Raw genomic sequence first — 70,835 nt, 5'->3', positions numbered from 1 at the left:
CCCTCTCCTGAACTTGTTTTTCCTGCACTATAACAATAGGTGAAGCCGGGGTCCGCGTCAGTCGCTTCTCTGGAAGCTGCAGCCAATCAGGGCGCGGATCTCATCCGATAGATCCTCCCCCATCCAATCACAGAGCGCCTCTTATGCGGGCGCTGTCTGCCCCCGTCTGTCGCTGGTCGCGGCTGTTTACTGTAATAAGGTGGATCCGAGTTATATGTTATATATATATATTATTATATGTTATATATACCTCATACAGTGTGTACAGTGTTATATATACTATTATATGTTATATATACCTCATACAGTGTGTACAGAGTGTTATATATATACTATTATATGTTATATATACCTCATACAGTGTGTACAGTGTTATATATACTATTATATGTTATATATACCTCATACAGTGTGTACAGTGTTATATATATATATATTATATGTTATATATACCTCATACAGTGTGTACAGTGTTATATATTATATGTTATATATACCTCATACAGTGTGTACAGTGTTATATATATACTATTATATGTTATATATACCTCATACAGTGTGTACAGTGTTATATATTATATGTTATATATACCTCATACAGTGTGTACAGTGTTATATATATACTATTATATGTTATATATACCTCATACAGTGTGTACAGAGTATAATATATACTATTATATGTTATATATACCTCATACAGTGTGTACAGAGTATAATATATACTATTATATGTTATATATACCTCATACAGTGTGTACAGAGTATAATATATACTATTATATGTTATATATACCTCATACAGTGTGTACAGAGTATAATATATACTATTATATGTTATATATACCTCATACAGTGTGTACAGAGTATAATATATACTATTATATGTTATATATACCTCATACAGTGTGTACAGAGTATAATATATACTATTATATGTTATATATACCTCATACAGTGTGTACAGTGTTATATATATATTATTATATGTTATATATACCTCATACAGTGTGTACAGTGTTATATATATAATATTATATGTTATATATACCTCATACAGTGTGTACAGAGTATAATATATACTGTTATATGTTATATATACCTCATACAGTGTGTACAGAGTATAATATATACTATTATATGTTATATATACCTCATACAGTGTGTACAGAGTGTTATATATACTATTATATGTTATATATACCTCATACAGTGTGTACAGAGTGTTATATATACTATTATATGTTATATATACCTCATACAGTGTGTACAGAGTATAATATATACTGTTATATGTTATATATACCTCATTACAGTGTGTACAGAGTATAATATATACTATTATATGTTATATATACCTCATACAGTGTGTACAGAGTGTTATATATACTATTATATGTTATATATACCTCATACAGTGTGTACAGAGTGTTATATATAATATTATATGTTATATATACCTCATACAGTGTGTACAGAGTATAATATATACTGTTATATGTTATATATACCTCATACAGTGTGTACAGAGTATAATATATACTATTATATGTTATATATACCTCATACAGTGTGTACAGAGTGTTATATATACTATTATATGTTATATATACCTCATACAGTGTGTACAGTGTTATATATATATATATTATTATATGTTATATATACCTCATACAGTGTGTACAGAGTATAATATATACTATTATATGTTATATATACCTCATACAGTGTGTACAGAGTATAATATATACTGTTATATGTTATATATACCTCATACAGTGTGTACAGTGTTATATATATACTATTATATGTTATATATACCTCATACAGTGTGTACAGTGTTATATATATATTATTATATGTTATATATACCTCCTACAGTGTGTACAGTGTTATATATATACTATTATATGTTATATGTACCTCATACAGTGTGTACAGTGTTATATATATTATTATATGTTATATATACCTCCTACAGTGTGTACAGAGTGTTGTATATACTATTATATGTTATATATACCTCATACAGTGTGTACAGAGTGTTATATATACTATTATATGTTATATATACCTCATACAGTGTGTACAGAGTGTTATATATACTATTATATGTTATATATACCTCATACAGTGTTATATATATATATACTATTATATGTTATATATACCTCATACAGTGTGTACAGAGTGTTATATATACTATTATATGTTATATATACCTCATACAGTGTGTACAGTGTTATATATATATATTATATGTTATATATACCTCATACAGTGTGTACAGAGTATAATATATACTATTATATGTTATATATACCTCATACAGTGTGTACAGAGTGTTATATATACTATTATATGTTATATATACCTCATACAGTGTGTACAGTGTTATATATATATATTATTATATGTTATATATACCTCATACAGTGTGTACAGAGTATAATATATACTATTATATGTTATATATACCTCATACAGTGTGTACAGAGTATAATATATACTGTTATATGTTATATATACCTCATACAGTGTGTACAGTGTTATATATATACTATTATATGTTATATATATACCTCATACAGTGTGTACAGTGTTATATATATATTATTATATGTTATATATACCTCCTACAGTGTGTACAGTGTTATATATATACTATTATATGTTATATGTACCTCATACAGTGTGTACAGTGTTATATATATTATTATATGTTATATATACCTCCTACAGTGTGTACAGAGTGTTGTATATACTATTATATGTTATATATACCTCATACAGTGTGTACAGAGTGTTATATATACTATTATATGTTATATATACCTCATACAGTGTTATATATATATATACTATTATATGTTATATATACCTCATACAGTGTGTACAGAGTGTTATATATACTATTATATGTTATATATACCTCATACAGTGTGTACAGTGTTATATATATATATTATTATATGTTATATATACCTCATACAGTGTGTACAGTGTTATATATATATATTATTATATGTTATATATACCTCATACAGTGTGTACAGTGTTATATATATATATATACTATTATATGTTATATATACCTCATACAGTGTGTACAGAGTATAATATATACTGTTATATGTTATATATACCTCATACAGTGTGTACAGAGTGTTATATATACTATTATATGTTATATATACCTCGTACAGAGTGTTATATATACTATTATATGTTATATATACATACAGTGTGTACAGAGTATAATATATACTGTTATATGTTATATATACCTCATACAGTGTGTACAGAGTGTTATATATATTATTATATGTTATATATACCTCATACAGTGTGTACAGAGTATAATATATACTGTTATATGTTATATATACCTCATACAGTGTGTACAGAGTGTTATATATATTATTATATGTTATATATACCTCATACAGTGTGTACAGAGTGTTATATATATTATTATATGTTATATATACCTCATACAGTGTGTAGAGTATAATATATACTATTATATGTTATATATACCTCATACAGTGTGTACAGAGTATAATATATACTATTATATGTTATATATACCTCATACAGTGTGTACAGAGTGTTATATATACTGTTATATGTTATATATACCTCATACAGTGTGTACAGAGTGTTATATATACTGTTATATGTTATATATACCTCATACAGTGTGTACAGAGTATAATATATACTGTTATATGTTATATATACCTCATACAGTGTGTACAGAGTGTTATATATACTATTATATGTTATATATACCTCATACAGTGTGTACAGAGAGTTATATATACTATTATATGTTATATATAGCTCATACAGTGTGTACAGAGTGTTATATATACAATTATATGTTATATATACCTCATACAGTGTGTACAGAGTATAATATATACTAATATATGTTATATATACCTCATACAGTGTGTACAGAGTGTTATATATACTATTATATGTTATATATACCTCATACAGTGTGTACAGAGTGTTATATATATACTATTATATGTTATATATACCTCATACAGTGTGTACAGAGTGTTATATATATATACTATTATATGTTATATATACCTCATACAGTGTGTACAGAGTGTTATATATACTATTATATGTTATATATACCTCGTACAGAGTGTTATATATACTATTATATGTACCTCATACAGTGTGTACAGAGTGTTATATATACTATTATATGTTATATATACCTCATACAGTGTGTACAGAGTGTTATATATACTATTATATGTTATATATACCTCATACAGTGTGTACAGAGTATAATATATACTATTATATGTTATATATACCTCATACAGTGTGCACAGAGTATAATATATACTATTATATGTTATATATACCTCATACAGTGTGTACAGAGTATAATACATACTATTATATGTTATATATTATTATTATTATCCTTTATTTGTTAGGCGCCACAAGGTTTCCGCGGCGCCGTACACAGTACAAAACAGTCGACTATACAACAATAAACAAAATACCAATACTTCAGAAACTCCAGGCAGGTTTATGCAAAAAACGGAGCAGAAGAACAGGTAGGGAGACATGAGGGAAGAGGGCCCTGCTCAAGTGAGCTTACATCCTAAGGGAGGGAGAACAGAACAGGCACAGTGGGAGCCAGAAAGGTAAGGGGGAGAGCGAGTTGAGAGCGGGTGGCGGGGTTAAGTAGATGGTTGGTATGCTTTGAGGAAGAGGTGGGTTTTCAGCGCACGTTTGAAGGAGCACAGAGTAGGAGAGAGACGGATGGAACGAGGGAGTTCATTCCAGTGAAGGGGGGCAGCGCGGGAAAAGTCTTGGATTCTGGAGTGGGAAGAGGTGATAAGAGTTGAGGAGAGGCGTCGATCGTTGGCCGAGCGCAGGGAGCGGGCAGGAGTGTGAATGGAGAGGAGGCTAGAGATATAAGGGGCAGTAGAGTTGGAGATAGCCTTGTAAGTGGTGGTGAGGAGTTTGAAAAGGATTCTGTAGGGGAAGGGGAGCCAGTGTAAAGCGAGGCAGAGAGGGGAGGCCAAGGAGGAGCGGCGTGAGAGGAAGATGAGTCTCGCGGCCGCATTGAGTATAGAGCGGAGGGGGGGAGAGATGGGAGTGGGGGAGGCCAGTGAGGAGGAGGTTGCAGTAATCCAGGCGGGAGATGATGAGTGCGTGTATGATGGTTTTGGTGGCCTCCTGAGAGAGAAAGGGACGGATGCGGGCGATGTTGCGTAGTTGGAAACGACAGGCTTGGGCAAGGGCATGAATATGGGGGGCAAAAGAGAGAGAGGAGTCGAGGGTGACACCCAGGCAGCGGAGTTGGGTGACAGAGGAGATGGTGGTGTTGTTGACGACAATAGAGAGGTCGTGGTGGGATGGGAGTCTGGACGGAGGAAAGACAATGAGTTCCGTCTTCGAGATATTAATTTTCAGAAAACGCTCGGACATCCAGGAGGAGATGGCGGAGAGGCAGTCAGATATACGAGAGAGGAGGGTAGAAGAAAGATCAGGAGAAGATGTGTAGAGTTAAATGTCGTCAGCATACAGGTGATATTGAAGACCGAAGGAGGAGATGAGAGCACCAAGGGAGGAAGTGTAGAGCGAGAAGAGAAGAGGGCCGAGGACAGAGCCCTGCGGGACTCCTACAGGGAGAGTGCAGGGGGAGGAGGAAGAGCCGGACGTGGATACAGAGAAGGAGAGGTTAGCAAGGTATGAGGTGAACCATGCGTGGACAGATCCGGAGAGGCCGAAAGAGAGAAGGGTTTGCAGCAGGAGGGGGTGGTCCACGGTGTCAAAGGCAGCAGAGAGGTCAAGGAGGATTAGTAGGGAGAAGTGACCCTTGGATTTGGCCGATAGGAGGTCATTAGTAACCTTGGCCAGTGCAGTTTCGGTGGAGTGAAGAGGACGGTAGCCGGATTGAAGGAGGTCAAGGAGGGAAAAGACCAAGAGGTGCCTGGTTAGGCGGCTGCAGACAATCCGCTCGAGTAATTTGGAGGCAAAGGGGAGCAGTGAGATGGGGCGATAATTAGCGAGGTGGGGTCAAGATTGGGTTTTTTGAGGATGGGAGAGATAAGAGCGTGTTTAAAGGAGGAGGGGACTACACCAGAGGAGAGTGATAAGTTGAAGAGGTGAGCAATGTAGGAGCAGACAGTGGGAGAAAGAGAGCGAAGGAGGTGGGAGGGGATGGGATCGAGAGGACAGGTTGAGGGAGGAGAGGAAAGAATGAGGGAGCTAACTTCTTCCCCTGTTGTGGGGGAAAAGGAGCACCAGAGTTGATTGTTGGCTGGAGGAGAGGCGATGAGGGTGGTGGGAGAAGGGGAAGAGGAGATGTTCAGTCTGATGGCCTCAATTTTGGAAGAAAAAAAAGTGGCAAAGTCCGAAGCGGAGAGGGAGGGCGGGACGGGAGAGGGAGGGGGAAAGAGGAGGGAGTTGAAGGTGGAAAAGAGGCGGCGGGGGTTAGAGGATTGAGAGGAAATGAGGGACTTGAAGAAGGATTGTTTAGTGAGAGAGAGGGCGGAGCAGAAAGAGGAGAGAATAAATTTAAAGTGAAGGAAGTCGGCCAGGGAGCGATATTTCCTCCAGAGGCATTCAGCAGTGCGAGAGCACTTTTGGAGGAAGCGGGTGAGTTTGGAGTGCCAGGGTTGGGGAATAAGGCGGCGTCTGCGGATAGCGGAGGCCGGGGCAACAGCATCAAGGGCAGTGGTGAGGGAGAGGTTGTAGAGAGAGGACGCATCGTCTGGACAGGCCAGGGAAGGAAGAGGTGATAGTAGAGTTTCAAGAGAGGAGGAGAAAGAGGAAGGGTCAATAGCATCAAGGTTGCGCCTAGTAAGGGAGGCTTTACGCGCGGCGCGAGCGGGGGAGGACGACAGAGTGAAGGAGAGGAGATGGTGGTCAGAGAGTGGGAAGGGAGAGTTAGAGAAGTCAGAGAGATCACAGAGATGGGAGAAGACAAGGTCGAGGGAGTGACCAAGACAGTGGGTGGTGGAAGAGGTCCACTGAGTGAGGCCAAGAGAGGAGGAAAGGGCGAGAAGTTTGATGGTGGCGGGGTCAGAACGGTTGTCAATGGGGATGTTAAAGTCGCCAAGTATGATGGAGGGGAGGTAAGAGGCGAGGTAGTGGGGGAGCCAGGCGGCGAAGTTGTCGAGGAAGAGGGACGTGGGGCCAGGGGGACGGTAGATGACGGAGACACGGAGGTGGATAGGGGAGAAGAGACGGATGGAGTGAACTTCGAAAGAGGAGAAGGAGAGGGAAGGTAAAGTAGGAATAACCCGAAAAGTACAGTTAGGGGACAGGAGGAGGCCCACTCCACCTCCTGGGCGCTCATCCGGTCTGGTGGAGTGAGTGAAGGAGAGACCCCCATAGGAGAGAGCTGCAGGAGAGGCAGTGTCAGAAGAAGTAAGCCAGGTTTCAGTGATGGCAAGAAGATTTAGAGAGTTGGAGATGAAGAGGTCATGGATGGAGGATAGTTTGTTACGGATTGACCTGGAATTCCAGAGGGCGCATGAGAAAGGGAGGATGGGAGCAGGGGAGATGTGGATGAGATTGTCAGGGTTGGAGGAGCGAGGGGGAGGGTGAGAGGTGGGCAGGAGAAGGGGGGGTGGGGGAGAGGATAGGTATGGGAAATGAGCGGGGCGGCATAGTACAGAGCAAGATCAAAGGCAGTGGCGAAGACAATATGAAATGCAGTTAAATGCAATGCAATAAAATTAATATAAAGTGCAGATGATGTGACATGAAATGAAATAAAATGAAAAATGGGATGAAATAAAAGCGAGTAAAAATTACAGTGTGAATAAAATAAAATAATATTAAGATAAGATGCAAAGCAATGAGATAAAGATAAAATGGAATACACTACAATACGATAAAATAAATCTAAGTCATAAAATAAATAAATAAATCAAAGTAATCGGATAAAACAGGGGCTGCAGAAAGCCGATACCAGGTGTGAGGAACGGGAGAGTCCAGGAACCGGAGAGTCCTGGTTGGAGAGTCTAGAGACCGGGAAAGGTGAGTGCAGGGCTAATCACCACAGGTCGTTGTAGTCGTCAGCGTAGTGTAGACCAGAGGTCAGGAACCACCAATGCAGCGGAAGACGTGGCCAGGCTGCCCGCAGGGCGAAGACAAGACAGCAGGAGATGAGATGGCGGCGGGTGTCCAGAGGAACTGGCCGGCGGACCAGGTGGGGGAGATACGAGGAGAGGCAGCAGGAGATAGCAATGTCCAGAGATCGGGCCAGAGATCAGTCCAGAGATCGGGGCCGAACACCACAGAGATCAGGAGCAGGCAGCGGGAGTTCAGCAGGCAGCGGGAGACCAGCAGGAGATGAGATGGCGGCAGAACGGGCGGCGGGTGTCCAAAGGAAATGGCCAGACGGGGGAGACACACGGAGAGGCAGCAGGAAAAAAGCAGTCCTGAGATCAGGGCCGATCACCACGGAGGTCAGAGAACAGCAGCAGGCAGCGGGAGACCAGCAGGGATCGGAAGACCAGGCGGCAGGGAGACTCAGGCAGCTCAGGCGGGTCGGCAGGCGGTGGTCAGCCACGTGTTGAGGGGGTAGACGGCAGGAGACAGCAGGCGGATGCAGCAGGGGGTCCGAGCAGGCGGATCCAGGCAGCAGGAGAGGCACCCTCACCGAAGAAAGCGGAGGTAAGAACCAGGGGGGTAGTAGGCCCAAGCTGCGGCCTGTAGTAGTGGAGGCGGCGGCGGTCAGTGGTGGGCATATGGATGGATGGATGGGGCCGACGAGGTTAGTGGAGGGCAGCATTAGCCAGTTTACCCAGTGAGGGATTCAGGGCCCATGGCTATCTGAGCAGGGAGCTGGAGAGCGCAACCACACGTTTGCACTCGTTGGCGTCTAGGTATATATACCTCATACAGTGTGTGCAGAGTGTTATACATACTATTATATGTTATATATACCTCATACAGTGTGTACAGATTGTTGTATATACTATTATATGTTATATATACCTCATACAGTGTGTACAGAGTGTTATATATACTATTATATGTTATATATACCTCATACAGTGTGTACAGAGGGTTATATATACTATTATATGTTATATATACCTCCTACAGTGTGTACAGTGTTATATATATATATACTATTATATGTTATATATACCTCCTACAGTGTGTACAGTGTTATATATATATATATATATATATATATACTATTATATGTTATATATACCTCATACAGTGTGTACAGAGTGTTATATATACTACAAGTTAACCCGTGCATGATACTCATGCATTCTAGTCAAATCAAGATACTTAAGGTCTTAAAAAGGTTCTTGTCATGCATTTGGACCTAGCCCAGGCCTCCTCAGGGGAAGAGCGTTACTTCCCGACGCAAGCGGCCTTTTTAATGTGTGTTCATGAGGTAAAATTACCTCACGAAAATGAGTTTGACCCCTCAACTCGTAAATTTAGCCTTTACTACCCCTCCCACGGGGGGAAGGGGGGATGATGGAAGTTAACTGACTTCACTATTCTAATTTTTTTTGTCAAATAATGTCAGTATACCAAATTTCAGGTCAATTGGATGAGCCCTTTCTGAGAAAATAGTTTTTTCCACACACACAAACGCACGCCTCTACACATGTGTGTTCATGAGGTAAAATTACCTCACGAAAATAAGTTTGAGCCCTACCAAATTTCAGCCCTTTTTGAAAAATTTTTCCCACACACAGACGCCACTAAGCATTTATATATTAGATTATATGTTATATATACTTCATACAGTGTGTACAGAGTATAATATATACTGTTATATGTTATATATACCTCATACAGTGTGTACAGAGTGTTATATATACTATTATATGTTATATATACCTCATACAGTGTGTACAGAGTGTTATATATACTATTATATGTTATATATACCTCATACAGTGTGTACAGTGTTATATATACTATTATATGTTATATATACCTCATACAGTGTGTACAGTGTTGTATATACTATTATATGTTATATATACCTCATACAGTGTGTAGTGTTATATATACTATTATGTTATATATACCTCATACAGTGTGTACAGAGTATTATATATACTATTATATGTTATATATACCTCCTACAGTGTGTACAGAGTATTATATATCTAATATATAAATGCTTAGTGGTGTCTGTCTGTCTAAAAAAACAAAAACAAGTTGCAGCGCCACCTGCTGGGCGGAGTTATACACTGACCTACTAAGTTCTTAGTGTGTGTGGGGAAAAAAAAATCAAAAAGGACTGAAATTTGGTAGGGCTCAAACTCATTTTCGTGAGGTAATTTTACCTCATGAACACACATGTGTAGAGGCGTGCGTTAGTGTGTGTGTGGGTGGAAAAAAATATTTTCTCAGAAAGGGCTCATCCAATTGAAATGAAATATGGTATACTGACATTATTTGACAAAAAAATTAGAATAGTGAAGTCAGTTAACTTCCATCATCCCCCCTTCCCCCCCGTGGGAGGGGTAGTAAAGGCTAAATTTACGAGTTGAGGGGTCAGACTCATTTTCGTGAGGTAATTTTATCTCATGAACACACATTAAAAAGGCCGCTTCCCATGAGGAGGCCTGGGCTAGGCCCAAATGCATGACAAGAACCTTTTTAAGACCTTAAGTAGCTTGATTTGACTAGAATGCATGAGTATCATGCACGGGTTAACTTGTACTATTATATGTTATATATACCTCATACAGTGTGTACAGAGTGTTATATATACTGTTATATATACCTCATACAGTGTGTACAGCGTGTTATATATACTATTATATGTTATATATACCTCCTACAGTGTGTAGAGTATAATATATACTATTATATGTTATATATACCTCATACAGTGTGTACAGTGTTATATATACTATTATATGTACCTCATACCGTGTGTACAGACTGTTATATGCACCTCATGTTACGCTGACAGTCAGTACACAAACTCACAGAACTAGTTATGCGGAGGTCTTCACCTTTAGCAGCTGCCTTTCCCATAGAGCTTTATACGCTCACCGGTACTCAGATGCCCCCAGGACTTAACTCTAGATGTAGGGTGAATTTGTGTTACAAAACCGTAGCAGCAGGCCAGGAGGCAGCGTAGATGGCAGCGAATGGTCAAACGAAAGCTGAGGTCGGAGGACACTAGCAAGTAGGATAATCAGGAAGCACGCTAAAGGTCATGTTTTCCAGGGAATTGTTTGAAAAATTCCTTAATGAGTCATGCAGGCATGTAAACGTCTCCACGGAATCCAGGATCGTTCCTCCAGGCCACGGTCTTTCCACTGAACTAAGAAATGGATTTGCCCCTGGACCTTTTTGGAGTCCAGAATCTTCTCCACTACGAATTCCTGATGGCCTTCCAGGTTGACAGGCTGAGATTTCCGTAAGTAACGGAGCCTAGACTTACGTGCAGGAATAGCAGTCTTTAGGAGAGAACAGTGGAATGTGATCAGCATCCTTAGTGAACGAGGAAGCTTTAGCCTGAAGGCGACAGGGTTGACCTGTTTGATGATAAGGAATGGGCCAATAAATCTAGGGACAAGTTTTTTACAGGGCTGTTTCAGCTTAATATTGCGGGTGGATAACCAGACTTTTTGTCCCACCTTAAATAAACACTCTTTCCTATGACAGTCTCCAAATTTTTTTAGACTGGAAGGAGGCCCGTACTAGTGCAGTATGAACTTTCCTCTAAACAGATTTGAGGTGTAAAGCCGTGGAAGGGATCTGCAGAAGGCCAGACTAGTTGAGCAGGGATAAGGAATTACAGAAAAATGGAAAGGTTTGGGTGGAGGAATGAGATGCGTTATTATATGCGAACTCAGCCCACGGAAGCAATGATGACCAATTGTCTTGAAACTCTGTGGTGTAGAAGTTGTTCCAATGACTGGTTCACTCTTTCAGTCTGTTCATTGTATTGAGGATGATAGGCTGAGAAGAGACTGATGTTAATCCCAAGAAGGCTACAGAAAAACCTCCAGAACAGATCAACAAATTGGGAGGCACGGTCCGAATCGATATCGATGGGTAGGCCATTAAGACGAAAGACATGCTGTACAAATAGCACAGCCAGATCTTGAGCGCTAGGGAGCTTGGTCAGTGGAACAAAATGGGACATTTTACTGAAACGATCCACTACCACCCAAATAGTGTTGTTTCCTGAAGAATATGGCAGATCCACAATAAAATCCATTGACAGATGTGTCCAGTGTTTCGTAGGCATAGACAAAGGCATAAGTGGACTTGAAAGAGAGATTCTGGAGGTTTTGTTTTTTTTTGCGCAATCTACACAAGTGCGGACAAAACTCTCAACATCTGAGGACAGGGCAGGCCACCATACAGAACGTGCAAGGATTTCAAGGGTTATGGAGATACCCGGATGCCAGGCGGATTTGTTCTCATGGGCCTCCGAGAGGACAGCTCTTCGTAGATGCACTGGAACAAAAAGACGCCCCGCAGGTGTTTCAGAGGGGGCTATCTTCTGAAATTGGCGCACGGTGTTCCCTAATTCTTGGGTCAACCCAGCGTGAATAATAGAAGCCGGAATAATGGGCAGTGGTTCTCCAGTAGGTAGTTGATGAGGTAGAAAACTCCTGGACAAAACATTGGCCTTTGTATTCTTAGAACCAGGTCTGTTAGGACAAAGTTTAAATGGGTAAAGAATATCGCCCATCGAACTTGTCTGGAGTTTAACCATTTGGCAGACTCAATATACAGCAGGTTTTTATGATCAGTAAAGACTGAAATAGTATGAACCGCTCCCTCAAGCCAGTGATGCCACTCCTCGAAGGCCCACTTGATTCCCAGAAGTTCCCGATTGCCCACATCGTAGTTGACCTCGGCTACAGAAAACTTGCATGAAAAGAAGGCACATGGATGCACTTTATGATCACCGGGGTCCCTCTGGGATAAGAAAGCACCAGCACCTACTTCAGAGGCATCCACCTCCAGAATGAATGGCAACTGCGGATTAGGATGCTTGAGGATCGGAGAAGTAGTGAATGCATTCTTAAGGACTTTGAATGACGCAATGGCCTCCGGTGACCAATTACTGGGATCCGCCCCTTTGCGGGTAAGAGCAGTGATGGGAGCCACAAAATCAGAAAAGGCCTGAATGAATCTCCAGAAATCTTTGGATTGCTTTCGGATTCGTGGGACGTACCCACTCCAGGATGGCTTGGACTTTACTAGGATCTATAGAGAATCCATCGGGGGAGATTATGTATCCGAGGAAGGACACTCTTTGGACATCAAATTCGCATTTTTCCAGTTTGGTGAAAAGATGATGGTCCCTGAGTTTTAGGAGAACCTGTTTGACATGATTACAATGTTGAGGCAGAGACTGAGAATATATCAGAATGTCATCCAGATATACTACCACAAACTCTCCCAGGAAATCATGGAGAACCTCGTTGATGAGATCCTGGAAGACTGCAGGCGCATTACACAGGCCGAAGGGCATGACCAAGTACTCATAATGGCCAGATTGAGTGTTAAAGGCCGTCTTCCACTCATCGCCCTTCCTGATGAGTATGAGATTGTAGGCACCACGAAGATCAATCTTGGTGTAGATGGTAGTATCCCTCAGTTGGTCAAACAGGACAGAGATGAGCGGGAGCGGATATGTGGTTTTAATGTGATTTTGTTCAGGCCACGAAAGTCGATGCATGGGCGTAGACTACCGTCCTTTTTGGACACGAAAAAACACCCCGCTCCCACTGGAGTCTTTGAAGGTCTGATAAAACCTTTCTACAAACTTTCCTCCACATAATCTTGCATTGCCTTAGTCTCAGGACCAGAGAGGGGAGTATAACCTTTCTTTGGGCAATTTGGATCCTGGAAGTAGATCAATGGCACAATCAAAGTCCCGGTGTGGAGGTAGAGAATCACGGCCTTCTTGGAAAACACGTCATGGAATTCACGATAAACAGAAGGCAGTTGTTCCGACAGAGGCTGCAGGAACCGGAGAGCCATGGCCAAACAATTTTGAGAACAGTGGGTACTCCAGCGAACTATCTATCCAAGATTCCAGTCGATTACTGGGTTATTGAGGTGGAGCCAGGGGTGACCCAGAATTAGCGGAACGGAAGGGCAATTAATGAGGAGCAGAGACAGGGTTTCGGAATGAAGAGACCCTACTGTAAGTGGTAATGATGGAGTCGTGAAGGATATCCTGACTCCGGGTAAGGGACCTCCATCCAGACCACAGACAGTGATTGCAGAGTTAATATTCATGAGAGGGATCCCAAGAGACTTGGCAAAATCGATATCCAGGAAGTTCCCTGCGGCACCACTATCAATAAATGCTGAGATGGCAGAGGAATGTGATCCACAGGAAATGTGAGCGGGAACTAGCAATGCATTTTTAGAAGAAATGAACTTCAGACCTAGATGAATTTCTTCCACATTCTCTAGGCCTGATCTTTTCCCGACTTGTTGGGACAGGAACGCAGAAGGTGACCTTTGGTTCCACAATATAGACAGAGACCTAAGGTGCATCTCTTAGTTCTCTCCTCTTGGGAGAGGCGACAGACCCCTAGCTGCATAGGCTGCGCAGCTTCCATCAGAGGAGAAGGCCCAGAAAGAAATGTACTAGAAGCAGATGCTTCTTTCTCAGCTTTTCTTTCCTTGAGGTGTCTATAAATGTTGATAGTGAGCTGCATAAGTCCCTCCAGGGAGGTAGGTGAAGGATACTGTACCAGGGAATCTTTAATTTGTTCTGACAACCCTAAACGGAACTGGCTGCGTAAAGCTGGGTCGTTCCACTTACTGTCAGTGGACCACCGCTGGAATTCGGCAGAGTATTCTTACGCAGAGCGTCAGCCTTGTTTTAAGGATCTGATGTGGGCCTCAGCGGAGGCTACCCGATCGGGGTCGTCATACAGAAGAGCTAGGGCATCAAAGAAGGAATCCACTAACCATAATGAAGGACTGTCAGAAAACAGGCTGAAGGCCAAGGACTGCGGGTCACCCTGAAATCACAACACCCACTCTCTGTTGTTCAGAGCTTGAGGAGCGGGGTCATAGACGAAAGTAAAGTTTACAACTTTCTTTAAACAAACTTCTGTCCCCAGAGAATCGGTCCAGTAAATTCAACTTGGGCTCCAAGGTGGGAGCTGATGGGCCTTGCGCGGCTCTGGTGGCCTCTTCCTGGGCAGACAAACGCTGAACAAGGTTCTGGACCACTTGTGAGATGGACTGGATCTGACCTGCCAGAATTTGGGCTGGATAGAGGTTTGTCCCGTTTTCGTCCATGGAAGCGAATTCTCCAGAACTTTGGCCGGTTATAATGTTACGCTGACAGTCAGTACACAATCTCACAGAACTAGTTGGCGGAGGTCTTCACCTTTAGCAGCCGCCTATCCCATAGAGCTTTATACGCTCACCGGTACTCAGATGAACCCAGGACTTATCTCGAGTTGTAGTGTGAGTTTGTGATACAAAACCGTAGCGGCAGGCCAGCGTAGATGGCAGCAAATGATCAGAGGACACTAGCAAGCAGGATAACCAGGAAACATGCCAAAGGTCAGGGTCACAGGCAATAACGTGGGGTCCAAGGAACAGGCAAACAAATCAAGGTCACAAGCAAACAGGCAGGGGTCATACACAGCAAATCAATCCAGAAGGTATACACCAGGCCTGTCCAACCTGTGGCCCTCCAGATGTTGTGAAACAAAGTCCTAGCATGCACTTCAAGCTATTAACAGGTTGTCTACTGGTAAAGCATGCTGGGGCTTGTAGTTTCACAACACCTGGAGGGCCGCAGGTTGGACAGGCCTGGTATACACCAACAGCACAGGAGCAGGTTAGCAGACAGGGAACTGGACGCTATAACCGGCAGGGAGGCTAAGCTACTTGCCTTATATACTGAGACTAGCCAATCAGAGCTTAGCCCTGTAATCATCACCAGGCAATAAATTAAATAGGGGATTTAATCAGCCCACAGGCTGAGCAGCACTAGCGTGCGCGCGCCCAGCTGCTTAGTATTGCTGGGGCGTGCTAATGGAGCGTCCGGCCATCCGAGTACAGGAAGTGGCGTCCCGGTCGTCATAGCGATGGAGGGACACAGGTGAGAGTCGCCCAGCTGCCACGGCTCGTAACACCCCATACCATGTGTACAGATCTATAAGTGATATATTCTGACTGTACAGACTATAGGGGGGGGTATTCAATTGTTAGCGTTAACGGAAAAAACCATTATAGTTTCTACGGTAATATTGCACGCAAAAAGCGTTAATACGGTAGTTTACTCGCGGAATTTCAGCTCGCCGCTCTGAGCGGCGAGCTGAAATTCCGCGAGTAATTACCGTATTAACGCTAAGTTTTTTGAGCGCTCGGTTTTTTCCATTAACGCTAACAATTGAATACCCCCTAGGTGTCTTATACTGGCTGCACAGGGATTCTATAGGTGATGCCTACTGGTTGTGTAAAGATTAAGCGCTGGCCAGTGACTAAGACTATAGGCAGTATATACACCAACCGTAAAGAACCTATATAGGTGCCATACATAATTGCTTTTTTAGCTTCTTCTATAGGTGCAGTATACTTACTATATAACACCTGACTACATAATCTAGATGGCACGTAGGTGCGTGTCCTGCCTGTATAGACTCTGGGTGTTATACGGTGCAGGCGCCCTCTCTCTAGAACGTAATTAACATTTAAGTTTTTTATGCTGCATCTAGTGTGTACTGTATATATAGACACATTAGCTGTCATGTATAGCTACGATGGGCAGCACGGTGGCTCAGTGGTTAGCACTTCTACATCACAGCGCTGGGGTCATGAGTTCAATTCCTGACCCTGGCCATATCTGTATGCAGTTTGTATGGGTTTTCTCCCACACTCCAAAAACATACTAGTAGGTTAATTGGCAGCTATCAAAATAATTGACCTTAGTCTGTTAGGGGATTAAGAGTTTATGCTTCAATGGGGCAGGGACTGATGTGAGTTCTCTGTACAGTGCTGCGGAATTAGTGGCGCTATATAAATAGATGATGTACATACTATCCAGCACACCAACCATACACAGACACTAGGTGCACCATATACAGCACTGGGTGTCAGGGGTTTAATGCCCAAGTGTGGCCCAATCTGTGTGGATTCTGTTCTCAACATGTAAACATATTTAATATAACATAATTACACATTATGTCACTTACACTAGGCACAGATGTGGAGAAATATTCTCTGTGCAGCGCTGTAACATGGCTGTGGTATATATACAATAATCATCCAGATACAGGCAGTGCTAGAGACATGTTATATATCCCAGGAACACCACATCTAGAAGCACCATACATGTCCCTAAGGTATACATAGTGTACAGAGAGACCATCGATTCCAAGGGTGTCAAATTCAATTGAAATTCACTATACAAGTCAGTAACACTATATACCTTGTGGTGCTGAGCAGCGGCAGTGTACAGGTAGTATAGTGTTATACACAGATATATAGGATCCATACATTGGTATGCCACATACATCAGTCTAGGGATATAGTAATCTATAGAGAAACATTACCACTTTTCTTCTCGGCACAAACTATAGAATATAAAGTACAATTTCTAACGAGTCTATGTACACCTGTGCAGGTAAGGACACCAACCAACTGACCGGCACCCCCTGGTGGCAGCTGTAGACAGCTTAGAATTCAACCCTCAGCTGTGCAATAATTCATTTATATACACGACAAAGCCGCTCAAAGTAGTTACCATAGCTTTAAGAAACATGCTATTTTATCAGCTTCATAATAATGTGGCCACTAGGGGGCAGTGCTCCATAGTTGGACCCTTGTAAACACACACATACAAGTCACATGTAAGACAATGGTCAGGTATAGTCACCATGTTTAATGATTCTTTATAATAGTTCTAAAGCACAACACTGCAGGCGGGTAACCCGCAACAACAGACGATATTCTAGGTACCGCTTTCTTCATGAACCCCGCTTTTAGGGCCGAGCCCCCACTAAAAACAGGTTCGGGGTGTGAACAACGGACATGTGAAAAATTTGGCAGTAATAACCGCAGGAAGAAATGGTCTCTGCGGCCTTTCCCGGGAATATGGTCCGTCCCGTGGAGGAGCATGGGGAGGGTTTGTCGCCATACATTCACAGGTTAATAAAATATACTTGATAAAAAGAAAAAAAAAAGTTCCAAGGAGTATAAAACCCCCCAAAAACAAGTAAAAGGAACTGCAACACAAGGCGATGAGCTGGTTCCCCAGCACTTTCCGGCTCCAATCAGGCAGACGATGGGAGAATTCTGTTCCTTAAATAAAAGCTTTATTCAAAATCCATCAGTCATTTGCCTCCGGGTCGGCCTGGGCCATGTAGGCGTCAAGCTCGGCGTCCAGGTGACCCTTTGTTTTTGACATGTAGGCGTCCAGTTGGTTGTCTAGCTGTTCTCTGGTTAGAATGGGGCGCACGGCCCCCCTTCCTCTACCGCGTCCTCTCCCTCGGCCGAAGCCTCCTCTCCCCCGGACCATCATGCCTCCGCGACCTGTGGACAGATCAAGACTGAATATTATGTCTATAGGCAGTTTATACATCAGTCTAAGGCGCTCCCTTACCAAATTATAGGACCCCCCCCTTCTAGGGTCAACGGAATACAAACGACAAACATGGGAAATACCCAATTGGGCTGACTTCCTAACCCTCATTAACATACACAATGCCCCATGCAGTCCCCCCCAGGATAAGATGGACTATACGTCAACACTAACCTCTTCCTCCCATGCCTCCACGGCCCATTACGCCCCCCCTCATCAGTCCTCGACCAGGACCTCCGCGGCCTCGTATGCCTCCTCTCCGCAGCCCCATTCTGGGGATACCTCCACGTCCTCTGAGGTTTTGCCCTGGATGGATCAGAAGAGATGGTCATTTAATCAGCAAATGTGGTCTCCTTAATCCTACCACAACCACCAGTCAGGTATCACCAACCTCGCATCACCATAGAGCCCCTCTGCATTCCTCTGCCTCCGCGGCCGATCCTCATCATTCCCCTCTGTGATCCTCGGATTCCCATCCCACCTCCTCTCATCCCCATAGGGCCACGCTGAATCCCTCCCATCGGTCTTCCCAACCGGGCCTGGATATTGCTCTTGCCCAGCCGCTGCTTCAAGCTCTACAGAGAGAAAACCGGTGAAGTTACACAGGTGAAGAATATGGACCGACACTGGCCAATCCCCAACATTACAGAGGTACATAGAGCACCACGACAAGAGGTCCATCAGGAGACAAGTGTCAAAATTAAATAACTTGCACAATTTTCAATTGCTGGGAAAAGAACATGGACACAGCAGCTAGAAAGGTTATGAATGCAAGTAGAAGGGACAACAAGCAATATTCCTATAGACTTCTACCTGTAGCAGCATCAAATACAGGTCTGGTATCTACCATCCTTAGTGCTTTGGACTTTAGATATCTTTGCTTTTTGGGGGGGTGTGTCAGGACGTCATTGATGTTTTTTGGATGATAGAGATTTAAACCAATCCATAGCCTAGGACAGCCTGTTTGGCTCATATAAAGTAGCTAGTAACAATTTAAGTTTCAGGACCACGTGGAAACGGAAGATATGGTAGATAATCCTGGGGCACACTTCTACACACTGCTCCAATTTATTGAAGGGGGGACTTTAAGGCCTGAAACAAGTTTGGCAGCCCTTTCATTTCGGATCAGCTTATACTCCATCTCAGCGATCTGACGCTCATAAAAGTCACATGATTTGCAGCGAAAACTGAAATTTATAAACGTCAAGTAGCAGCATCTACTTTCACCTCATAGGGCGATATCAATGACAAAACTAAAGGAGGTTTACATGGGGAAGGCATTACTTGTAGATCCATGCCAACAATCTGCGTTGATCTATTAGTGATGCCTCAGACCTTTGCTAAAACCTGTATATAGTTATTCCTAGTGAAGACAAACTGCCTCTAGATATGAAAGGGTTAAATACATCCCAATTTACTAGCACGAAAGGCAACACACTCAGGAAACTCCTATATAATGACAGGTCAGCAACTTGGTGACCAGGGATCTTCCTGTTTGTAGATGGTGGGTTGTAAGACTTGCACTGTTATGGTTGGAGCAGAGTACAGCGCTGCAGAATGATGGCACTATACAGCATTCATTACCTGTGTACAGCAGAGATACCAAGCTGCACCCCCACTTCAACGCACACCACCATTTACCAGTACGCTCTGTGCAGGCAGTTTCAGGAGAAAAACATTTTACTAGTCTTCAGAAGGAAACTATAATGATCACAACCCCCAGATACTCTTAAATCACTGACTGCAACAGTTTATATGGTGAACCTACTGTGGCCTGATAGTTACCGGAACATTGTACACTGGCTAAAGAACTAGAATCCCTCTACAAGGAATTTACCTCAAAACTACATTTAGTGTAAATTCTGTATACCCTAGGGAAGAGAGGCCGCTGGATTCTACAGAGACCCAGTGGAAAGGGGGCTGGTGGATTCCGCAGAGACCCTTGGGAATAGAGGCTGGTGGATTCCGCAGAGATCCGGGGGAGGGGGGGGGTCTGGAACAGAGGCTGGTGCATTCTGCAGAGATCCGGGTACAATTGGGTTTGGGGGGGCGGAAGAGAGGCTGGATTCCGCAGAGATCCGTGGGAGGTGGGGTGGAAGAGGCTGGTGGATTCTGCAGAGATCTAGGGAGGTGGGGGTTTGGGGGTTGGAAGAGAGGCTGGTGGATTCCACAGAGACCCGGGGTTTGGGGGGGGGGTGGAAGAGAGGCTGGTGGATTTCTGCAGAGATGCGGTGGGGGAGGAAAGAGGCTGGTGGATTCCGCAGAGATACGGGGGTGGGGGAGGAAAGAGGCTGGTGGATTCCGCAGAGATCCGGGGGTGGGGGAGGAAAGAGGCTGGTGGATTCCACAGAGATCTGGGGGGCAATGGGGTTTGGAGGGTGAAAGAGGCTGCATTCTGCAGAGATCCAGGGGGAAGTTCTGGGTGGAAGAAAGACTGGTGGATTCCAGAGAGATCCAGGGTGGGGAAAGAGACTGGTGGATTCCAGAGAGATCCAGGGTGGGGAAAGAGGCTGGTGGATTCCAGAGAGATCCAGGGTGGGGAAAGAGGCTGGTGGATTCCAGAGAGATCCAGGGTGGGGAAAGAGAGGCTGGTGGATTCCAGAGAGATCCAGGGTGGGGAAAGAGAGGCTGGTGGATTCCAGAGAGATCCAGGGTGGGGAAAGAGAGGCTGGTGGATTCCAGAGAGATCCAGGGTGGGGAAAGAGAGGCTGGTGGATTCCAGAGAGATCCAGGGTGGGGAAAGAGAGGCTGGTGGATTCCAGAGAGATCCAGGGTGGGGAAAGAGAGGCTGGTGGATTCCAGAGAGATCCAGGGTGGGGAAAGAGAGGCTGGTGGATTCCAGAGAGATCCAGGGTGGGGAAAGAGAGGCTGGTGGATTCCAGAGAGATCCAGGGTGGGGAAAGAGAGGCTGGTGGATTCCAGAGAGATCCAGGGTGGGGAAAGAGAGGCTGGTGGATTCCAGAGAGATCCAGGGTGGGGAAAGAGGCTGGTGGATTCCAGAGAGATCCAGGGTGGGGAAAGAGGCTGGTGGATTCCAGAGAGATCCAGGGTGGGGAAAGAGGCTGGTGGATTCCAGAGAGATCCAGGGTGGGGGAAGAGAGGCTGGTGGATTCCAGAGAGATTCAGGGTGGGGAAGAGAGGCTGGTGGATTCCAGAGAGATCCCAGGTGGGGAAAGAGGCTGGTGGATTCCAGAGAGACCCAGGGTGGGGGAAGAAAGGCTGGTGGAAGCAGCCCAGGCTACAGTCTCTGGATGTTACCCTAAGTCAGTATTGTTAAAATCCATTACTAGCACCAAAACCGCTCCTGCTGGAAGGTCTGATGAGATGACAACTGGGTCTCCTACAGAAATGCTCCCATAATGCACCACTGCATGCAGGAATGTTGGTTTCCAGACAATACATTGGGGTTCATTTTTATTTTTTGATTATCTATTTTGGGTGACTCAGACTAGTGTGTAATAATCTCACAGAAACATAGCTTACAGTAATCAGGACCCAGGCTGGCGGACAAAGGCCGACATAATGAACAGAAAGGCCGCTGCCGTGTTCACCGCGTCCACCAGTCTGTTGCTGGTCATCATGCCTGGTACCGGACACTCTGCTTCACCCTAACAATGGTTTGCATGGCAGTAAACACATTTACAATATTGCCCACACCTGTGGATATACTGGTTCAGACGGCAATTACAGTTCACAAAAAAAACATCCACTTACCAGCATCAGATTTACATCAGAAGACACAGAACACTAGAGGGAGGTCCTTATATCTGTATCACATCTTTGAAAGTTATAGCCAATCACTGAGTGACCGCACGGAATATAACCGGTGTACCAGAGCCAGTCACCAGGCTAGTACAGGGTATCCTAAAACCAAAGACCACACCGGGATCGCAGGACGCCAGTCCCCCGCGCTCCGAGCCTCACCTGTTTCAGCTTGAGAGCGGCTTGTACCGACGGCCGGTTCTCCATCTGCTGCGCCAATCTTCTGTTTCTGGCGCTTGCCAGGTGCTGTTGCTGCATCGTGGCGCGGATATTCACCGGCATGGGCTGTTTGTTCTTCAGCATGTTAGTAAAGCTTCAAGGTCGAACAAAATGGAGGGGGGAGGGTTTAAATAAGTTTCAACAGACACTACGGTGTATCTTAAGGCCCCCCAGAGGAGATGCCATGATTTTTTTTTTGTTTTAGAAGTATCGTTGGCACGATTAAGATCTAGCCTCCGCAATTTCCACAAATGCACAGCAATAAAGAGACCTACATTACAGAGACAGCAGAGCTAAGCAGGAGGCCCTGGGTTACAGTGGAATAGAGATAGGACGGGGGAGAAGAGGAGGAAGACAGAGGGGACAAGGGGTGAACCAATGGTGCACGGATGAACATACGGAGCTGGGTTACATCGTTAAGTGATGCCACGAGAAGATGGCACAGCAGGCACACGTAGGTGGTAGTCACACAATCAGATGGTGGATTAGAACAGGAGACCAGACAAACAAACATACGATATAAGAAGCAGTCGCACACAGCTATGCATCAGGCACTATATAATCTGAGGCCAGGAAACATTAATAAAAGGTGCATGATTGGATTGTACAGTGACGTCACAGAAGGAGGGAGTGTGCAGAGAGAAGCGAAGCAGTTGCCTCTTACAAGACCCTAGAACTTCCGTTAAAGAGTCTTTGGGCGGGGAGGGTGACCTGCATCATGCCTCTTACAGTACTGACCACACACGCGTGTGCGCCAGCCTCGGACACGCCAGCAGGAGTCACGCAGCACAGGTAACATGCTACCAGGCTGCAGCCAGAACTTTTAACCCAACACATGTGAAAGATAAGAGGGCCTTATAGAGCCTCCTTCACTGTGTATTACCAAACTAGTGACAAACTCCTCATACACAGTGTGCCATGGCTGCCGTGAGTGAGCAGCTGGCCAGCGCCCTCAGTTAGGGATGCGCAGGGCAAATGCTGCCCTTGGGGGGCCCACATGTTCTACATTTGGTATGTTACGCAGATGGTGTTGGGCTTCCTCACCGCTCGTTCAGCGACAGCTTGGTGGTGCTCTTTAGCACAACTTTAGATGCCGATGGGGAGGCCATCTTTACTTCCGGGTAACCTGCAAAAGCAGAAGTCATAGATTAATACAGCAGAACATGGACACAGTCAGTACACACATCCAGACCCGTCCCAGTCCACCATAAGTGCCCAATACTACGGTCCAGCCCGACATCTACATTACTCAGTGCAACGAGGCAGCAAATGTTATCTACTGACCATGGCAGTCCTGTTATATCCATCTGTGTCATTACATAGCATCCCGTTCCCCAACAATATACAGTACTGTACCCTCACCAACACACCCCTATTATACATGTACCCCCCGACATATAGCCTGCCCAACTAACCAACTACCCCATGCCAAGCACACGGCTTTATCCTCCTCCTTACTGTCTTATACCACAGCCACATCATTTCATTCACCAACATATTACACCTCCCCCAATATATTACACAGCAGCATCCCACTTTACCATCTTACACCCCTCCACCCACTATATATTACACCCCCCTCCACCCACTATATATTACACCCCCAGCCACTATTACACCCCCCTCCACACTGTTACCCCTTCACCCACTATTACACCCCCCCATCATACTGTTACCCCTCCACCCACTATATTACACCCCCCATCATACTGTATCCCTCCACCCACTATATATTACACCCCCCACCCACTGTTACCCACACACACTATATATTACACCCCCAGCCACTCACTATATATTACACCCCCCTCCACCCACTATATTACACCCCCCCCATCATACTGTTATCCCTGCACCCACTATATATTACAACCCCAGCCACTATATATTACACCCCCCGGCCACTATATATTACACCCCCCGGCCACTATATATTACACCCCCCGGCCACTATATATTACACCACCCTCCACCCACTATATATTACACCCCCAGCCACTATATTACACCCCCCTCCACACTGTTACCCCTTCACCCACTATATTACACCCCCCCCCATCATACTGTTACCCCTGCACCCACTATATATTACACCCCCCACCCACTATATATTACACCCCCCAGCCACACACACACTATATATTACACCCCCCAGCCACACACACACTATATATTACACCCCCCAGCCACACACACACTATATATTACACCCCCCAGCCACACACACACTATATATTACACCCCCCAGCCACACACACACTATATATTACACCCCCCAGCCACACACACACACTATATATTACACCCCCCAGCCACACACACACTATATATTACACCCCCCAGCCACACACACACTATATATTACACCCCCCAGCCACACACACACTATATATTACACCCCCCAGCCACACACACTATATATTACACCCCCCAGCCACACACACTATATATTACACCCCCCAGCCACACACACTATATATTACACCCCCCAGCCACACACACTATATATTACACCCCCCTGCCACACACACTATATATTACACCCCCCAGCCACACACACTATATATTACACCCCCCTCCACACTGTTAACCCTCCACCCACTATATTACACCCCCCCATCATACTGTTACCCCTCCACCCAATATATATTACATCCCCCCCACACACACTATATATTACACCCCCAGCCACTCACTATATATTACACCCCCTCCACACTGTTAACCCTCCACCCACTATATTACACCCCCCCATCATACTGTTACCCCTCCACCCAATATATATTACATCCCCCCCACACACACTATATATTACACCCCCAGCCACTCACTATATATTACACCCCCTCCACACTGTTAACCCTCCACCCACTATATATTACACCCCCCACACACACTATATATATATATATTACACCCCCTGATACTCACTGAGCGCCAGTGTAACGAGCGCTGTGGCCTGTGCGGCTTTCCGGGTGCTGGATTTCGGGCGTCCTCCGGGTGTTTCGGGCGGTTCTCGTGCTGCCCCCTGTATCACCCACTAGCAGCTCCTACTACAAAATGGAGTCACCGACCAAGCCCCTCAGCTTCAAAATGGCGGTATCTTTAAGCACGTAGCCCTGTGACGTCACCGCGCGAATTCGGCCCTGCCCCTACCGCATGCGACCACTAATTCCGTCCAACCAAACTGAGCGCTGACAGAGCGGTTACCATGGAGACGGCCGGCGGCCATCTTAGTGTGGGACCCACAGAGCGGCGGCTTATGAGGAGTCTGTCCCTCCCTGGATGTATGTGGACAGGTGGCTGCTGGCCGCCATCTTGGTAAGGGGATGACTATGGCGGCCATCTTGGTAAGGGGATGACTATGGCGACCATCTTGGTAAGGTGATGACTATGGCGACCATCTTGGTAAGGGGATGACTATGGCGACCATCTTGGTAAGGGGATGACTATGGCGGCCATCTTGGTAACGGGTTGCCTAAGGCGGCCATCTTGGTAAGGTAATGACTATGGCGGCCATCTTGGTAAGGGGATGACTATGGCGGCCATCTTGGTAACGGGTTGCCTAAGGCGCCCATCTTGGTAAGGTAATGACTATGGCGGCCATCTTGGTAACGGGTTGCCTAAGGCGGCCATCTTGGTAAGGGAAATTCTACACATTGTTTTACAGCTCCTTCCAACATCTCACTTTTATTTTGAATTCTCTGTGTGAAAGGCATGAAACCCGTGTCTGTGCTGTTATTGCAGCACTACAAGTCCCAGAACATCATAAGCCCATCTGAAGCCATAGAATTTAGTCATTTGACTGACAGGTCATGCTGGGACTTGTAGTTCCTCCTCTGCTGGAGAGCCATAGGTTGCTGGAGTGTGTTGTCATAAATGAGATGGTGTTTATCTCATTTACTTACTGACAAGTTTATTACATTTTACTGACAAGCAGCTTTATTTACTGACACATAATTTAAGTGATGACAGGAGCTTTAATATGTTATTGGGGGGAAAACAGGGATCACAACTCTAGATTCTCACTGTCTCTGGTTTGCCACTTATCATCTATAATATTAATTGTATTATTATTATTATTAACAACATATCCTGTTTTTAAAATTGTTTTCTACTGATATAAGCTAATATATGACTGGTGGTTGTTATTGCCACCTGTCAGTGACTTTACTGACGCTTGGTACCCATGCTTTGTTCATGTGTTTAGGTCCGTTTCAAAGAATATGTCCCAGTATTTCAATGGATAGATACTAATCTGTATTAAAAGATGTCGCCTCTCTGCAGTATCCATATTGATTGATCCCATGTTAATGTGCATTACATAGCAGAGAGATTGATGGACAAAGAGATCCAACTGTTCATGTGAGTGACATAGGTCATATATTCGGTAAGTGACCATTATACAATAAGAAATGTCACATTGGAGAAATATCTGTACAGTAACAGAACCTTGTGTACCAGCGGAGACTTCTGTTTGTGTTATATACTACAATATCAATGTTGTAAGAAGTACGTTGGGGCTATCATGGTTACAAAGCCCTATTGAAACCCCAAAGACAAACTGTAAACTTTATTCTGTATTTATTGTTATATAATATGGGGAGGAGGATTATTTGACTTTTTGGCAATTTTTATCAGGTTCTAAAATGCAGCTTATGAAAAATGCTGAAAATGCACCGCGTATTCTGTGCATTGAGGGGTGTCAGGAGCTACGTCAGTCAGCGAACGCCCAGCAAAAATGTACTGGATCATAATAAATTAATCGTTCTAAGCATCTGATGGTTTGTATCTTTTGTACAACCATTTTCTCAGTATTTAATTAATTAGTTCATCTTTGATGCTCTAAACCCTTCGACGATACCATCGTGATAAAGTGAGTTTAGGGTGAGTAGGGAGGACCATCTTATAATTTAATCTTAGGTACTTTACATTGACCGTGCTAATTCTGCACCCCAATTTTAATTTCTCACACCAATATCACCCGTGAGATTTGCAGATTGGCTTTAATATCTTTCATCGGGAAACATTTTCATTCATTGACAAAAAGCCACAATACCCGTAATAGACACACTGGAACATAATGTTTAATTCTTTGTTTAATCAGACAAAATCGTGGTTCCAAATAATACAAGAAGTGGTCACCGGTGACTTCAGCTGCTCTCGCAGAAGAAGGTGTTACAGGCCACCGTCAACGAGGCCACCAGAATGACAAACTCCTGGAAGTCCACCTCTCCGTCCCCATTCTCATCCAGGTCCTTCATGATCTTGTCCACAGATGAAGCATCTTTCTGGGTCTGTCAATGGAAGTTAGAGGATTACAAGACAACATTGGGGTGACCTTCATTATCCACCTTATCAGAGAACAGCTCAAATCTTCCTACTGAGCCATAAACTTTCCTACAAACAGGACTGTGGGTAGATACACTTACACCCCTGGATATAACCAGAGCAATACTGAAATTATTATAGAGGAGACAGAGCAAACCTTCATCCATATTCTAAACTGTACTCAAAAAATGCCATTTAGAATCTGATTTGGGATAGGGGTAACCAGACCTATTTGCTGAGCATTGAAGTTAATAAACATCCACAAGTGTGTCCCGAGTGAAAGGAATCATGTTGGAAAGGATTCATAAAACCCAATTAGAAAGTGGACATAAAGGGGAACGCCACTCAAAAACTAGTTTTCCTAATTAAAATAATTATACCGGCTTCTTCAATTTACTACAATAACAGACGATGCGTGAAATCGCACTCTCAACCTGAAATTACCCGTTGAACACTCAAAGACACTCTGTTGCTGCAATTTGACAAAAATAATAATATATATATATATATATTTTATATTTATATATCCATGAAAACAAACTGTGGACGACAGTGATTGCTTCTCCTTAGCAACATCTGTTAACATGAAGGCAGCTTTCCACAAGCTATCTGTCAAATGGCAGCAACAGTATGTTTCTCTGTCTTCAAGAGACAATTTGGGGCAAAAGTTCTATTTTAAGTATCGGTATTCCAGCAAGTTGTATACAGCCTACATACATACAGACTTCCTATATCCCTTGATCTAAAGGTCTAATTAGAATAAACTAATACAACAATTTTACTGCATTTTCCACACAACTTTTTCCATACAACTTTAAGATCATTTACAATCACCCAACACTGAATATAATTTTAGCGCTTTGCCGCTCTATTATTCGGGATCACAAGGGTGTCTCGTTCTGGGACCCTAACAGTGATGATTCATGATAACATTCATATTTCCCAGAATCCCACATGGGGTCCTGACCCACAATTTAGGCACCAAAAGCTTTAGATGACTGATCCTACTGACATGTGGCCCATGTTCATCCGAGTGGTATCTCACCTCTAGATACTCTCCGAGCTCGTTCTGTAGTAGGTCCTTCAGCTCCTTCCTGCTGAGCTTCTGCTTGTCACCCTCCCGGGCTGAGTACGTATGGAAGACGGAGATCAGTGTTTCCATAGCTCCTTCCAACTGGGAAGACATCTCTAGATATTTCGGTCGATAGGCAACAATGTTCGGGATCTTAAGCTGTTGTTTGATATCTAGAAGTAAATAGATAAAAAGGACAAAAAAGTCCACAAATAATTGATTGAATAACTACTGAGCTACATAAAGATATAATAGATGTGTAGATTATTATAGGAATGTCTCGGTATAAGGAGGTGGGATAGAGACCGGATTGTCTCGGTATAAGAAGGAGGGATAGAGATGGGAATGTCTCAGTATAAGAAGGAGGGATAGAGACCGGATTGTCTCGGTATAAGATGGTGGGATAGAGACGGGAATGTCTCGTTATAAGAAGACGGGATAGAGCCTGGAATGTCTCGGTATAAGAAGACGGGATAGAGCCCGGAATGTCTCGTTATAAGTAGACGGGATAGAGATGGGAATGTCTGGGAATAAGAAAGTAGGATAGAGATGGGAATGTCTCAGTATAAGAATTTAGGATAGAGATGGGAATGTCTCAGTATAAGAATTTGGGATAGAGATGGTAATGTCTCGGTATAAGAAGACAGGCTAGAGACCGGAATGTCTCGGAATAAGAAGATGGAATAGAGACCGGAATGTCTCAGTATAAGAAGGTGGGATAGAGATGGGAATGTCTCGGTATAAGAATGAGGGATAGAGATGGGAATGTCTTGGTGTGAGAAGGTGGGATAGAGATGGGAATGTCTCGGTATAAGAAGGTGGGGTAGAGACGGGAATGTCTCAGTATAAGAAGGTGGGATAGAGCCCGGAATGTCTCAGTATAAGAAGGTGGGATAGAGACGGGAATGTCTCGGTATAAGAAGGAGGGATAGAGATGGGAATGTCTCGGTATAAGAAGGATCGGATAGAGATGGTAATGTCTCGGTATAACAAGGTGGGATTGAGATGGGAATGTCTCGGTATAAGAAGGTGGGATAGAGATGGGAATGTCTCGGTATAACAAGGTGGGATTGCGATGGGAACGTCTCTGTATAACAAGGTGTGATTGCGACGGGAACGTCTCGGTATAAGAAGGTTGGATAGAGACGGATATGTCTCAGGATATTAAGGTGGGATTGAGATGGGAACGTCTCGGTATAAGAAGGTGGGATTGAGATGGGAACGTCTCGGTATAAGAAGGTGGGATAGAGACGGATATGTCTCAGGATATTAAGGTGGGATAGAGATGGGAATGTCTCTGTATAATAAGGTGGGAGAGAGACCGGAATGCCTCGGTATAAGAAGGTGGAATAGAGACGGGAATGTTTCGGTATAAGAAGATGGAATAGAGACGGGAATGTTTCGGTATAAGAAGGTGGGATAGAGACTGGAATGTTTCGGTATAAAAAGGTGGGATAGAGATGGGAATGTCTCGGTATAAGAAGGTGGGATAGAGATGGGAATGTCTCGGTATAAGAAGGTGGGATAGAGATGGGAATGTCTCGGTATAAGAAGGTGGGATAGAGATGGGAATGTCTCGGTATAAGAAGGTGAGATAGAGACGGGAATGTTTCGGTATAAGAAGGTGGGATAGAGACGGATATGTCTCAGGATATTAAGGTGGGATAGAGATGGGAATGTCTCGGTATAATAAGGTGGGATAGAGACGGGAATGTCTCGGTATAATAAGGTGGGATAGAGATGGGAATGTCTCGGTATAAGAAGGTGGGATAGAGACGGATATGTCTCAGGATATTAAGGTGGGATAGAGATGGGAATGTCTCGGTATAAGAAGGTAGGATAGAGACGGGGATGTCTGGGTATAATAAGGTGGGATAGAGACGGGGATGTCTGGGTATAATAAGGTGGGATAGAGACGGGAATGTCTCTGTATAAGAAGGTGGGATAGAGACGGGGATGTCTGGGTATAATAAGGTGGGATAGAGATGGGAATGTCTCGGTATAAGAAGGTAGGATAGAGACGGGGATGTTTGGGTATAATAAGGTGGGATAGAGACGGGAATGTCTCGGTATAAGAAGGTGGGATTGAGATGGGAACGTCTCGGTATAATAAGGTGGGATAGAGACGGATATGTCTCTGTATAATAAGGTGGGATAGAGACGGGGATGTCTCTGTATAATAAGGTGGGATAGAGACGGGGATGTCTGGGTATAATAAGGTGGGATAGAGACGGGGATGTCTGGGTATAATAAGGTGGGATAGAGACGGGGATGTCTCAGTAACAATGGTGTAATGAATCATCTTACCATGTATCAGTAATAAGTTGTCTCACCAGCTTGCACCCCGTCTGCGGCAGTGACAGATCCTCCACAAGAGATGGTGTAAACTGGTCACCTGTCGGCTTTTTTAACGCTGGTCTCCTTTTCCTCCCCTCCCTCTGCTGTATCCGTTACATCCCAAACAATGACACCTGTTCCTCTCGGTATCATTGTCCTGATTTGCATAGTATCTCTGGCCCGTCACCCTGGAGACCGCTGAAACCAGATTCCGGACATGTGTATAACAGTCTGGGAGGAGGAACGTTGGGGGTGCTGGTGAAGTCTACAATATATTACAGTTTCTACTGGGGTTCCCTCAACTTCTGTCTGTGTGATGGTGTCCTACAGGTCGCCTTTCTTAGTTCTTGTACTCAGTCATATTAATGCACCATGAATGTTCAGTAAAGGAAATTATCTCGCACCCCAAAATAGTGTCCTCCTGCTGTGTCTATCAGCATGTACCTTCCCATCCCACAGCAGTATCCTCCTGCTGTGTTTGACAGCATGTACCTTCCCATACCACAAGTGTCCTGCTGTGTCTGGCTGCATGTACCTTCCCATACCACAACAGTGTCCTCCTCCTGTGTCTGCCAGTATGTACCTTCCCATACCACAACAGTGTCCTCCTGCTGTGTCTGCCAGATTTCATCAGAAAACATTTTCATGAATTGACAAAAAGTCACAATACCCATATTAGACACTCTGGAACATAATGTTTAATTCTTTGTTTAATCAGACAAAATCGTGGTTCCAAATAATACAAGTGGTCACCAGTCAGCTGCTCTCGTAGACCTTGTTTCAGGGCACCAAAGATGCCACCACCATTAGAAACGTCTTAAAGTCCACCAGACATCTCCATCCTCGTCCAGGTCTATCATCATCTTGTCCACCGATGAAGCATCTTTCTGGGTCTGTCGAAGGTAGAGGATTAAAGACAACATCGGGGTGACCTTCATTATCTACCTCATCAGATAACAGGATATAATCAGAGCAATACTGAACTTATTCTAAAGGAGGCAGAGAAAACCTTCAGCCATATTCTAAACTGTACTCAAAAATGACATTTATAATCTGATTGGGAGATAGGGGTAACCAGACCTTTTTTGCTGAGCATTGAAATTAATAAACGTCCAATGTGTCCCAAGTGAAAGGAATCATGTTGGAAAGGATTCATGAAAACCACTAACAAAGTGGACATAAAGGGTAACGCCACTAAGAAATTAGTTTTAATAATTAAAATAATTATTATATATAATAATGATAATATATATATATATATATATATATATATATATATATATATATATATACTACTAGATTGTAAGCTCCTTGGGACAGTGCCTTGCGATATACTACTAGATTGTAAGCTCCTTGGGACAGTGCCTTGCGATATACTACTAGATTGTAAGCTCCTTGGGACCCCATACTCACACTTTACTACTGGAATATAATCTCCTGTGAACAGGTGTCTCCCATTACCTTCCTAGATTAATATCCTCGGTCCTGGTCTCACATTTCAGCACTAGATTGTAAGCTCCTTGTGTCTGATACAGTGTGTAATGTCACAGACAGTGTTTTGTGTTGTGCCATTAATTTGTAAACTGCCTCCATCTGGGTCACCATACACCTGCTGACAATATCTTTGTTGCTAGTTAGTAAATAATTAATATTTAATCTCACCTACCATGTCTGCTACATAATTAAAGGACACTAATACCCCCTTATCCATAGTCCATAGAGTCTGAAAGGCTCAGGGGCGCCCTCTGCTGGCCGCTGCCCGGTATTGCAGTGAGGGGAAATCCCAGCCATGAGTAAGACATTCCTGCTGTAGCTGAATGAAGAGTCTGCTTTCAGTTCTGCCGCCTCACCCTTCCACAGAGACCCCAAACTTCCTGTTTTCCTCAGGCTAGGAATGTCTTAAAGGTGTATGAGCCTCTCAGAAACACGGATGGTGTAAGTACAGACACGTGGGGGGTGTTAGCAAGCTGAAAAGCCCTTTATATCACCAATAATCCTCCTTATTTACTAATCTGCACCTTTCCTTACATGCACAACGTATCTCTGTCACTGTCCTCTCTACTAACAGGTCCTGTGCTACTTGCAGGGCAGCCTGTATCATTCATATACTGGAAGACCACCTCTGCTGGGATAGCAGCCCATGAACCTACTACCTGCAGGTTTCTGCATTCTCAGATCCCCACCACCACCTGACCTCTCTAATACTCTGCTCCTGATCTTCCCACTTATTTTCTTGTTGCAGTTACCTGGGTTTCATTAATTGATCTTAAAGAAAAGACCTTTCTCATAGGCCGGGGATCTGCCATAGTGATGACAGAGCAGAGCTTGTTGTGGGGGGAGGGGGTTCCTGTTGGAGGATCTGTAGTTTAGGAGCTCCTGCCTAATATCTCTGTGCTCTTGCGGGATATGTAAAGATGGCTCCCACCTTGGTACATGACAGTATACTCAGGTGTGTGGTGAGGTTCTGCCTATGCTGTAACATTAACCCTTACCTGCACACTATGTCAGTGTAAAGTATTAAGCCTGGCATCCAGGTTTATCACTGAGACGCTCATTCAAACACAATAGTTTATTACTTTTATTAACCAACAACGTGACTGCCGCCTGAGGTGAGGGGGGGTGTGTCCCGTCTGACTTTTTAACCTCTGTTAGCAGCGTTACATTCTTGCTATATACAAGGTAGGAGCGAAACATTTATTTAATGATGTAATTTTTTTTTTACCTTCTTGGTATATACGGTACAACCTCTTCCACTATGACAGAGCATCATGGCTGCTGCCAGACAGATTTTCTAACATCTCACCATGGGTCATGTTCTAACCTGATTCTCTATCATCTCACAACAGGTCACATTCTACCACGATTCTCTATCATCTAACAACGGGTCACGTTCTAACCTGATTCTCTAACATCTCACAACGGGTCACGTTCTAACCTGATTCTCTATCATCTCACAACAGGTCACATTCTACCACGATTCTCTATCATCTAACAACGGGTCACGTTCTAACCTGATTCTCTAACATCTCACAGCGGGTCATGTTCTACCCTGATTCTCTATCATCTAACAACAGGTCACATTCTACCACGATTCTCTATCATCTAACAACGGGTCACGTTCTAACCTGATTCTCTAACATCTCACCATGGGTCACGTTCTACCCTGATTCTCTATTATCTCACAACGGGTCACGTTCTACCCTTTTTCTCTATCATCTCACAACGGGTCATGTTCTACCCTGATTCTCTAACATCTCACCACGGGTTACGTTCTACCCTGATTCTCTATCATCTCACCACGGGTTACGTTCTACCCTTATTCTCTATCATCTCACAACGGGTCACGTTCTACCATGATTCTCTAACATCTCACAGCGGGTCACGTTCTAACCTGATTCTCTAACATCTCACCACGGGTCATGTTTTACCCTGATTCTCTAACATCTCACCACGGGTCACGTTCTACCCTGATTCTCTAACATCTCACCACGGGTTACGTTCTACCCTGATTCTCTAACATCTCACCACGGGTTACGTTCTACCCTGATTCTCTATCATCTCACAACGGGTCACGTTCTACCACGATTCTCTATCATCTCACAACGGGTCACGTTCTACCCTTATTCTCTATCATCTCACAACGGGTCACATTCTACCCTGATTCTCTATCATCTCACAAAGGGTCACATTCTACAACGATTCTCTATCATCTCACAACGGGTCACGTTCTACCACGATTCTCTATCATCTCACAACGGGTCACATTCTACCCTGATTCTCTATCATCTCACAATGGGTCACGTTCTACCACGATTCTCTAACATCTCACAACGGGTCACGTTCTACCCTGATTCTCTATCATCTCAAAACGGGTCACGTTCTACCCTGATTCTCTATCATCTCACAACGGGTCACGTTCTACCCTTATTCTCTATCACCTCACAACGGGTCACGTTCTACCCTGATTCTCTATCATCTCAAAACGGGTCACGTTCTACCCTTATTCTCTATCACCTCACAACGGGTCACGTTCTACCCTGATTCTCTTACATCTCACAACGGGTCACGTTCTACCACGATTCTCTAACATCTCACAACAGGTCACGTTCTACCCTGATTCTCTATCATCTCACAACGGGCCACGTTCTACCCTGATTCTCTATCATCTCACAACAGGTCACGTTCTACCCTTATTCTCTATCATCTCACAACGGGTCACGTTCTACCCTTATTCTCTATCACCTCACAACGGGTCACGTTCTACCCTGATTCTCTAACATCTCACAACGGGTCACGTTCTACCACGATTCTCTAACATCTCACAACAGGTCACGTTCTACCCTGATTCTCTATCATCTCACAACGGGTCACGTTCTACCACGATTCTCTATCATCTCACAACGGGTCACGTTCTACCCTGATTTTCTATCATCTCACAACGGGTCACGTTCTACCCTGATTTTCTATCATCTCACAACGGGTCACGTTCTACCACGATTCTCTATCATCTCACAACGGGTCACGTTCTACCCTGATTCTCTAACATCTCACAACGGGTCACGTTCTACCCTGATTTTCTATTATCTCACAACGGGTCACGTTGTACCCTGATTCTCTATCATCTCACAACGGGTCACGTTCTACCACGATTCTCTAACATCTCACAACGGGTCACGTTCTACCCTGATTCTCTAACATCTCACAACGGGTCACGTTCTATCCTGATTCTCTAACATCTCACAACGGGTCACGTTCTACCCTGATTCTCTAACATTTCGCAACGGGTCACGTTCTACCATGATTCTCTATCATCTCACAGCGGGTCACGTTCTACCCTGATTCTCTAACATCTCACAACGGGTCACGTTCTACCCTGATTCTCTATCATCTCACAGCGGGTCACGTTCTACCCTGATTTTCTATCATCTCACAGCGGGTCACGTTCTACCCTGATTCTCTATCATCTCACAACGGGTCACGTTCTACCCTGATTCTCTAACATCTCACAACGGGTCATTGGCAACCTCCAAACTATCACCAACGATTGATCTTCTCTGTCAAAATCCCACCGGACCAGGTGGGAAATCTGGTTGGTTGTTGTTTGGTGTGTGCAGGGTATCATCAGCGGACCAGAAAGGCCGGGGCGTCATTGTTTCTCAGCCATCGAATCGCCAGGTCTGGCCAACCTGCCTAAAATGTGGCTGCCCGGGTGGGGGTGGAACCGGCCGCAGATTGTACCGTGTGGATCCAGCCACTGAGAATGACGTATCATTTATGGCTGATATTATGTGAATGTAGGTGCACAGAGGGGCAGACGTGGGGCGCAAGGTTTGGGGATGACTGGTATGTTAACACGGATTTGAGCCACAGAACAGTGAAGAGTTAATGATGCCCAATACTCAGAGGCGAGTGCTGGGTGCAGTAATAAAGGCTGGTCAGTCCCAGCAGAACACTGGGGGGTTGTTGTGGTGCCAGCACTTGTGGGTGTGGTGATGTTAAGATATCGCGGCCTCTGTGAGTGCAGAGAGATCAGTCTGAGTACAGGAGCCCGGGGTGCAGATCCGTGGGGTAACGTACCCTGATTGTGCTGTTACTGCTCACTACTAATCTGTGTGTCTCTGCTCACTACTAATCTGTGTGTCTCTGCTCACTACTAATCTGTGTGTCTCTGCTCACTACTAATCTGTGTGTCTCTGCTCACTACTAATCTGTGTGTCTCTGCTCACTACTAATCTGTGTGTCTCTGCTCACTACCAATCTGTGTGTCTCTGCTCGCTACTAATCTGTGTGTCTCTGCTCGCTACTAATCTGTGTGTCTCTGCTCGCTACTAATCTGTGTGTCTCTGCTCACTACTAATCTGTGTGTCTCTGCTCACTACTAATCTGTGTGTCTCTGCTCACTACTAATCTGTGTGTCTCTGCTCACTACTAATCTGTGTGTCTCTGCTCACTACTAATCTGTGTGTCTCTGCTCACTACTAATCTGTGTGTCTCTGCTCACTACTAATCTGTGTGTCTCTGCTCACTACCAATCTGTGTGTCTCTGCTCCCTAATAATCTGTGTCTCTGCTCACTACTAATCTGTGTGTCTCTGCTCACTACCAATCTGTGTGTCTCTGCTCCCTACTAATCTGTGTCTCTGCTCACTACTAATCTGTGTGTCTCTGCTCACTACTAATCTGTGTGTCTCTGCTCACTACCAATCTGTGTGTCTCTGCTCGCTACTAATCTGTGTGTCTCTGCTCGCTACTAATCTGTGTGTCTCTGCTCACTACTAATCTGTGTGTCTCTGCTCGCTACTAATCTGTGTGTCTCTGCTCGCTACTAATCTGTGTGTCTCTGCTCGCTACTAATCTGTGTGTCTCTGCTCGCTACTAATCTGTGTGTCTCTGCTCGCTACTAATCTGTGTGTCTCTGCTCCCTACTAATCTGTGTGTCTCTGCTCACTACCAATCTGTGTGTCTCTGCTCACTACTAATCTGTGTGTCTCTGCTCGCTACTAATCTGTGTGTCTCTGCTCGCTACTAATCTGTGTGTCTCTGCTCGCTACTAATCTGTGTGTCTCTGCTCCCTACTAATCTGTGTGTCTCTGCTCGCTACTAATCTGTGTGTCTCTGCTCACTACTAATCTGTGTGTCTCTGCTCGCTACTAATCTGTGTGTCTCTGCTCACTACTAATCTGTGTGTCTCTGCTTGCTACTAATCTGTGTGTCTCTGCTCCCTACTAATCTGTGTGTCTCTGCTCACTACTAATCTGTGTGTCTCTGCTCGCTACTAATCTGTGTGTCTCTGCTCACTACTAATCTGTGTGTCTCTGCTCGCTACTAATCTGTGTGTCTCTGCTCGCTACTAATCTGTGTGTCTCTGCTCGCTACTAATCTGTGTGTCTCTGCTCCCTACTAATCTGTGTGTCTCTGCTCACTACTAATCTGTGTGTCTCTGCTCGCTACTAATCTGTGTGTCTCTGCTCACTACTAATCTGTGTGTCTCTGCTCGCTACTAATCTGTGTGTCTCTGCTCACTACTAATCTGTGTGTCTCTGCTCACTACTAATCTGTGTGTCTCTGCTCACTATTAGTATGTGCCTCATTGCTCAATATTACTCTGTGTCACTCTATTACTTCGTGTCACTTTGCTCACTGTTACTCCGTCTCTCTCTCCTCACTATTACTCTGTGTCTCTTTCCTCACTATTACTCCGTCTCTCTTTGCTCACTATTACTCTGTCTCTCTCTGCTCACTATTACTGTCTTTCTCTGTTCACTATTACTCGGTCTCTGTCTGCTCGCTATTACTCTGTCTCTCTCTGCTCACTATTACTGTCTGCTCACTATTAATGTCTCTGCTCACTATTACTGTCTCAGCTCACCAGTGGCGGATCGAGGGGGGGGGGGGGCGATCCGTGCAATCGCCCCCCCCTAGCAGGGACTTGCTGCCGACGGCTGCACAGTATGTGCAGCCGCCGGCAGCCTTTGATGTAAAAACGGGGCGGGGCCTAAATCGCCCGGGGTATAACAATTTTCTAGATCCGCCCCTGCTGCTCACTGTTACTGTATCTGCTCACTATTACTGTCTCTGCTCACTATTACTGTCTCTGCTCACTATTACTGTCTCTTCTCACTATTACTGTCTCTGCTCACTATTACTGTCTCTGCTCACTATTACTGTCTCTGCTCACTATTACTGTCTGCTCACTATTACTGTCTCTGCTCACTATTACTGTCTCTTCTCACTATTACTGTCTCTGCTCACTATTACTGTCTCTGCTCACTATTACGTTCTTTCTCTGTTCACTATTACTCGGTCTCTGTCTGCTCACTATTACTCTGTCTGTTCACTATTACTCCGCCTCTCTGCTCACTATTACTCTGTCTCTGCTCATTATTACTGTCTCTGCTCACTATTACTGTCCGCTCACTATTAATGTCTCTGCCCACTATTACTGTCTCTGCTCACTATTACTGTCTCTGCTCACTATTACTGTCTCTGCTCACTATTACTGTCTCTGCTCACTATTTCTGTCTCTGCTCACCAGTGGCGGATCCAGGGGGGGGGGGGGGGGGCGATCGGGGCAATCGCCCCCTCTAGCAGGGACTTGCTGCCGACGGCTGCACAGTATGTGCAGGTCCGTTTGGCAGTGACAGTGTGCTGCCTGGCTGCTATGATTGTGTTTTAAACACACTGTCACTGCCGAGCGGACCTGCACATACTGTGCAGCCGTCGGCAGCCTTTGATGTAAAAAGGGGGCGGGGCCTAAATCGCCTGGGATATAACAATTTTCTAGATCCGCCCCTGCTGCTCACTGTTACTGTCTCTGCTCACTATTACTCTGTCTCTGCTCACTGTTACTGTCTCTGCTCACTATTACTCTGTCTCTGCTCACTGTTACTGTCTCTGCTCACTGTTACTGTCTCTGCTCACTGTTACTGTCTCTGCTCACTGTTACTGTCTCTGCTCACTGTTACTGTCTCTGCTCACTATTACTCTGTCTCTGCTCACTGTTACTGTCTCTGCTCACTATTACTGTCTTTCTCTGCTCACTATTACTGTCTTTCTCTGCTCACTATTACACTGTCTTTCTCTGCTCACTATTACACTGTCTCTCTCTGCTCACTATTAGTATGTGCCTCATTGCTCACTGTTACCCTGTGTCACTCTGCTCACTATTACACTGAGTACCCTCTATTACTCTATGCTTACTTCTCTGTGCCCTTTTATTAATCTCTCTCATCCTGCTCTCTTCCACAGCTTAAAATGGCGGCTGCACAGACTGATGTGGAACGAGCCCTTGTGACAATCGTGAAATGTTTCTTTGACCATGCAGCTGAGGAGGGCAAGAAGGATACCCTGAGTAGGGAGGAATTTAACAAACTGGTCTCCGCTGAGCTCCCGCACCTGAAGAAGGTGAGTTCCCGATACGTTTACCCCGGGACACGCCCCTGCCACACCCACTATAGTATCGCATACATTAACCTAGGACACGCCTCCTGCCACTCCCGCTATTGATAGTGTTGCTGATTGTTACAAAGTCACTGAATCCCCAGCTGGGCCGGCACAGTGTAAGGATTTCCCTGTTTCAGCACTCGGGGCAAATATTGGATCACTTATTGGACACAAACGGGGAAGTTTGATAACATTCCTAGGGCCAGTCAGTAGATCCTGAGCAGGTCTCTTATTGTGTGTTAGGATTTATAATAGGAAGTTTTCACCATTATAATCTCCTAACTGAAATTAAAGTACCGGTAACCAAACAAACAGGGCCTGGTTCATTAAGGAAAGGAAGTCCAAAAAATAGTAAGTCTTCTTCTGGACAAACCATGTTACAATACAAGGGGTGCAAATTAGTTCATTATTTTGCACATAAGATAAACACTGGCTGTTTATTCATGTAGCGCACAAATACCTGATAGCTTTATTTTTACAATGAAATTTAAAGTTGATCATACCCCAACTATAAATCTGCCATTACATTTTAAATTTACCTCCCCCTCCAATGTAACATGGTTTTACCAAGGTGCAAAGTTACTCATTTTTTTTGTCTTTACTTTTCTTAATGAATCAGGCCTCAAATATTTCCATGTAACACCCCCTGCCCCTTAATGCCCTGGCCCCGGGGGCAGGGGGGGGGGGGGGTATCTAGCTGCAGGGTCCCCCCCAGGGAGCACTGCTGGGGTACAAGAGCTGACATTTTCTGGGCATGCAGCGTAGTAGTGCACTACACATAGACAACCACTAGATGGCAGCACAGTGCTGTACTGTCTATTCCTCTTCATAGGCAGAGGAGAAATGCAACTGACTTTGGATGACAACATCGTATGCAAATATATCTGCTGCAGTGCACCCTGGGAGCGCTAGTGCGCATAGTTTGAAGGTTGAGGTGTTTTAGAAATAGGGTGTAGATCACTCTCCCGTTCCCTTGTGTAGAGATGGTGGCTCCCCCTCTTGTTGCCCGCAGTTGGGAGATAAACTGTGCCGCATCCGGAAACCTCCTTAACCTTAAAGGGCTGTGCCCGAGCAGGGGGCCGGCCAGAGGACTAGTCCAACTCATACTTACCTGGCAGGGGAGATACCATGATCATGAAGGTGGTTCTCCCAGGGCGAGGCTCATCCATTGCACTCCGGGTGTGCTGACCCCTGCGATTTCCCCAAATGCGGGAAACTCGACTGCATAATTTGTGGTAGTGGGGGACTGCGTCCGCGCTTCCCCTGATCTCTCTGGTCAATGTCAGATTACTATGTGACTGCGCCATAGACAGGACATACATGGCGCATTCAGGGGTGCCTGATGCCCTGCACCAGGACTGTGAGTGTCCCCATCTTTCTCACTAGTCGCTATCTCTTTACTTTCTCCTTTGCATGATTTAATTGTATTGTAGACAATTCCAGATTTGTATTTTTCTTTGCTTGTCATCTGTCCCTGTGCAGTCAGCCATTTTGTTGTGGACAGACACGGGGTCTATGGCTGCCTGATCGTCCTGTGGTTGGCAGATCCACTCTGTGTGCTATTTTCAGGGTACAGGTCTAGCAGTTAACTCTTTATTAGCCGACAGGGTGGGCCCCTATACAGTAAGCATAACACATTGCCCCCTAGTGGCAGAGCTCTGAACAGCACATTGGATTCTTTAGAGACATTGTCTCCTGTCCTGCTATGTCCGTAACATGACATTGGGACCTCTAACATGACTTTCTATCTCCTAGGACGTGTCTGCGGAGGAGAAGATGGAGAAACTGGACATTAACCAGGATAAGGAGATGAAGTTTAAAGAGTACTGGAGGCTAATTGGAGAGAGGGCAAAGCAAATTAAGGAAGAGGTCAAGGCCAAGAAGAAGTGACGCCCACTGTGACCCCAAGAGGGCGAGGGTCAACTTGGGATAAAGTATGGTCAATTTTTTATGATAATAAAAAGCTGTCTTTTGTGCGTGATGTCTTCATTATGTGGTAGGGTGATATGGTTCCTACAATATAATAATAATTAGAGTCTGGACTGGTGTAACTGCAGATGCTCAGGTAGCAATGGATCAAGCAAATCTACTTTGGGGCTGTGATTGATGCGCAAGTTTTAGATGTTCTGCTGCCATTTAGCGCTTGTGGCTTTATCTTATTAAACCCAGGGTGGAGATAGAGTCCCCAGAGAAGTGTGGACATGGTGGGTATGGAACGCGGAGAGAGGGTGGGACGAGAAGGCACTGATGGGAGGAGATGTTATGATGTATGGATTACATTTTGGAGGTGAAGTGGGTAACAAAGTCGTGAGTGAGGAGGTTGGAGTTGAAGGTGGCAACGGGGTAGGAGGACTGGGAGGCAGTGAGAGCCTTGTAGTAGGACTGTTTAGAGCGTGAAGAACTGTAAGAGGAGAGGATGAACTTGAAGTGACTGAGATCCGCATGATGGCGCCACTTTCTCGTGCGCTGGGAGTGTTTTTGAAGATCGTGGGTAAGCTTGGAGGGCCAAGGTTGAGGCGGGGGCTGATGAAGGTTAATAGCGGCATCTTCGGCGACAGAGTCAAGGGAAAAGGTAAGGATGTGATGGTAAAAGGAGATCGTTTAATGGGGGCAAGAAAGGGTGGTGACGGGGAGGAGGAGCGAGACCGATTAGGAGGAAAAAATGTTGGGATCAATAGCGCCCAAGCTGCAGCTGGTGAGAGCAACTTTAGGGAGGGTGAGGAGTCTACGTGCAGGTTTTATACATATCCTGCAGTGTTAAGCCTAAATACGTCCATATTGTACTAAAGGCAGGTTGCGCTCAGAAGGGGTGCCTTGAGTAATCTGGCCAATAGTGTTTAGTTCTTTGTTTGATCAGAGAAAAGAATGGATCCACGATACCACAAGTGCTCACTGATGACTTCTGCTGCTCACACACTCATCTCGATCATCAAACTCCTGAATGTCCACCTGTACATCTACATACTTTCACAGGTGAAGCATCTTTATGGCTCTGTCAATGGAAGGTGGACTGTTAGAAGACAATATCGGGGTGACCTTCATTAAGCACCTCTTCAGATTAGGGCTCAAAACTGCCTACTGGACAGAATCTTTACTACCAACAGGACCATGGTTAGATACACGGGAGAGAAAAGATGTTGGACCCCACGGTTAAGTTACCAGTTGAAAATAAAATAGAAATAGAAATACATCTCTATTTTGAGATACAACCAGATACTGAATGTCACGAACGCCCCGGCCTGTCCCAGGTACAGCAATCTGAACAGATGGCCGTGACTGGCGTCACCTTAGTCACTTAGCAATGAATACACCTTTTCTGCCACCACAAAGGATTTATTATGGTGCCCTTATGTTCACCAGAACCACTTATTAATGTCTCACACTTAAATCACATACACCTGTAGCATGAGCCTCCCTGGACTTCGTAAATTCACAAAGAATCACGGAGAGTACGCTAGATTAAATATGTTTAATCTGAAAAATGTTTCCAAGGCTTATTTATAAAAATGAATAACAAAGACATACAGTATATTGCACAAAGGAGTTTCAGAAAATAAAATAGGAAATAAAATCAGAGTACTACTTATGAGGTAGACGTGCTGTGTGTGTGGGAACGTGTTTGAAAAAGATGGGACATCTCAGTCTTGATAGACCCCTCATGAAATGCACAATTTGATGTCTAAGGTAGAAGATTTTAAACCCTTCTTACAGGCTTTTCACCCCCCCCACCTTAGGAATTTTATTGTTCACCTACGTTAGATGGATGCCCAAAATGACACAGAGTTTTCCCCCCAAAAGTAAATTATCTATCACTAAGATACATGTCCGGGCAGCTCAGAGAGTCTCACCTCTGCTCTTTCTGCCTGGCTAAGTCCTCTGAAATACACAAACTACTCCCAGATCTGTCTCTGGACCTGGATACTTTCAAAAGACCATTGACACTTGCCTAGGTCAGACTTAGGTCATCTAACAAAATACACTATGGAAGGTTACATAAAATATTCACAGTAGACATAGATTCAACAGAAGATAACGGTAAGTCATTAAATATACTACATTTCGTCACACTGAAGTTATACAAAGCCAAAGTAAATCTTAAATTTTTTTCTAAACTACTCCCAATACTACGTTTACCATCTGGTTGGGTGATAAGGGTAATTGTTGGCCATTCATAATAATAAATGTCCCCAAGTGAATGGAATGTTTGGGATTCATAATAAACACTCAGAAAGTGGATTTAAAGGGTTGCATCACTCACAAATTAATATTTCTAATTTGTCATGAGCCGTGGCGGTACGTCGTATCCTGGCGCGATCTAGCAGCCGGGCGTGTGCATTGGTTACAATGTACTGTTATTTTTCCCTGGGCTTATCTTTGTGGCATAGAGTAGGAGGGTGTAGGGACATCCTCCAACACCAGGGGGAGCTCTCCTATTATTTAAATTGGTTAATTTATATATTTATACATGTTCCTGGTTTATGTTATTATCTATGCCAGTTCTAAGCTAGTAAATTAATTAGCAGCCTTCTGAGGCTGATTGTCAGCCCTGTCCTCCTCTTTTCTGATTGGCCCATCAAAGTATTTAAGGCCGGGAGGGCTCAGCCTCATTGCCGGTTATAGTGTCCAGTTTCCTGTTAGCGAACCTGCTCCTGTGCTGTGTTTGGATTGATTTCTGTGTATGGCATCTGCCTGTTTCCTGGATTTTGATACTTGCTTGTTGCCCTGATCTTCTACCTGTACCCGGACGCTGAACCATTGCCTGTGACCTTCCCTATCAGTATCGGTAAGCATGAAAACAAACTGGACTACACTGATTCCCTGGTAACAAATGTTACTAAAGTAACTCCTTTTCTTGCAAACTTATCTGTCAAGGGTAGCAACAGCATGTTTTTGTGTCTTCAACAGGCAATTTGAGGCAAATCTTGTATTTTAAGTATAGGAGTAATTCCAATAAGTTGTAGTACTCAGTCTAACTAATTTACTTAGGCAAGAACATTTTTGAGTGGATTTACCCTTTAAGCATTAATTGTATTTGACATTATCCAAGGGTATGTGGATAGTGCCAAATATCTATATTTCTGGCTGCATCCATAACGCACATACTGTATAATGCATATTATATACTGCTTATATCGCTGGTATATAGCAGTCGAAAATATTCATACTTAAAATGATGATTTCTGCATTATATAAATAGACACCGGGGGGTAAATGTATCAAGCTGAGAGTTCTCCGGCGGGTTTGAAAAGTGGAGATGTTGCCTATCGCAACCAATTGGATTCTAGCTGTAACTTTGTAGAATGTACTAAATAAATTATAGCTAGAATCTGATTGGTTTTTCAAACTCGCCAAAAAACTCTCAGCTTGATACATTTGCCCCCAGAACTATTATAGAGATGGACTTTGTACACTGGGTTAAAGTTACTTTATTTTTGCACCGAAAATCTTCCCTTTCAGAGTGTTATTTTCACAAAATACAGATTTCCTATATCCTTTTATCTAAAGGTCTAATCAGCATAAATACTGCGATATTACTGCATCTGTTTCAAACCACTTTCAGATAATTTACAATCATCCAGCACTGAATATAATATTACACTGCACTGCTCAACCCTCCAGGTCCCCAAGTGCAAATGTGCCGTGTCCTGGGACCCCTAAAGACGTGGTTCAAAATACAATATATAGGATACCTGACACTATGGGGACCCCAAAATCAAGGGAATAGCTACCATAGGTGTAAGGGTACAGCAGCTATGGGACCCACCTTCCCCGACAAAGTACCAGGTGTATGTATGGTATATTGTCCCATGTTGTTCATCATTGGGCTGTACATAGGGGCTCACAAATGTCTAGTTAAGCACAAAATGGTTCCCAAAACCAATCTTGGGGTCCTGACCCACGATTTTGACAACATGAAATTAGATGACTGACAATCTAAATACCCTAAATGACCTACTGTCCCCACGTTCATACAAGTGGTATCTCTAACCCCACCCCACACACACTCTCCATCTGAGCGGCAGCGTTGCTATTCAGCTCTGTCATATAATGCTCATAGGTCAGTACCTCTGAACTACCACAGGTGGCGCTGCTATTCAGCTCTGTCATATAATGCTCATAGGTCAGTACCTCTGAACTACCATAGGTGGCGCTGCTATTCAGTTCTCATATAATACTCATAGGTCAGTACCTCTGAACTACCATAGGTGGCGCTGCTATTCAGTTCTCATATAATACTCATAGGTCAGTACCTCTGAACTACCACAGGTGGTGCTGCTATTCAGTTCTCTCATGTAATACTCATGAGTCAGTACCTCTAAACTACCACAGGTGGTGCTGCTATACAGCTCTCCCCTGTAATACTCATGATTCAGTACCTCTGAACTACCACAGGTGGCGCTGCTATTCAGTTCTCATATAATACTCATAGGTCAGTACCTCTGAACTACCACAGGTGGCGCTGCTATTCAGTTCTCTCATGTAATACTCATGAGTCAGTACCTCTAAACCACCACAGGTGGCGCTGCTATTCAGTTCTCATGTAATACTCATGGGTCAGTACCTCTAATCTACCACAGGTTGTGCTGCTATTCAGTTCTTTCATGTAATACTCATGGGTCAGTACCTCTGAACTACCACAGGTGGCGCTGCTATTCAGTTCTCATATAATACTCATAGGTCAGTACCACTGAACTACCATAGGTGGCGCTGCTATTCAGTTCTCATATAATACTCATAGGTCAGTACCTCTGAACTACCATAGGTGGCGCTGCTATTCAGTTCTCTCATGTAATACTCATGAGTCAGTACCTCTGAACTACCATAGGTGGCGCTGCTATTCAGTTCTCATGTAATACTCATAGGTCAGTACCTCTGAACTACCACAGGTGGCGCTGCTATTCAGTTCTCTCATGTAATACTCATGAGTCAGTACCTCTGAACCACCACAGGTGGCGCTGCTATTCAGCTCTCCCCTGTAATACTCATGATTCAGTACCTCTGAACCACCACAGGTGGCGCTGCTATACAGCTCTCCCCTGTAATACTCATGATTCAGTACCTCTGAACCACCACAGGTGGCGCTGCTGTACTTAGACATATGCACTGGGTGGATCTGATTGGACTAGACCTAGATTGCCATGACACATTCTCCTAGTATATTCCCACTTTCCCCGTCAGCTCAGGACACACTGCTGAGTGCTATATACTATAGTTCTGTTTACTCCGCCATTTATAGGGAGAGATGTATCAAACCTCCAAGAGAATTACAATGGGAGAGTTGCCCATAACAACCAATCACAAATAAGTTTGGATCTTTCTAATTTGCTAATATATATGTAATCTGTAAAATAAACCCACAAGTCTACAAAGCACCTTTGTGTCTACAACAAAATGGCTGCTTACCTCACAACAAGCTACATGAAGATGAGTAGTAACTCATTACAATATCTATACATTAATTATAATCTAATCTTCACCCCACTGACCAGGGGAAGCGCGGACGCAGTCCCCCACTACCACAAATTATGCAGTCGAGTTTCCCGCATTTGGGGAAATCGCAGGGGTCAGCACACCCGGAGTGCAATGGATGAGCCTCGCCCTGGGAGAACCACCTTCATGATCATGGTATCTCCCCTGCCAGGTAAGTATGAGTTGGACTAGTCCTCTGGCCGGCCCCCTGCTCGGGCACAGCCCTTTAAGGTTAAGGAGGTTTCCTGATGCGGCACAGTTTACCTCCCAACTGCGGGCAGCAAGGGGGGGGGGGGCACCATCTCTACACAAGGGAACGGGAGAGTGATCTACACCCTATTTCTAAAATACCTCAACCATCAATCTATGCGCACTAGCGCTCCCAGGGTGCACTGCAGCAGATATATTTGCATACAATGTTGTCATCCAAACTCAGTTGCATTTCTCCTCTGCCTATGAAGAGGAATAGACAGTACAGCACTGTGCTGCCATCTAGTGGTTGTCTATGTGTAGTGCACTACTACGCTGCATGCCCAGAAAATGTCAGCTCTTGTACCCCAGCAGTGCTCCCTGGGGGGACCCTGCAGCTAGGATACCCCCCCTGCCCCCGGGGCCAGGGCAGTAAGGGGCAAGGGGGGTTACATGGAAATATTTTGTGTTTGGTTCCTGGTACTTTAATTTAATTTAGGAGATTATAATGGTGAATATTTCCTAATATAAATCCTAACACACAGGGAATAAGTGAGCTCTGATTGTACCTCTGGTACCAGTGCACACGCACGAGCTGGCGAATTGTGTTACACCTACAGAGATTGACCCATGACCGGTGGTGAAGTCTAACCGGCAGTATCTCTGGGGAGCCGAGCGTCCCTCAACTAACCGGGGAGAAGTAGAATAAGAGCGGCATCTGCAGCCATGTTGGGATCGCCCTTTTATTTTATCACCCTCAGAGGCTTCCGTATGGAGGACGCAGACCAGAAACAGTGCGGACACCGCTGTACGCGTGCGTTGCAGGGGAGGCGCCTGGGTGCGTTAGTTGACGCTGCTGAACACTGCACTAATAATTGTCACACACCGGTATGCCTACATTCATTAACACTACCAAGTGATGAATAATTATAAGGTAACCACCTGAGCCGTAGCGTTCCTCTTACTATGCGAAACGTATGCCAACACGCACTCAGACGTAACCAGACCACGTTTCGGACTTTCGCTAGGTCACTTAGTTCAAAAGTTTGGCCATCCCTGCCCAAGAACCTTTGTTAGATGACATCGCTGTATAAAGTGGGTTTAGGGAAAGAAGAAGGGTCCCCTCAGATATAATTATCCATCATCCGATTATCAGGGGTGACGGCAAAGGACGTCTTGTACCTGTGTGTGTGTGTGACGGTATTTTAGGTAAGATTAAACCATTGTTGTTTAGGAAGCAAAAAAACAAAACACAAGGTCACACTGTTAGAGACAGACTCGGCTGTAACTGAGTCTTATGAGCTATACGTGGACGACTGGTATTCTACACCCCAACGTTCTCATCTTCAGTTTTCACAACCATATTACACTACATATTTACAGGCTGGATTTAATCTGTATCGTTCACTGGGAACAAATGTCCTTCAATGATAAAAGAAAGGTCACCTCCATAAATACTTAAGAGACACACGAAAATAATTAATGATTAATTCTCTGTTTAATCAGACACAAGAGCTGCTCCGGATGACACCAAACAATGGCACCGATGACTTTAACCTAACTTAGCCATGTAAAAAGCCACAACTTTAGATGTCAACATATTTAAAATCTCCCGACAGTCCACCTCTTCTTCTGAATTCGCGTCCAGGTCTTTCATGAGATCGTCATTTTTCTGGGCCTGTCAAAGGAATATAGATGATTAGAGGACAACACGGTGACCTTCATTATCTTAAGTCATTTTTTAAAACCGTATTTAAAAATGAGTTTTAGAATCTGATTGGGGGTATGGGTAACCAGATATTTTTGGATGGGTACCGATAATAAACGTCCCCAACTGTCTATTGTACTTCAACCTGAAATCACCTGTTGAACACTCAAAGACGCTGTGCACAACATATAGAGCTGATCTTCACCATTATCCGTTCGTAGCTTACACCAGGGTTAGAGCACACGCAACAGATATGTTTCCTGACAGGCGTTTCTGTGTCTATGGGCTAGGGTTGTTTGCATGGTAACAGATGATCTAAGGAGAGTGAGTTTTTCATAAACTATCTGTCAAATGGCAGCAACAGAGTGTTTCTGTGTCTTTAACAGACCATTTTAGGCAAAAGTTCTATTTTGATTTGTACTCCAGTAGGTTGTAGTGATCAGCTTTAGGCAACAACATTTTGGAGTGGATTTACCCTTTTAACATTTATTTTATTTGACATTATCCAAGTGTATGTACATAATGCCAAAAACCTATATTTATGGCTGCACCCATAACGCACATACTGTATACTGCTTATAATATACTGCAAATATCACCCGTATATACTAGCTCAAATAATCCATAATTATAACTATTATAGGGATGGACTATATACACGGATGGGGTTACTTTATTTTTGGCATCTCCTGCATTTTGGAAACGTAAATCTTTTTCCTTTTAAGATTCTTATTTTCACAGTATACAAATCTCCTATATCCCTTTATCTAAATACAGTGTTATTACTGCATCTACCACAACAAGATAATAGGGGGTAAATCTTACGGGCGCTGGAAACAGGTAATTCAAGTTACATTACAAAGAAATTAAAAATGGACGCCCTTCATTGCACAATATATACATCAGCCTTTAGTCCTTCAGTGGTGGGAAATTCTTTATATAGTATATTTAAGGTTCAAGGAACGTGATTCAAACAACGTTCAGATAATTTACAATCATCCAACACTTAATATGATATTACGCTGCGCTGTTCAACCTTCTAGGACCCCAAGTGCAAATATGCCGTGTCCTGGGACCCCTAAAGAGGTGGCCCAAAATAGAATTATTAGGATATCTGACACTATGGGGACCCCAAAATCAAGGTAGTACCTAGTATAGGTGTAAGGGTACAGCAGCTATGGGACCCACCTTCCCCGGCAAAGTCCTAGGTGTATATATTGTATATTGTCTCATGTGGTTCATCATTAAGCTATACATGGGGGCCCTTACAAGATTTTGCTATGGGGCCCACAAATAGTTCCCAAAACCTCACTTGAGGTCTAGACCCACGATTAAGGCAACATGGCAGTAGAGGACTGACAATCTAAATATCCTAAATGACGTACTGTCCCCATGTTCATACAAGTGGTATCTCACCTCAAAGTACTCTGGGAGCTCGTTCTGTACTAGTCTCATTATGGCTTTTTTCTTCATTTTTTGTGCTTCATTACAGTATTTCTTGACGACATGGATCAATATATTGATGGCTTTTTCCGACTCAGTAGGCATCTCCAGACAGTATGGTCGATAGACAACAATAGGGAGCTTAAGATGTGATTGAATATCTAGAAGTTAATACATAAAGGACATTACTTATAAGGTAAAAAATTACACAAAGATCCAACAAGTATCTCAATTTAAGAAGGTAGGATAGAGACGGGAATGTCTGGATATAAGAAGGTGGGTTAGAGATGGGAATGTCTCGGTATAAGGAGGTGGGATAGAGACGGGAATGTCTGGATATAAGAAGGTGGGTTAGAGATGGGAATGTCTTGGTATAAGAAGGTGGGATAGAGACGGGAATGTCTCGTTATAAGAAGGTGGGTTAGAGATGGTAATGTCTTGGTATAAGAAGGTGGGATAGAGACGGGAATGTCTCGTTATAAGAAGGTGGGTTAGAGATGGTAATGTCTTGGTATAAGAAGGTAGGATAGAGACAGGAATGTCTCGGTATAAGAAGGTGTGTTAGAGATGGGAATGTCTCGGTATAAGAAGGCGGGATAGAGCTGGGAATGTCTCGGTATAAGGAGGTGGGATAGAGATGGGAATGTCTCGGTATAAGAAGGCGGGATAGAGCTGGGAATGTCTCGGTATAATAAGGTGGGAGACGGGAATGTCTCGGTATAAGAAGGTGGGATAGAGATGGGAATGTCTCGGTATAAGGAGGTGGGATAGAGATGGGAATGTCTCGGTATAAGAAGGTGGGATAGAGATGGGAATGTCTCGGTATAAGAAGGTGGGATAGAGACGGGAATGTCTCGGTATAAGAAGGTGGGATAGAGACGGGAATGTCTCGGTATAAGGAGGTGGGTTAGAGCTGGTAATGTCTTGGTATAAGAAGGTAGGATAGAGACAGGAATGTCTCGGTATAAGAAGGTGTGTTAGAGATGGGAATGTCTTGGTATAAGAAGGTGGGATAGAGACGGGAATGTCTCGTTATAAGAAGGTGGGTTAGAGATGGTAATGTCTTGGTATAAGAAGGTAGGATAGAGACAGGAATGTCTCGGTATAAGAAGGTGTGTTAGAGATGGGAATGTCTCGGTATAAGAAGGTGGGATAGAGACGGGAATGTCTCGGTATAAGAAGGTGGGATAGAGACGGGAATGTCTCGGTATAAGGAGGTGGGATAGAGATGGGAATGTCTCGGTATAAGGAGGTGGGATAGAGACGGGAATGTCTCGGTATAAGGAGGTGGGATAGAGAAGGGAATGTCTCGGTATAAGGAGGTGGGATAGAGACGGGAATGTCTCGGTATAAGGAGGTGGGATAGAGACGGGAATGTCTCGGTATAAGAAGGTGGGATAGAGACGGGAATGTCTCGGTATAAGGAGGTGGGATAGAGACGGGAATGTCTCGGTATAAGAAGGTGGGATAGAGACGGGAATGTCTCGGTATAAGAAGGTGGGATAGAGCTGGGAATGTCTCGGTATAAGGAGGTGGGATAGAGACGGGAATGTCTCGGTATAAGGAGGTGGGATAGAGACGGGAATGTCTCGGTATAAGAAGGTGGGATAGAGATGGGAATGTCTCGGTATAAGGAGGTGGGATAGAGACGGGAATGTCTCGGTATAAGAAGGTGGGATAGAGATGGGAATGTCTCGGTATAAGAAGGTGGGATAGAGACGGGAATGTCTCAGTAGATGAAGTAACAAATGTAAATAGTAAGACACATTCCTTTTACCTTATTAATAACTAATTATGAATTAAGTTCACGTCATCATGAACATATGTGTGTGTGCAGAGAACATGAGGGACATATAAATAATGATGAGTGTGAATGTGATATCACGTTTTCCTCTCTGTGTACATGTCTACGTGTGTGTGTAATAGTGAGCAGAGAGACCCAGTAATAGCATAATGAAGGTTAGTTACCTGCTCGCACACTGGCTCACACCGATCTGCCTCCTGTACTCAGACGGAGGCAGCTATATCCTGACACCACCACACCCACATGACCTGGCACCAGAACAGCCCCCAGGGATCTGGTGGGACTGACGGCTGTGCCCTTATAATTGCACCCAGCACTCGCCTCTCATTAACTCTTCCCTGCGATGGTGTCATACATGGGCGAAGGTGTCATATATGGGCGATGGTGCCATACGTGGGTGATGGTGTCATACTTGGCAGCAAGATTACCCTATATTATTATTTATATACCCTGCAATTTCTATATATCAAACACTCCCTACAACCTTATATTTACCGTAATGCTCCATATAACTCCCTGTAATCATATAACCCTGCCATAATATTATACCATCATCCCTGCAATAAGAGGATAATATGCCAACCGGCCAGCGCCCCCCGCCACGTGGCTAACTGACCACTGGTGTTGGTGAACAGAATGGTGACAGCTGTATTCATACAACCAGGACACCTAAGTGACCCAGGAGATAGTGTGACACACAAGGCTGTGGCATCGACCATCCCACCAACTGGACCGTGTTCTGCCCACCGACCCCTCACTCGCTCTTGGCACGACCACCTGTAGAGGCCCAACCATTGTAGCTCTATAAGCCTTCTCCACGTCTTCTCTGATGGCTGCTGTCCTCAGTCACTCTCTTCCCCCCAAACTGTCTGATTCATTCTCATTCTCTGTCTCCTGAGATGCATACAAGGGGCAAAGAAAGACACTGAGTGTGGGGCGGGTGAGTGTCGGAATCATTTTCCCCAGAACACGTCTCTACCACACCTGCCAGAGTCTACATCCTCTACAGCTGTGTGTTACTGAGCTGAGTAATATACATGGAATAACTGGAGTGTATCTATGACCACCATGCTCTGTCACTCTGCAGCAGGAGCCATGTTAGGAGGGAGGTGCCTGTGTAACCGAGCAGACAGAGAGAGACTGACATCCCCAGATAGGAGACACTGTAATACTGAATAATAGAGGTGATTATACTGTGTAAAGTCATGTCATGTTCTGAATAGATAAGCGTACTGTATAGAGACCCAAATATGGTTGCCTGTTGGTTAATAAAGAGTTAACTTCCAGACCTGCAGCCAGAAGGTGCACAGCGTAGATCTGCCAACCACAGGATGATCAGCAGACTATAAATATTCTTATATAGAACTGCCGCACAGGTCACCCAGCGGCTTAAGTGAGTCTAGCGGTCAGTGGTGAGAGGAGGATGAAGGTTTGTTCGCTTCTTGAAAGTCCTCTGCAAGTAAATCCTGGTGTTGCAAATTTAGGCCAACGAGGCCCTCTGGTGGCCATACAGGGTATTGCTGGTCTCTGACTATTTTATATTTAAGTGGCTGATCTTTTAAACATTGATCCAGATATTCTTTATTCAGGTATTCGCAATGAAATCCGGTTTGCGGTCTTTTGGTGGCATTTCGTCAACCTATCAAAGATCGTTATGAGCTAAAATGGGAAGAAGACCTTGGAGTGAAACTGGAAATTGATGATTGGGCTGAGATCAGGACTCGAACAGAATGCGTACAAGCTACTTTATAGGTGGTTCCTGGTCCACACTCGTCTAACAGCTATATTCCCTGGCGCTTCCACTTCTTGTTGGAGATCCTGCCGACAGGCTCCTTTTTACACATTTAGTGGTCATGCTCTAAGATGGTCAGATTCTGGCAAAAGGTACATAATCTAATCCATAGAGTTACTTCGATACAAATTCCTCCATGTCCTTCCTACTCACTCCTACACAGGCCAGTACCTGGCGCTGACAAACATGAAACAGCGCTAGTGAGCCACAGTCTTAATGCTGCCAAATGCGCGATGGCGGCAAGTTGTAAAGACCTAGAACCCCCAACGCTGCCTGAGATAATAAATAGAATTTGGCAGACTTACCGCTGCGAACATATTACGAGTATACTTAATGACCGACCTAACAAACTCTGAAATACCTGGCAACCTTGGCTTGTTTCTTGCGGAGTAGAACAACCAAGGACCTCTTGAGGTAGATACTGACACCATAAACTTAGTATCAAATCTCATACTACATACCTGATACCCGTTAAGGCACTGGGTTGAGCGTCCTTCGTTTTTCCTAGTCCTTTTTTTTTTTTTTTTCCTTTCTTCCCTCCCTTCCCCTTCATTCCTTTCCCTTTAGCTTCTTTCGTTGCCTTCATCTTTCTTTTCCAATCTGTTTTTCCTCCCCCTCCCTTATCCTCTTCTTGTGCTCCTCCCGCCATTTTTTTAATGTTGTTTTATTTTGCTATAACAAAGTTCTTAATAACTTTATATACCGACTGAGCGATTTATGTCCTAATCTATATGCTGTTAAAACTTGCTGAAAACCCCTCTATTAAAATATGTTGTAATCCAAATACGGTGACCAGACAATGGTAGATTAAATAATCACAATGTGACATATAGAAAACAAACTAGCACAAAAATAACACTTCATAAGTAATTTTAACTTCACTAGGAAGTGGGCGGGGTACGGGAGAAAAGCTGGCACTCCCAGGGACCGGGAAAATGATCCGAAATTTGGGAGTGCCTCGGACATTCTGGGAGAGTAGACAAGTACGCAGGGCCTGATCAACCACTAGGCTGATCAGGCTGCAGCCTGGGGCGCTGAGTCCTGGGGGGGCGCAGCGCGGAACACTGACAAGCTGTTGGTTTTTTTTGGGTTTTTTTTTTTTTTCAAGTGCCGGTGATCGGCTTCTTTCTCCTCTAATGGGGCCGCCCCTGGCCTCAAGGGGGCGGTCCCGCATGTTCCTGTGCCCAATCACGCAGCTAACAGCATCCAACGCTGTTAGCTGCCCTATCAGTGTATTGCTTAATGTGGTCACGTGAGATCTCACATCTCACCTGACCACACTAATCACGCAGAGCGTGCCTGCAGCTAACAGCGTCGGATGCTGTTAGCTGCGTGTGAAGATGACAGAAGCGCCGGCATCTGGTCAGAGGAGAACAGAAGACAGCAAGGTAAGTGCTTGTTAAATGTCAGTGGGGTGACACATCGGATGTGGAGGGGAGGGAGATGACTGGGGGGGGGATCTTATAAATTGGATATGGGGGGATTAATGATCTGCTAGTATGGATTGGATAGGGGGGATTAATGGAGTGAAAATGGGGAGGTAATGAACTGGCTAGAGGGGGGGGGGGGGGGGTTAGTGAATTGGATAGGGGGGGTCATAAACTGTCTGGTGTGGGTTGATGATAATGACAGGGGGGATGAATTGGTGGGGAGGTGATGAAATAGCTTTTAGAGGGCAGGATTTCTGTATTGTGTGGCAGTGATGTTGATGCTGACTGTGGTTTCAGCGGTCACTAGAATACTAAATACTAGATACAGGGCTGGTAGATGTTACTATAGGAGTGTAAGTAATTTTCATATATTTTATTGTCTGTCTGTACTAGGGGGTTGTTTTGTATCATTCAGGGTTTGTTAAAATTGTGCACTATAATACAATTTTTGCAATTTTTTTTAAATCCAGGACTCCCAGGTTTCCAGAAGCCAACGGACAACACTCCAAGAACAAGCAAAAGAGAACGCCAGGTAGTCTACACTGCAAGATCAGGTAAGAGAGGAAGTGCATAATGAAGTGTGTTTTATGTATTAATGTGTTACAATTTTATTTACAGATATATATCTATATATACAAAAATGTTATTTACACAAGGGGGGGGGGGGGGGGAACTAGTGTAGTAGCCTCGGGCAGCTGTGACCCTTAATCAGGCCCTGCAAGTACGGGTAGAGTGCACAGCTTTAGTGCAAGATGGCCAATGCCCGGCAAACAGCCGCCCTCCCAGCTAGCGACAGTCCGCAGTGTGGGGGAGGCCGAGAGTTGAGAGTTCAGCTGGACTGGGACGTCCACTGCACACTCGACAAACCAGCGCATATTCAGAAGAGTGTCGCGTGTACAGAAAAAAGAAAAACACAGCGGTAATAAAACCACTAATGCACTAAGACCTTTTATAATTATTTATGATTTATTTCTCTCATGTTTCGTTACCTATAGTAACTTCCTCAGAGGAATAACTGAAGAATTTGAGAGGAAGTTACTATACAAAGCGAAACGCGTTGCTCTGCAGGTTGTCTGCTTAATATCTCCAGCTCACCATGATATTCGGTCTATTCTTCTGTATAAAGAAAGTGGAAAACTTCATTACCGTGGTTGGAGATAGTCACCTCACGCTTTACCAACTAACTATTGTTCATCTCTTGTCCATCGCTAGTTGTCAGTGGAAGTTTCCTCTATTCCAATATAAGAGGATTCGGACAGCGCTACATTACCACAGGGAACCCCGCTACTATACATCATCACAGTGAACAGTACCGTTTTCTCATTAACATTTCAGAACTGGACTGTAGTATTACAAAGTATTATTGAGCGCGTTGGGACATATAATTGTTTATGAATTATTTCTGTGTATTAGCGCTGTATTTTTGTTTTTTTCTGTTTGTCTTTCTACATTTGCGGAGGATTGCAGCCTCCATTTATATAGCTAATTTGCTTCTGCGCTGATTACCTGGATATTTTTATATATATCGTTATGTGCGTCTACTTTCAAGGGATCTTTTTCTACACTCTGTATTGACATATCTCCTGCAGAGGCAGAACAGTCCCTTATCATTCCCCCAACTGTCCCGATTTTAGGGTGCATGTTTGTCCCGTGGGTGAGAATGTTGGTGGAAGGGAGGTATATAATGGTACAGCGCTAGGCAGACCTCTGGGAGCATGGCCACGCCCCCGTTGTAACGTGGCCACACCCCCTGTCCCGCCAGTGGGGGCTGACAAGTTGGGAGGTATGCTTTATTATATTCTCTTTCAAATCATGGGAGACCAAGGATTCTGTGCATTGAATTGAATGGAGTGCCCACTCACCCACCCAACTCTACACCCCCCCATCCACTTTTCTTCATACTAAAGTTCATTTCTAAAAGTATCTTTGCAGTATAAGTCTCCTATTTGGTTTTTCTTTAAATTTTGATACGCCCTGCAACATATTCTATTTCTTGTTCCGGCCCCCGGAACGCCATAGTCCTGTAAGAACATAGTCCGCGCAGCGTGAACAGAAGAGGAAAGCGTCCATCATGGCCGTAGGAGGCTCCGTAACAAGCACCACAAGTTCTCGAAGTTAATTGTCGCTCGATGAGCAGGAGTTTTGTGAGCGCCCGCTCCTTATTTTAAACTTACAATATGGCGAGAAGTATGATTTGTTTTTCTATTGCTACTTTACCGCAGTGATTAAATGATCACTTATCACCACGGTTTATCAATAACACATTGTCCCGGCAGCTGTGAGGTCCCCAGTTGCTTCGGCGATACTGGTCTGGAGCCGTAAGGGTTAACTTATCGCTGGCCTGGATTTGTCTCACGGGATATTCGTAGGGGTAAGCCGGAGAGCCGCATCGCCCACGCATAGTGGAACGGAATGCCCAGACTTTGGGCTTTAAGTTCCGCTAATAAAAATACAAAATAAAAATAAAAATTGTATATAAAGTAGATTCAAAATATTTAAAAACCTAAAAAAATATGTAAAAACCTTTTCAGCATTAAAAAAAATTGCTTTATTTGAATAACACTGTCACATACAGGGACCTGTGTTGATGTATATAGGACACAAAGGTCATAGAACAAAGGCTGCACCGACCTGAACCTTCCCACTTATTTTCTAATTGCAGTTCCCTGGGCTAAGTTGCTTCATTGATCTTAACGAGAACCCCCCTCTCTCATGGCTGCATTAGTTCAGCCCAGGTAACTGCCATAGAGAATGAAGGGGGAGTTGGGGAGCAGAGCATTTTGCAGCAGGGAATGGGGGGAGGGGAGATATTGGAGAATCTGTGATATACAGTCCAGGTAATAGTAATGACATTGGGCAGATAAGCAGAGCATTTTGCAGGAGGGGGGGGTGTGTCAGGGTGGGGAGATGTTGGAGAAAATACTGCAGACACAGTACAAGTGGGTGTGACCGACAGGGAAACACCAACCAGGATACAGGAGAAGAGGAAGAGGTCAGATCTCAGGAAGAAGAGGACGGGAGCTGTACAGCCATCTGGTAATTATATACACACACACACACATATATATTATATTATATCACACACACGCACACATATAAATAATATTATATTATGTTGCACACATATATTATATTATATCGCACACATATGCTGTGTGTACAGAGAGCTGTGTTCTCTGCAGGGGAAGAATAGAATTCAATGACAGGAAGGAAAACACAGATTGAGGGGGGTGGGTGCATATATGAGGGGGGAGAGGACAGTCTTATTAATATGGGAGGGATCCCCTACCTATAAGAAGGGGACTCGGGAGAAGAAAATGTCTTATTATTATTATTATTATTATTATTATATTTTATTTATAAGGCGCCACAAACGGTCACATGATACATGAAAAACAAACTACAAAGACCAGACATTCTGAATAAACATATAATACGCAGGTAACATAGTATCGCAGATCAGATTATTTCTGGGACAACGGGTGACAGTGCAGGTAGTAATTAGCGGGAAGTCGGACTGAGCTCAGGAAAACAGGGCTAGGCAAGCGGGCCAAGTAGTACAGAGGGTGATGGGATAGTAGAAGGAGAACACAAGGCAAGAGGGCCCTGCTCCTGAGAGCTTACATCCTAAAGGAGAGGGGGAGACAGAAGTAGAGTGGGACTGACTGGGGGTGATACCCGGGACAAGGGAGTTAGGAGGAGGCTGATATAATAAATGAATAAAGAAATGAGTCTTAAGGGCACACTTGAAGCCTTGGACGGTAGAACCTGGGAGTGGCCCGGGCAAAGTCCTGGAGGCGGGAGTGGGCAGAGGTGAGCAGTGAGATTGTGCGGTGGTGGTTGTTGGCAGAGCAAAGGGTACGGGCAGGAATGTGAGTGGAGAAGTGTGGTTGGGGAGGGGGGGGGGGGTGAGAGCTGTGGAGGTGAGGATTAGGAGTTTAATTTTATCATTATTATTATTATTATTATTATTATTTATTTATAAGGCGCCACAAGGTTTCCGCAGCGCCGAACACAGTACAAACAATGGACAGTACAGGGAATAACAGTACAGAACAATAAACGAGTAATACCGAGACTTCAGATGCTCCAGGAAAGTCAAGAATATTGAGGTTGGAGCAGAAGAGAAGGTAGAGAGACAGGAGGGAGAAGGGCCCTGCTCATTTGAGCTTACATCCTAAAGGGAGGGCAACAGACAGTAGGCACAGAGGGAGTCAGAGGAGGGGAGCAAGCGCACCCTTTTCAAAGGAGGATCTAGGAGATGAGAGCGAGCATGGAAAGAGGGTTAAGTGGAGGGCTGGTAAGCCTTGAGGAAGAGATGAGTTTTGAGTGCCCGTTTGAAGGAGCACAAGTTAGGGGATAGACGGATGGAGCGAGGGAGGTCATTCCAGTGCAAGGGGGCAGCTCGGGAGAAGTCTTGAATTCTGGAGTGGGATGAGGTTATTAGAGTGGAGGAGAGGCGACGGTCATTGGCCGTCATTGGCCATTAACAATTCCCCTGTGCATTCTGCACTAGGCATCTATTGTAGGACATGGAGGGACTCTCCTTTCTCTGAGCATAAAAGGGACTCTCCTTATCTCCATATAAGAGGGACCCTCCTTATCTGCGTATAAAATGGACCCTCCTTATCTGCGTATAAGAGGGACTCCTCTCCTTCCCCGGGCATAAGAGGGACGCCTCTCCTTCCCCGGGCATAAGAGGGACGCCTCTCCTTCCCCGGGCATAAGAGGGACGCCTCTCCTTCCCCGGGCATAAGAGGGACGCCTCTCCTTCCCCGGGCATAAGAGGGACGCCTCTCCTTCCCCGGGCATAAGAGGGACGCCTCTCCTTCCCCGGGCATAAGAGGGACGCCTCTCCTTCCCCGGGCATAAGAGGAACGCTTAACAGGTTTTAGTGAATCCAGATGGCGGATTAGCTGCATTATTTTCTAGCATTCACAAACAGATTCAATGCAGCGCTGCACAATTACTAATAGGCATGTCACAGGCATGCTTGGACTTGTAGTTCTGCAACAGATGAACAGCCACTGGTTGCTAACCTGTGATTTAGATGAAGTATAAAAATAATTAAGAACCTGAACTTCAAATTTAAAGATGGCAATAAATATATGAATTATGCAAAAAATAAAATAGTATCCAAACTGACAGACTTCTACCGCAAAATAATTGTAGCATAATTTCAATTTGATTTTTATAACAATATATATATATAAATAAAACTGACATAGAACACAGTGCTTTCAGTTCTTATATGTGTCACATTGCAGGATATTCCCATGTTGTGCAGTGTCAGGTGGTTATAGGCATATGTCTGTCAGCGAGCTGTTGGGGGGTGATGAGAGTACATCTAGTAGTACACTGTTGGGTGGTAATGAGAGTACATCTAGTAGCACACTGTTGGGGGGTAATGAGAGTACGTCTTGTAGCACACTGTTGGGTGGTAATGAGAGTACATCTAGTAGCACACTGTTGGGGGGTGATGAGAGTACATCTAGTAGCACACTGTTGGGTGGTAATGAGAGTACATCTAGTAGTACACTGTTGGGGGGTGATGAGAGTACATCTAGTAGCACACTGTTGGGTGGTAATGAGAGTACATCTAGTAGCACACTGTTGGGGGGTAATGAGAGTACGTCTTGTAGCACACTGTTGGGTGGTAATGAGAGTACATCTAGTAGCACACTGTTGGGGGGTGATGAGAGTACATCTAGTAGCACACTGTTGGGGGGTGATGAGAGTACATCTAGTAGCACACTGTTGGGTGGTAATGAGAGTACATCTAGTAGCACACTGTTGGGTGGTAATGAGAGTACATCTTGTAGCACACTGTTGGGGGGTGATGAGAGTACATCTAGTAGCACACTGTTGGGGTGGTAATGAGAGTACGTCTTGTAGCACACTGTTGGGTGGTAATGAGAGTACATCTAGTAGCACACTGTTGGGGGGGTAATGAGAGTACATCTAGTAGCACACTGTTGGGGGGTAATGAGAGTACATCTAGTAGCACACTGTTGGGGGGTAATGAGAGTACATCTAGTAGCACACTGTTGGGGGGTAATGAGAGTACATCTAGTAGCACACTGTTGGGTGGTAATGAGAGTACGTCTTGTAGCACACTGTTGGGTGGTAATGAGAGTACATCTAGTAGCACACTGTTGGGGGGTGATGAGAGTACATCTAGTAGCACACTGTTGGGTGGTGATGAGAGTACATCTAGTAGCACACTGTTGGGTGGTAATGAGAGTACGTCTTGTAGCACACTGTTGGGGGGGGGTAATGAGAGTACATCTAGTAGCACACTGTTGGGTGGTAATGAGAGTACATCTAGTAGCACACTGTTGGGTGGTAATGAGAGTACATCTAGTAGCACACTGTTGGGGGGTAATGAGAGTACATCTAGTAGCACACCGTTGGGTGGTAATGAGAGTACATCTAGTAGCACACTGTTGGGTGGTAATGAGAGTACGTCTTGTAGCACACTGTTGGGGGGTAATGAGAGTACATCTAGTAGCACACTGTTGGGTGGTAATGAGAGTACATCTTGTAGCACACTGTTGGGGGGTAATGAGAGTACATCTAGTAGCACACTGTTGGGGGGTAATGAGAGTACATCTAGTAGCACACTGTTGGGTGGTAATGAGAGTACATCTAGTAGCACACTGTTGGGGGGTAATGAGAGTACATCTTGTAGCACACTGTTGGGGGGTAATGAGAGTACATCTTGTAGCACACTGTTGGGGGGTAATGAGAGTACATCTAGTAGCACACTGTTGGGTGGTAATGAGAGTACATCTAGTAGCACACTGTTGGGTGGTAATGAGAGTACATCTTGTAGCACACTGTTGGGTGGTAATGAGAGTACATCTTGTAGCACACTGTTGGGGGGTAATGAGAGTACATCTTGTAGCACACTGTTGGGTGGTAATGAGAGTACATCTAGTAGCACACTGTTGGGTGGTAATGAGAGTACGTCTAGTAGCACACTGTTGGGGGGTAATGAGAGTACGTCTAGTAGCACACTGTTGGGGGGTAATGAGAGTACGTCTAGTAGCACACTGTTGGGGGGGTAATGAGAGTACGTCTAGTAGCACACTGTTGGGGGGGTAATGAGAGTACATCTAGTAGCACACTGTTGGGGTGGTAATGAGAGTACATCTAGTAGCACACTGTTGGGTGGTGATGAGAGTACATCTTGTAGCACACTGTTGGGGGGTAATGAGAGTACATCTTGTAGCACACTGCTGGGTGGTAATGAGAGTACATCTTGTAGCACACTGTTGGGTGGGTAATGAGAGTACATCTAGTAGCACACTGTTGGGTGGTAATGAGAGTACATCTAGTAGCACACTGTTGGGTGGTAATGAGAGTACGTCTTGTAGCACACTGTTGGGGGGGGGTAATGAGAGTACATCTAGTAGCACACTGTTGGGTGGTAATGAGAGTACATCTAGTAGCACACTGTTGGGTGGTAATGAGAGTACATCTAGTAGCACACTGTTGGGGGGTAATGAGAGTACATCTAGTAGCACACTGTTGGGTGGTAATGAGAGTACATCTAGTAGCACACTGTTGGGTGGTAATGAGAGTACATCTAGTAGCACACTGTTGGGTGGTAATGAGAGTACATCTAGTAGCACACTGTTGGGTGGTAATGAGAGTACATCTAGTAGCACACTGTTGGGGGGTAATGAGAGTACATCTAGTAGCACACCGTTGGGTGGTAATGAGAGTACATCTAGTAGCACACTGTTGGGTGGTAATGAGAGTACGTCTTGTAGCACACTGTTGGGGGGTAATGAGAGTACATCTAGTAGCACACTGTTGGGTGGTAATGAGAGTACATCTTGTAGCACACTGTTGGGGGGTAATGAGAGTACATCTAGTAGCACACTGTTGGGGGGTAATGAGAGTACATCTAGTAGCACACTGTTGGGTGGTAATGAGAGTACATCTAGTAGCACACTGTTGGGGGGTAATGAGAGTACATCTTGTAGCACACTGTTGGGGGGTAATGAGAGTACATCTTGTAGCACACTGTTGGGGGGTAATGAGAGTACATCTAGTAGCACACTGTTGGGTGGTAATGAGAGTACATCTAGTAGCACACTGTTGGGTGGTAATGAGAGTACATCTTGTAGCACACTGTTGGGTGGTAATGAGAGTACATCTTGTAGCACACTGTTGGGGGGTAATGAGAGTACATCTTGTAGCACACTGTTGGGTGGTAATGAGAGTACATCTAGTAGCACACTGTTGGGTGGTAATGAGAGTACGTCTAGTAGCACACTGTTGGGGGGTAATGAGAGTACGTCTAGTAGCACACTGTTGGGGGGTAATGAGAGTACATCTTGTAGCACACTGTTGGGGGGTAATGAGAGTACATCTAGTAGCACACTGTTGGGTGGTAATGAGAGTACATCTAGTAGCACACTGTTGGGTGGTAATGAGAGTACATCTTGTAGCACACTGTTGGGTGGTAATGAGAGTACATCTTGTAGCACACTGTTGGGTGGGTAATGAGAGTACATCTAGTAGCACACTGTTGGGTGGGTAATGAGAGTACATCTAGTAGCACACTGTTGGGTGGTAATGAGAGTACATCTAGTAGCACACTGTTGGGGTGGTAATGAGAGTACGTCTAGTAGCACACTGTTGGGGGGTAATGAGAGTACGTCTAGTAGCACACTGTTGGGGGGGTAATGAGAGTACATCTAGTAGCACACTGTTGGGGGGTAATGAGAGTACATCTAGTAGCACACTGTTGGGGGGTAATGAGAGTACATCTAGTAGCACACTGTTGGGGGGTAATGAGAGTACATCTAGTAGCACACTGTTGGGTGGTAATGAGAGTACGTCTTGTAGCACACTGTTGGGTGGTAATGAGAGTACATCTAGTAGCACACTGTTGGGGGGTGATGAGAGTACATCTAGTAGCACACTGTTGGGTGGTGATGAGAGTACGTCTAGTAGCACACTGTTGGGTGGTGATGAGAGTACGTCTTGTAGCACACTGTTGGGTGGTAATGAGAGTACATCTAGTAGCACACTGTTGGGTGGTAATGAGAGTACATCTAGTAGCACACAGTTGGGTGGTAATGAGAGTACATCTAGTAGCACACTGTTGGGGGGTAATGAGAGTACATCTAGTAGCACACCGTTGGGTGGTAATGAGAGTACATCTAGTAGCACACTGTTGGGTGGTAATGAGAGTACGTCTAGTAGCACACTGTTGGGTGGTAATGAGAGTACATCTTGTAGCACACTGTTGGGGGGTAATGAGAGTACATCTAGTAGCACACTGTTGGGGGGTAATGAGAGTACATCTAGTAGCACACTGTTGGGGGGTAATGAGAGTACATCTAGTAGCACACTGTTGGGTGGTAATGAGAGTACATCTAGTAGCACACTGTTGGGGGGTAATGAGAGTACATCTTGTAGCACACTGTTGGGGGGTAATGAGAGTACATCTTGTAGCACACTGTTGGGGGGTAATGAGAGTACATCTAGTAGCACACTGTTGGGTGGTAATGAGAGTACATCTAGTAGCACACTGTTGGGTGGTAATGAGAGTACATCTTGTAGCACACTGTTGGGGGGTAATGAGAGTACATCTTGTAGCACACTGTTGGGTGGTAATGAGAGTACATCTAGTAGCACACTGTTGGGTGGTAATGAGAGTACGTCTAGTAGCACACTGTTGGGGGGTAATGAGAGTACGTCTAGTAGCACACTGTTGGGGGGGTAATGAGAGTACATCTAGTAGCACACTGTTGGGTGGTAATGAGAGTACATCTAGTAGCACACTGTTGGGGGGTAATGAGAGTACATCTTGTAGCACACTGTTGGGGGGGTAATGAGAGTACATCTAGTAGCACACTGTTGGGTGGTAATGAGAGTACATCTAGTAGCACACTGTTGGGGTAATGAGAGTACATCTTGTAGCACACTGTTGGGTGGTAATGAGAGTACATCTAGTAGCACACTGTTGGGGGGTAATGAGAGTACATCTTGTAGCACACTGTTGGGGGGGTAATGAGAGTACATCTAGTAGCACACTGTTGGGGGGGTAATGAGAGTACATCTAGTAGCACACTGTTGGGTGGTAATGAGAGTACGTCTAGTAGCACACTGTTGGGGGGGTAATGAGAGTACGTCTAGTAGCACACTGTTGGGGGGTAATGAGAGTACGTCTAGTAGCACACTGTTGGGGGGTAATGAGAGTACGTCTAGTAGCACACTGTTGGGGGGTAATGAGAGTACGTCTAGTAGCACACTGTTGGGGGGTAATGAGAGTACGTCTAGTAGCACACTGTTGGGTGGTAATGAGAGTACGTCTTGTAGCACACTGTTGGGGGGGGTAATGAGAGTACGTCTAGTAGCACACTGTTGGGGGGGGTAATGAGAGTACGTCTTGTAGCACACTGTTGGGGGGTAATGAGAGTACGTCTAGTAGCACACTGTTGGGGGGTAATGAGAGTACGTCTAGTAGCACACTGTTGGGGGGTAATGAGAGTACGTCTAGTAGCACACTGTTGGGGGGTAATGAGAGTACGTCTAGTAGCACACTGTTGGGGGGTAATGAGAGTACGTCTAGTAGCACACTGTTGGGGGGTAATGAGAGTACGTCTAGTAGCACACTGTTGGGGGGTAATGAGAGTACGTCTAGTAGCACACTGTTGGGGGGTAATGAGAGTACGTCTAGTAGCACACTGTTGGGGGGTAATGAGAGTACGTCTAGTAGCACACTGTTGGGGGGTAATGAGAGTACGTCTTGTAGCACACTGTTGGGGGGGTAATGAGAGTACATCTAGTAGCACACTGTTGGGGGGGTAATGAGAGTACATCTAGTAGCACACTGTTGGGTGGTAATGAGAGTACATCTAGTAGCACACTGTTGGGGTAATGAGAGTACATCTTGTAGCACACTGTTGGGGGGTAATGAGAGTACGTCTAGTAGCACACTGTTGGGGGGTAATGAGAGTACGTCTTGTAGCACACTGTTGGGTGGTAATGAGAGTACATCTTGTAGCACACTGTTGGGTGGTAATGAGAGTACATCTAGTAGCACACTGTTGGGGGGGTAATGAGAGTACGTCTTGTAGCACACTGTTGGGTGGTAATGAGAGTACATCTAGTAGCACACTGTTGGGGGGTGATGAGAGTACATCTAGTAGCACACTGTTGGGGGGGTAATGAGAGTACGTCTTGTAGCACACCGTTGGGTGGTAATGAGAGTACGTCTAGTAGCACACTGTTGGGGGGTGATGAGAGTACGTCTTGTAGCACACCGTTGGGGGGTAATGAGAGTATGTCTTGTAGCACACTGTTGGGGGGGTGATGAGAGTACGTCTTGTAGCACACTGTTGGGGGGTAATGAGAGTACGTCTTGTAGCACACTGTTGGGTGGTAATGAGAGTACGTCTAGTAGCACACTGTTGGGGGGTAATGAGAGTACGTCTAGTAGCACACTGTTGGGGGGTAATGAGAGTACGTCTAGTAGCACACTGTTGGGTGGTAATGAGAGTACGTCTTGTAGCACACTGTTGGGGGGTAATGAGAGTACGTCTTGTAGCACACCGTTGGGGGGTAATGAGAGTACGTCTAGTAGCACACTGTTGGGGGGTGATGAGAGTACGTCTTGTAGCACACCGTTGGGGGGTAATGAGAGTACGTCTTGTAGCACACCGTTGGGGGGTGATGAGAGTACGTCTTGTAGCACACCGTTGGGTGGTAATGAGAGTACATCTTGTAGCACACTGTTGGGGTGGTAATGAGAGTACATCTAGTAGCACACTGTTGGGGGGTGATGAGTACGTCTTGCAGTGCACCGAGTGCTGTGTGAATGTAAAGGTAGTTCCATCCACATAAGCTTGCAATCTAATGCTGGCCACACGTGACCATTCTTGTCTTCCAGCACTAGGGCCGAGTGATATGTTCCCTTTCCAGTTTTATAATTGGAGAGTCTGGTTAGAGATGATTCAGTCTCTGTCATATTTCCCTGTCTCACATAGTAACGTTCTCTCTCTCGCCTGCAGGGTGCTCTCGGTGACGCACACATATGGCGTCAGGCTGCAGCGAGCTGGAATCGGCCATTGAAGTTCTAGTGCGTAACTTCTACATCTACGCAGAGAGGAAAGGGAAAGATGACAAGATGAACAAAAAGGAGTTCCGCAAGATGGTGTCGCGTGAGCTGCAGCACGTCCTGACGGTGAGCGGGGGTCTCGTCACATTATAGCCCTTCATAACTATAGTCTGAGGCACTTTATTATAATGAGAAGTTCTCATAGGATTAAAGCAGCAGTGGAAGTGGACATTTATAAGTGGTGGTATGGGAAATGTAACTGACTGGCCGGGGACCACCTAGCCCCCAAAGCTTTAGTTAATTTAATAGGTTAAAATTAATGTTAGCCCTAATTTTAGCTATTTATCAAAATACAGGTGAATTATCTTTTATCTTACAATGTGTCTCTATTACTGACGTATATCAGGTGTCAACCATTTTCCTGGAGACCACAATGCATTGAGGCCTATGCAAATAGCTCACCCACAATGGCTTCTGCATTGGAGACAAAAAAATTGTTTAAAGCAACTGCTTACCAAGTGGTGAGCAGTGGGAAGAAGTTCCGGCATGACGTACCGCCGTATATTGTCCTATTTTGACCATTGATTGAAAGTAGACAAGGAGCCAGCGTTTAGGGGGTGCCTAAAACACTGAATGACATAGTGTGAGCACTGGCCTGGATGCGCCTCCATGTTAGTAGTGGGTAGAAAGTGTGGCCCAAGATGCCAATTGGGGTAGTGGGGCGGTGCCCGGGGAGGTGGGATTTGGGTGATGCTTAGGGGCAGGGGGGGGCTGCAAGGTCCTTGACGTTGTATAATTAAGAGTGTAGATCCCTTTAGCTCATTAATCAGAGTGTAGAGTGTCAATGTAACCATAAGTCTTCTCACTCCCTTATTCTGTCTTCTCTCAGAATACGCAGAACAAGGAGGCCGCGGACAAGCTCATCGATTCGCTGGACGCAGACGGGGACAAGAAGATCAGTTTTTGACGAGTATTGGACTTTAATCGGAGAGATCGCTAGGAAGTTGAGCGTTCAGATGGCCATGCAGTGCCAGGAGCGGCACTAGCAGCTAAGAGACCTTCCTGTCATTTCCCCCAGCAGGGGGCGACCCCACGTATAGAAAGGAACCACACATTACTGGGGAGCAATAACAAAGATATGAAATCACAATCCCCTGAAGCCCAGGGACATCTTGGACCTCGGATTCCCAGAATCCCTCACTTCCTTCAGTTGTTTTGAATCATGTCTTGTGTTTTCTGAGCCAAGGAACAAATCCCGAAGAGGGACGTAGTTATCACTAGTGAAATATATATCTCTCCTTCCACGTATTTTATTACTGTTACTGGATGTCAGGAATCCATTTTATCCTCTCACTACAGATAGGTCGGCCATTTTGTTCTCTACACTAGTATGTCATCATGGCCGCCAGTCAGAGCCTAGTTCCACCCACCATGGCTCTGTGTATTACCACCGACGTATAACCAGGGTTGTCACAGATCAATACGCTGTATCTATATCACAGTGAAGCCGTCGATCAATGTTTGTGCCGTGCTGTAAATGTAGTAGTCACAGTGTGGGGAACCAATGTCCGTTCTCTTGACCTCACCATTGTGGTGCCATTAAAGTTGTCTATATTTTGAATTATTGTTTTATAAAAATCCTCAATTATGTTGTTTTAAATGCAGATTTGTGTTTATTAACCTCTTCACAGCTGAGGCCTTTTTTTTTTTTTTTTTTTTTTTTAGCAGATCAAGCCTTGTAATTAATAGTGAGGTACTGGAGGGCTGCCAGGCACTGGGGGGGGGTAAAGTATCAGCAAGTGGTGAGAAAGGGGCGGGGCCAGTGCTGTCCATATCAGTTGACATTTCTGTGAGGAGAATGGGGGGGGGTGGCCGGAGCTGTGAGGAGAATGGGGGGGGTGGCCGGAGGTGTGAGGAGAATGGGGGGGGTGGCCGGAGGTGTGAGGAGAATGGGGGGGGTGGCCGGAGGTGTGAGGAGAATGGGGGGGGGTGGCCGGAGGTGTGAGGAGAATGGGGGGGGGGGGGTGGCCGGAGCTGTGAGGAGAATGGGGGGGGGGGGGGTGGCCGGAGCTGTGAGGAGAATGGGGGGGGGGGTGGCCGGAGCTGTGAGGAGAATGGGGGGGGGGGGTGGCCGGAGCTGTGAGGAGAATGGGGGGGGGGGTGCCGGAGCTGTGAGGAGAATGGGGGGGGGGGTGGCCGGAGCTGTGAGGAGAATGGGGGGGGTGGCCGGAGGTGTGAGGAGAATGGGGGGGGGGTGGCCGGAGCTGTGAGGAGAATGGGGGGGGGGGGGGGGGTGGCCGGAGCTGTGAGGAGAATGGGGGGGGGGGGGTGGCCGGAGCTGTGAGGAGAATGGGGGGGGGTGGCCGGAGGTGTGAGGAGAATGGGGGGGGGTGGCCGGAGCTGCCTATATCAGGTGACTGTCTTGTTAGCTGTGAGGAGAGAGGGCGGGAGCCCGGCTGCCGGCAGGAGGGGGCTGCACACGGCAGCTGTTACCTCAGAGGCACATACTGGATATTGAGAGCAAGACAGACAGTGGGAAGGGGGTGCTGAGAGACAGGAGAGAGAACCACAGAGAGGACAGGTCTGATAGAGACAGGATGTGGGAGACGTGGTTTGAGGAGAAAATAAATGGAGAACATAGAATAAAGAATATGGGGGTAGGAAATAGGTAATA

General features: G+C 44.9%; 5 protein-coding genes, 1 long non-coding RNA gene and 2 other non-coding genes across 10 annotated transcripts; 3 read left to right on the top strand and 5 right to left on the bottom strand.

The window, feature by feature from the left end:
• Window positions 1-17,850: 17,850 nt before the first annotated feature.
• Window positions 17,851-25,652, bottom strand: CHTOP (chromatin target of PRMT1). Its single transcript, XM_075192380.1, has 6 exons — window positions 25,493-25,652; window positions 23,606-23,687; window positions 22,505-22,655; window positions 18,972-19,155; window positions 18,755-18,886; window positions 17,851-18,531 (listed from the first exon to the last, which is right to left on the bottom strand). Exons 2-6 carry the CDS (start codon window positions 23,668-23,670, stop codon window positions 18,329-18,331), a joined length of 735 nt encoding a protein of 244 aa, XP_075048481.1. The 5' UTR covers window positions 23,671-23,687; window positions 25,493-25,652; the 3' UTR covers window positions 17,851-18,328.
• On the bottom strand, window positions 19,162-22,158 carry LOC142108952 (uncharacterized). The gene is made up of 3 exons (XM_075192922.1): window positions 22,090-22,158; window positions 20,785-21,818; window positions 19,162-20,681 (listed from the first exon to the last, which is right to left on the bottom strand). Exons 1-3 carry the CDS (start codon window positions 22,156-22,158, stop codon window positions 20,414-20,416), a joined length of 1,371 nt encoding a protein of 456 aa, XP_075049023.1. The 3' UTR covers window positions 19,162-20,413.
• Window positions 25,653-26,853: 1,201 nt separating the features above from the next.
• On the top strand, window positions 26,854-42,219 carry S100A13 (S100 calcium binding protein A13). 3 transcript variants are annotated; one of them, XM_075192401.1, is made up of 3 exons: window positions 26,854-26,951; window positions 40,049-40,204; window positions 41,999-42,219. In XM_075192401.1, exons 2-3 carry the CDS (start codon window positions 40,055-40,057, stop codon window positions 42,131-42,133), a joined length of 285 nt encoding a protein of 94 aa, XP_075048502.1. In that variant the 5' UTR covers window positions 26,854-26,951; window positions 40,049-40,054; the 3' UTR covers window positions 42,134-42,219. The 3 variants fall into 3 exon arrangements, with proteins under 3 accessions (XP_075048502.1, XP_075048499.1, XP_075048500.1); XM_075192398.1 differs by lacking the exon at window positions 26,854-26,951 and adding an exon at window positions 33,073-33,236; XM_075192399.1 differs by lacking the exon at window positions 26,854-26,951 and adding an exon at window positions 36,777-36,869.
• On the bottom strand, window positions 27,626-33,756 carry S100A1 (S100 calcium binding protein A1). The gene is made up of 4 exons (XM_075192402.1): window positions 33,548-33,756; window positions 31,272-32,194; window positions 28,938-29,137; window positions 27,626-27,858 (listed from the first exon to the last, which is right to left on the bottom strand). Exons 3-4 carry the CDS (start codon window positions 29,076-29,078, stop codon window positions 27,715-27,717), a joined length of 285 nt encoding a protein of 94 aa, XP_075048503.1. The 5' UTR covers window positions 29,079-29,137; window positions 31,272-32,194; window positions 33,548-33,756; the 3' UTR covers window positions 27,626-27,714.
• LOC142109462 (U1 spliceosomal RNA) lies at window positions 41,347-41,509 on the top strand. The gene has a single exon (XR_012680384.1). It is a non-coding gene; the product is annotated as a U1 spliceosomal RNA (small nuclear RNA).
• A 5,511-nt stretch (window positions 42,220-47,730) lies between the features above and the next one.
• On the bottom strand, window positions 47,731-47,893 carry LOC142109461 (U1 spliceosomal RNA). Its single transcript, XR_012680382.1, has one exon. It is a non-coding gene; the product is annotated as a U1 spliceosomal RNA (small nuclear RNA).
• A 1,488-nt stretch (window positions 47,894-49,381) lies between these two features.
• LOC142108487 (uncharacterized) lies at window positions 49,382-53,124 on the bottom strand. Its single transcript, XR_012680163.1, has 3 exons — window positions 53,022-53,124; window positions 51,027-51,214; window positions 49,382-49,580 (listed from the first exon to the last, which is right to left on the bottom strand). It is a non-coding gene; the product is annotated as an uncharacterized LOC142108487 (long non-coding RNA).
• A 5,897-nt stretch (window positions 53,125-59,021) lies between these two features.
• S100A16 (S100 calcium binding protein A16) lies at window positions 59,022-69,782 on the top strand. Its single transcript, XM_075193231.1, is given in 4 exon segments — window positions 59,022-59,115; window positions 68,115-68,287; window positions 69,051-69,122; window positions 69,124-69,782. Coding segments are annotated over 3 exon segments (306 nt in total). The 5' UTR covers window positions 59,022-59,115; window positions 68,115-68,137; the 3' UTR covers window positions 69,208-69,782.
• The last annotated feature ends 1,053 nt before the right edge of the window (window positions 69,783-70,835 follow it).

The sequence above is a fragment of the Mixophyes fleayi genome, chromosome 12 (assembly GCF_038048845.1).
Source record: "Mixophyes fleayi isolate aMixFle1 chromosome 12, aMixFle1.hap1, whole genome shotgun sequence".
Classification (NCBI taxonomy): Eukaryota; Metazoa; Chordata; class Amphibia; order Anura; family Limnodynastidae; genus Mixophyes; species Mixophyes fleayi.
The sequence above is the reverse complement of the archived record's forward strand: the minus strand, read 5'-3'. Positions and strand labels throughout refer to the sequence as shown.

Coding starts and splice junctions, on each gene's coding strand:
- LOC142108952 (XM_075192922.1), bottom strand. CDS start 22,158: ATGACCAGCAACAGACTGGTGGACGCGGTGAACACGGCAGCGGCCTTT. Junction 21,819..22,089: donor TGTTCATTATGTCGGCCTTT/GTCCGCCAGCCT, acceptor CAGAGACTGTAG/CCTGGGCTGCTTCCACCAGC. Junction 20,682..20,784: donor CTGCAGAAATCCACCAGCCT/CTCTTCCACCCC, acceptor GAATCCACCAGC/CTCTTCCACCCCACCTCCCA.
- CHTOP (XM_075192380.1), bottom strand. CDS start 23,670: ATGGCCTCCCCATCGGCATCTAAAGTTGTGCTAAAGAGCACCACCAAG. Junction 22,656..23,605: donor AAGCTGTCGCTGAACGAGCG/GTGAGGAAGCCC, acceptor TCGACCTTGAAG/CTTTACTAACATGCTGAAGA. Junction 18,887..18,971: donor GGGCTCTATGGTGATGCGAG/GTTGGTGATACC, acceptor TGATCCATCCAG/GGCAAAACCTCAGAGGACGT.
- S100A1 (XM_075192402.1), bottom strand. CDS start 29,078: ATGTCTTCCCAGTTGGAAGGAGCTATGGAAACACTGATCTCCGTCTTC. Junction 27,859..28,937: donor AGCTCGGAGAGTATCTAGAG/GTGAGATACCAC, acceptor TTCCATTGACAG/ACCCAGAAAGATGCTTCATC.
- S100A13 (XM_075192401.1), top strand. CDS start 40,055: ATGGCGGCTGCACAGACTGATGTGGAACGAGCCCTTGTGACAATCGTG. Junction 40,205..41,998: donor AGCTCCCGCACCTGAAGAAG/GTGAGTTCCCGA, acceptor TCTATCTCCTAG/GACGTGTCTGCGGAGGAGAA.